General features: G+C 49.6%; 3 protein-coding genes and 2 long non-coding RNA genes across 18 annotated transcripts in view; 3 read left to right on the top strand and 2 right to left on the bottom strand.

The window, feature by feature from the left end:
* Positions 1-4332: 4332 nt before the first annotated feature.
* LOC125416559 (uncharacterized) lies at positions 4333-8465 on the top strand. The gene is made up of 2 exons (XR_015004095.2): positions 4333-4433; positions 7969-8465. It is a non-coding gene; the product is annotated as an uncharacterized LOC125416559 (long non-coding RNA).
* Positions 8466-15141: 6676 nt separating this feature from the next.
* Inafm2 (InaF motif containing 2) lies at positions 15142-18253 on the top strand. The gene has a single exon (XM_085696473.2). It carries the CDS (start codon positions 15534-15536, stop codon positions 15990-15992), a length of 459 nt encoding a protein of 152 aa, XP_085552599.1. The 5' UTR covers positions 15142-15533; the 3' UTR covers positions 15993-18253.
* Positions 18254-22823: 4570 nt separating this feature from the next.
* Ccdc9b (coiled-coil domain containing 9B) lies at positions 22824-38075 on the bottom strand. Of its 14 annotated transcripts, XM_085696461.2 has the most exons (13): positions 36512-38075; positions 34757-34897; positions 30611-30724; positions 30218-30325; positions 29484-29630; positions 29275-29400; positions 28423-28622; positions 28130-28182; positions 27301-27354; positions 27128-27218; positions 26502-26541; positions 26001-26418; positions 22824-25087 (listed from the first exon to the last, which is right to left on the bottom strand). In XM_085696461.2, exons 3-13 carry the CDS (start codon positions 30698-30700, stop codon positions 24789-24791), a joined length of 1626 nt encoding a protein of 541 aa, XP_085552587.2. In that variant the 5' UTR covers positions 30701-30724; positions 34757-34897; positions 36512-38075; the 3' UTR covers positions 22824-24788. The 14 variants fall into 14 exon arrangements, with proteins under 14 accessions (XP_085552587.2, XP_085552588.2, XP_085552591.2 ...); XM_085696462.2 differs by having other exon boundaries at positions 34757-38075; XM_085696465.2 differs by lacking the exons at positions 34757-34897; positions 36512-38075 and adding an exon at positions 33192-34079.
* Positions 38076-47058: 8983 nt separating this feature from the next.
* On the bottom strand, positions 47059-53306 carry LOC146892603 (uncharacterized). The gene is made up of 2 exons (XR_015004061.2): positions 52804-53306; positions 47059-52239 (listed from the first exon to the last, which is right to left on the bottom strand). It is a non-coding gene; the product is annotated as an uncharacterized LOC146892603 (long non-coding RNA).
* Positions 53307-62621: 9315 nt separating this feature from the next.
* Positions 62622-64882, top strand: part of LOC146892602 (uncharacterized) — a 6021-nt gene continuing 3760 nt past the window's right edge. Inside the window, exons 1-3 of the mRNA XM_087911299.1 lie at positions 62622-62803; positions 63376-63432; positions 64869-64882. The exon at positions 64869-64882 is cut by the window's right edge and continues 5 nt beyond it. The gene's annotated coding sequence lies outside the window, so the exon portion shown is untranslated. The remainder of the gene's footprint in view (positions 62804-63375; positions 63433-64868) is intronic.

Here is a 64882-nt window from a genome sequence, read left to right as displayed (position 1 = left end):
CCTGAGCACCCAGCTCCTCTTTCTCAATGCTTCCTCCCAATGAAAATGAGGGTCAGGTGAAGCAATATGCCCCTCACCCATGACGGTTCTCTGGGCCTTTGAGCCTCTCGGAGAAGGCCTAAGGCCTTCACTGCCTACACAGCCTGGAGAAGCCCTTTGTCACCAGCTTGCCTCGAGCACTCTATCCCACACACAGGGACTCTGGGGGCCAGAGGTTCTGAAGGCAGGAGCAGCCCTGCTGTAGACCCTGCTCAGGGTGTCACGATCCTCACTGTCCCTATCTACCCCAGAGGTTCAGTCCCAGCCCAGCTTGGCCCCAGCCACTTCCTCTTACCTAACCCACTCTTATCGAATGTCAGCCCAGCTGCGGAGGCTAGAAGCTCTACCCATGGTTTCCTTCCCCTCTGAGGCCCTGGCTTTCTGCAATAGGTCCCATCAGTGGTCTTTGTGCCACCCCTGCCAGCTTGGAGGCCTTCCCCCTGCCCTGGAATTACCTCCGCAGGTCAGAGCTGATGTGGGAGAGTGGGGATGGGCACAGGATGGGCCCAGGGAGGGCAGCGGAGATGGACAAGTTAGTGTCAGTGAGAATCGAGGCTAAAACCAGGGCTGTGGTACATGCCAGTTGTCCCAGCACTTGGAAGGGGATCAGGAGTTCAAGCCAGTCCGGACTACAAGAAAGCCTCTCTTAAAAAGGAAAAAAAAGGGGGGGGGCTAGTGAACACTTAAGGGGAAGCTAGCTCAGATATGGTCCCCAGAAAAGTAGTTCTAAGACCAGAGGGGCAGAGCCTAGAACAAGAGCTAAAAGAGGCACCAGGAAACAGTTTCCAAACTCCTACGGGTAACAGGTGCTCCAACCCCTCCCTCAGTGTCTCTCCTTGCCCTCTCCTTTTAGCCTTCCTGGGGGCCTCCTGGGAGCCCCTGCACGTCTGCCTGTCTCCCTGGGGTCAGGTTCCCTGTCTGTTTGAATGAATTTTGCAAGGGAAATCCCTGTCCCTTCCCAAAGCCTTACACCTGTCACCTGCAAGGGATCTGGCCCCCACATCCAAGTTCCTCCTTCCTGTCCTGCCTGCAGCCATAGGCCCAGAAGGGAGGGATGTTTCTGTTCCTCTTTCAATGATTCCTGGGCTCTGCTCCTTCAATCTCAGGCCCCAAGCCCGCAGAATCTTTACCCACTGATGGACAGGTATGTGAAGGGAATGAAGGCCTGTGGTCTCCTACCAAATCTTGATGCCAGCGCTAGGAATGGCAAGTCACTTGAAAGACCTTTACTGAACAGGTTTCTTCTTTTAAAAATACATATAGGTTGCCCAGCATGGTGGCTTATGTGCGTAGTCACAGCTCTTTGGAAAGCTGAGGCTAGGGGATCGCTAGAGCTTCGTCTGGAGTTCTAGGCCAGCCTAGAGACCGGATACTGGAATGTATACTCTGTCAAAAAAAGAAAAAAGAAAAAAAAGAAAAAAGAAAGAGAAGCCTTAAATCTTTTTACAAATTCTTAAGTTGACAAAGGAAGACAAAGGAAGAAAAACAATGTAAATAATAGTAGACTAGCTGGGGCAGAAGGAAGTCACAGGAATACTTTTGGGCAGTTGGCCTTGGACTGACTCCTCCTGGGCATTGCTGATTGGAAGGCACTGCTGGCAGCAGGCCAATCTGCCCCCCCCCCCCCCCGGGGGTGGACAGTGGAAGGACAAGGATGCCCCCTGCTGGGTGCACTGGAAAGCCGAACCCGCAGGGGAAAGGGGCGGACTCGGGAATTAACCGCTCCAGGAAGCTGTTAGTAGATCTGTGTCATTTGTGATGCTGAGTTTGACATGAAGGAGCTGTGGGCTGCAGACAGGAAAGGAGCTCATATCAACAGCTGTCGGGGAGGGGGCTGCGGGGGGCGGGGTCGTAGGTCCCAACTTCCGGCGTTCGCTTGTCAGTGCCGCTCGGGACTCATGGGGTGCCTGAATTTCCAATCTGCTCATCAGAGAAGTCCAACAGTAAACTTCTGAACTGAACTCATATCTCCAGACGCAGAGTTACCTGCCAAGTAGATGATCTTTCTGCCCGCTGCAGCAGGAGTCAGGAACGGAAGACACACTGTGTGCTGTGGGCCAGTGGCTGTCTCGCACCTGAGATAGAGATGGGTCAGTTTGCGCACCCTCCGGAACCCCTTTTCCAAACACTCCTCTATGAACCCAGTCAATTACCAAAGTTTATCTTGTGATACTTACTTTCTTCTGCAACTCATCTTCCTCACCTGTGAAGTGGGAATAATCCCACCTTCTAGGGATGTCCCCCGCCTGTTGGGGAAAGGGGTGGGCCTAGCCACCGCTCCAGGAGGCTCCCGATAGATATGCCCATGTGAATTTGACATGTGAGATCTGTGGGGAAAGAACTTCTGCTCAACAGCTACCTCCCAAGGATAGGTCCCAACTTCCTGTGTTCACAGCCTGACCTAGGACGCCCCTCCTGCCTCAGCTTCTCCAGTGCTGGAAGTGCAGGCGCGTACCACTCTGCCAGCATTTTTTATTCCTCCTCAGAGTGGTTAGCCCCTGAATCCATGGGTTCTTCATCTATGGAGTCAACCAACCACAGATATTTAAAAAAAAAAAAAAAGATAAAAAGTGGTATCTGTACTGATTATGCAGACATGTTTTCCTTGTCATTATTCTCTAAATAATAGACAACAACTACTTATGTGGCCTTTACATCATATCAGGCACCAATGATCTAGATATGGCTTAAAGACGTGCAAGGTGCAAAAGCTACACCGTCTTATGTAAGGGGTTCTGGTGCATACAGGGGAATCTAAGAGCTAACACCCCATAGTTACCAAGGGACAATTTTGTACATGCTATTCTTTCCACAACTTACTCTACACACACACACACACACACACACACACACACACACACACACACACACCACTGTTTGTGTGAATCAGGTGCTGAAACCCCCTTCCCAGAACAAGCTGAATTAGAGATGCTCCAAGCTGCAGTCCTGAAATCTGCTGTCTCCAAGCTGTCTGAGCTTGGGGAGTTATGAGCACTGGGGCTCAAATCATTAACCAATGGCAGCCTCCTGTGAGCATCTCAGCTCAGCCGCCACAGCTGGTGAGCCGGACCCAAGAATGAGGGCCCAGGGCTACTGCTGTGTGCAGCTGTGTAGCGGCTGAGATCCCACTAGCTGCCCACTGCAGGGCTGAAGGCGGAGTGCGAGCGGAGGCAAGGACCAAGATGGAACAGTGCCAAGGTTCTTAGACAACCAGGAAGATCCGAGCGCCTTTTGAAGCTCGTATGGCTCATGTCTATAATCTCAGAATTCAGAAGGCTGAGGCAGGAAGACTGCCACAAGTTTGTGGCTAACTTGAGCTACAGAGTTGAGACTCTGTCTAAAAAAAAAAGAGTTCTCTGTAGCCAGGCATAGTGGTACATAATTGTAAATCTAATACCCAAGAGACTGAAGCGGGGATCACAAGTTTGAAGGCAACCTTGGCCACATAATAAGACTCTGCCTCAAAAATACATAATGAATAAATAAAAAAATTCTCTAGAATTCTAGGAGTAAGAGGTTGCTTGTCTCCCCTCCCAAGCCTCTGGACTTCAGAAGAACCATCTGGAACTTCATTCAAAGTGGAAAAGAACAGTCTCGGGTATGGTTTTTGCTTTTGTTTTAGTTGTTTTTGAGACAGGATATCTCTGTGTAACCCTAGTGTGCCCTGGTTATCCTGGAACTCACTCTGTAGACCAGGCTGACCTTGAACTCACAGAGATCCACCCTCTGGCTTCCCAGCGCTGGGATCAAAGGTGTGGACCACCACTCCTGACTGTATGTTTCCTTTCGAAGTGCCATTTTGAATCAAACTTACCCAGTCTGTGCTCAAGAAGCCTGGGTGGTAGTCTCAAGTGTGGCAAATGTTTGCTGTGGGCTCCTAGCAAGTGGCTGAGCTTGGAGATCTACCAAACTTAATTGTGTTCAGATTCCTCTAGTTCTAAAACTCTCGTTCCAGTCAGGACGTCCAATCTTGCCACCCATGTTTCCTAGAGATGGTCACCTTAGGGGTAAGGGTTTCAGATGGCAGACAGAACACGACACTTGACTCAGTATGTGTTTCTTTAGACGTGGTCACTCAGCTTATCTGCCCCTGTTTATACATCTGTGAAAAGGGCCAGCTTTCATACTCACAGTGAGAATAAGTTAGTTGATGTCTGCCTCTGAGTGGGCGTAGTGCATCACACATATGTAATGTCCTAGGTATGATTGATTGATTGATTGCTTCTGTCTTTACTCCTAATTTGGTCCACCCCCACCATTTTTTTTTTTAATGGAGCAAAACCACAGCCTCTCGTTTCAGTGACTAGCAGGAAGCCAGTGATTACAGAAATATTTCAGGAGACTGAGGACCAAACGCAGCCTACTTTGGTGGAGCAACAGCCCAAAGCCACAAGGTAAGATGCAAGGGTTTCACGGAGAGAGATTCAGGCTTGACTCCAAGACATGAGCTGTACAGGGACAGGGTGGGGAAGTGTCAGCTTAGCAGAAGCATGTGTGAATAAAACAGGGATTTTGCTGACAGCCAGCTCCATCTGAGTCAAAAGACAGAGCTGCCAATAAAATCGGCCACTCTTGAGTTGCCGGATTGACGCTGACTCTGAGCCTAGTGGGTATCCGTCTTGAAATTCCACCAGTCCACCAGAATCACCGGCCAATGCTGCACATTCCTGCCGCACCCCGATCCTTGGGATCAGGATCTCGAAAGAAAGGAGAGGGCACAGCAGTTAGGGAGCTGAGATGTCTTCGGTGCAGGAGCAGGAAAGTGCCCTAGAACCGAGGAAGACTTTGCTCGTTCTCACGCTCTGCATTATGGACCACATCTGATAATAGCAGAAATCACCAGAAAGGCGATATCAGGCCCATTTCCGTCTAAGTTGTTTTACTGCAGGAAAGGCATAACCTGGAGAGCATTTGGTAAATATCAGCCAGGATGTAGGATGCACGCAGCCTTTTGTTGGGCCAGTATGGAACTGCCAGGAGAGAAACCACAAGTGCCTAGAAGCTCCGCCTTCATATGGGCGAGCCTTATTCTCTGGGTCCCAAAGCCCAGAACTGGACATGAACTTTGGGGTTGGGAGTGTATGGGGGTGTGCTTCCAGAGAAAACATTTCTGACATGAGAAACAAGTAAGGACGAGACAGAGAAAGACATGATCAATGGCATGGTCAGAACCCGGAATGCCTCCCTAGGGGTGTGCTGGTCTGAATGAGATTGGCCCCTGTGGGTTCATTTGCCTGCTTGGGCCTCAGTTGGCAAGCTATTTGGAAGTATTGAGAGGTGTGGCCCGGTTGGAGTAGGTGTGTGACTGGGGGTGGGCTTTAAGATTTCCAAAGCCCATGCCAGGTCCTAAAGACAAGATCGAGGGTCCATCTGCGGTGTCTCTGCAAAGCTCAGAACTATGCCCTTTACAGAGTAAGTTCCTTCTACCAGAACCGACTCCTTCACAGTGTTGGTTTTTTCTCTGGGAAACTGAGCTGTAGGTCCCACTACCGCAGTTAGACCGTGTTATTACAAAGGTGTTTGTTATCCATCCCCGAACGTTAGTGCCCATTTTGAGTCTTTTTACCTTTGATGTGTACTGCCGCTGGTCTAGGGGGGTTATTGTTCCAACCATGCTTCTATACATGCCTGTTTTCCATCAAAATCAGGTAAGGAAGCATCAGGAGACACCCCAGTGGACCCCCTAGATACCAAATACAGTTTCCTTCTCCATTAGATAATGGCATTCCAAAGGATGGGGGTCAGTTACCCCTGCCAGCAAGCGACTCCTGGTCTTGCTTACTGGTCACTTTGCACAAGAATTCTAGATGAAAAGCAGCACCTTTCTGGGGTTTTGTTCTGTTCCCTTGAGCAACTGTTCCACACTCTGAAACCAAGCTTTCCGAACACTGGAGTTCCTACCTAGAACTGTGGGAACACAGCAAATGACAGAAAAGTGTTCATATTTCCACCTCTGACCTCCTAAAACTTTATACTCCACATTTTTAGTCATGGCACCATATAATGGATATCAATTAGGGTGCATGCATTCCTGTATCCCAGAGGCTCCTCTTCTTAGCACCCTAACTTGAAGAGGCTAGCCCATTCTTGTCTCAGCCTGTGGCATCAGGGTGGTGAATTGTGAAATAGGCCAGAAGACCCTATAAAGTGACCTTTTCAGTGAGACCCCTTGTCAACAAGTCAACACTTTCTAAGCATCCCAGACAGCGGCCTTTCAGGTGAGAAGCCAACTCTCTCTCTCCAGGATTTATGCCAGTTCTTCTAGAACAAAACAGGTGCAGCATAATCGACTTGTTACCGTATGACAGGCTGGTCCTGGGGCTCGGGAGGTAGTAGGTCAGTGCTACTGCATGGCAGTCCACTCTGGTGAGCCATCCCGACCATCACGTACATGCCTGTGCACAGCCTCCATCTAAGCCCCCACAGCCATTATAGGACCACTCTACCATATATGCAGGCCATTCTATCTGCTTGGTTGTGGAATATCTCCTTTGTGCTGGGTTCTTGTCAGTGGGCATTCACATGTGATACACAGACTTTCCCACTGTGTACCTATTGCCATAGATATGACACCTCATCATTCCCCAGGCTTTCTTGCTCTTCATCCTCATTTGCTGCAGCTTGTGAACCTGTACAGATTTTAACATTAGACCTCGTACTGGAAGGTCACGATGGTAATGCAATCTCCAGTCGGGTGTATGTTCAGTATCAAGGTGGACACTACATCTAGTAGTCAGCTTTCATGCTTGCTCCAGTACTCAAATACACACACACACACACACACACACACAACCTCTGAAGAAATAGGAAAATTACAACTGCATTGCCAGAGTGCCGTGGCCACCTTCCTCTGAGAAACGTGACCTCTAAACCAATGCGTTAGTCACTGTGATCCGGCTGCAAAAAGACACCATAACCACAGCAACTCTTCTAAAGCATTTAATTGGAGCTTGCTTACAGTTTCAGAGGCTTAGCCCATTGTCATCATGGTGGAGAGCATGGTGGCATGCAGGTAGACATGGTGCTGGAGAAGTAGCTGAGAGTTCTACACCCGAATCCAACAGGAAGAGAGAGACACCGAGCCTGTCTTGGGCTTTTGAAACCTCAAAGCCCAGCCCCCAGTGACACACTTTCTCCAACAAGGCCACACTTTTTTTTTTTTTTTTTTTTTTTTTTTTTTTTTGGTTTCGAAGACAGCGTTTTACTGTTTTTTAGCTCTGGTTGTCCTGGAACTCACTTTATAGACCAGGCTGACCTGGAACTCACAGAGATCCACCTGTTTCTGTCTCCCAAGTGCTCACCACCACCACTGTCCAGTGTCTTAATCCTTCTCAAGTTGTGCCACTTCCGGGTAACCAAGCATTCAAATATATGAGCCTATGGGTGCCAGTCTTACTCAAATCCCCACAGTCAAGTTCTAGATGTAAACATGGAATCGGGTTTAAAAACTGGACGACCTGCATAGCTTTTCATTGGAGCAGCTGCTGTCTGTCTCTTGGCCTTTCACCCATTACTTTTGTTTGAAAACGTTTATTCATGCATCTTTAGTGCATTTAGTACTTATTTTGTGCATGTGTGTGTGTGTGTGTGTGTGTGTGTGTGTGTATGTGGTTGTGGGCACCGGTGCGCGGAGGTGTGTATATGGAGGTCGGGGACAACTTGTGGGAGGGGGTTCTCTCATACTCTCCTACCAGGGATCAATCTCAGGTCATCAAGTAGCTCCGTCTTTACCTGCAGAGCCATCTCAGTGGCCCTATTGGCGTATCATGACAGTACAAAAAATGGGTCTTAAGATGACATTTTCATACATATAGATAATAAATTCTCATCATCTTCAGTCACCAGTATCCTCTTTTCCCTCCCACCCCTCTTGGTCCCCCCACTTCCCGAATATTCTCTCTTCAGCTTCCATGTCTCTTTAAAATCTAGATCTCTGATGCCTAATTTTGGTTGTCATCTTGACTGCATCTGGAACTAACTAAAAGCAAGCTGCCGGGCTCTCTGGATTTTCTGAATCAGACTATGTGGAGCAGGAAGACCTGTCCTATACCCGGGCAACACCTCTGATGGCAGAAGCTTTGCCTTGCCTGCCTGTCCTCACTCCTGCTGGCAGACCCATCTACCCTTTGCTGTGGTATCCCTTCACTGACTTTAGGACCAGCATAGCCAGAGCTTCAACACAGACTGATTATCAGCAGCTCTCCAGGGCCACAGGCATCTAGCCTGGCAGACTGAACAACCACTGGATTCTCGGCCTCAGTGTGAGGCAGCCATTGCTGGACCACCTGAACCGCATCCCAGCAAGACGATCCATTCTCTCAGTTCTGTTCTTTTAGAGAATCTTAACACAATTCCTCACGTGAAAGAAAATGTGACATTTGTCTTTGAGTTTGGTTTATTTTAATTAACGTTATGATCTCAATCCATATCCGTTTTCCAGAAAGTGACATAACTTCATTCATTCATTCATTCTTATTCTTTTTGGTTTATTAAGACAGGGTCTCACTGTATGGCTGGCCTGGAACTCACGCCGTAGACCAGGCTGGCCTGGATCTGACAGAGATCCATCTGCCTCTTCCTCCCAATGCTGGGATTAAAGATGTGCACCACCACACCCAGATACACACCCAGATAATTATTGTTACTTCTCTTGACGATGGTTATCCTTACTTGGGTAAGATAGAATGTATTTTTAGTTTGCTTTTTCCTGATGGATAAGGATAAACATCTTTTCGAATATTTTTTTTCTATTTCAATAATTTTAAAACCATTTACCTTTAAAGATTTAATTTTATGTGTATGAATGTTTGCCTAACTATACACATGTGTACTATGTGTGTGCCTGAGGTCACACAGAATACACACAAAGGCTAGAAGAGGGTGTCAAATCCCCTGGAACTGGAATAACAGTTATAACTCCATGTGGGTATTGGGGACTAAACTCAGGTTCTCTGCAAGAGCAGCAAGCATTCTTAACCACTGAACCATGTATCCAGCCCCCTTTTTTCATGTATTTATTGACTATTTGTACTTCTTTTTCCGTTTTATGCTTAGTTCATTCACCCATTTATTGATTGGATTATTAGTTCTCTTGGTGCCCAATTTTAAAAATACTTTTAAAAAATCTTATTTATTTAACATGTATGGGTATGTTGTGTACATGTGTGCCTCTGCACCACATGCATGCTTGGTGCCCTTGGAATCCTGGCACCGGAATACAGACAGGTGGTTGTGAGGGGCCATGTGGGAACTGGGAATGGAAACTGGATCCTCTGGGAAAGCAGTCAGTGCGCTTAAGCATTGAGCCATCTCTCCAGCTCCTGAATTCTTTCTATATTCTGGATAGTAAACCCCTTGTCAGATGAATAGCTGCAAAGACACCCCACTTCTGACAGTCACCTCTACACTGGCTTCTATTTCTTCTGCTGTGAAAAAGCCTTGATGGAATCCAAGATGTCAGTTGTGTTTATCTGAGCTCCCGGAGGCTGATTCAGGAGGGACTTGTCTATCCCTACATCCTGAAGTGCTCCCCTGATTCAGGAGGGACTTGTCTATCCCTACATCCTGAAGTGCTCCCCTGATTCAGGAGGGATTTGTCTATCCTACATCCTGAAGTGCTCCCCTGATTCAGGAGGGACTTGTCTATCCCTACATCCTGAAGTGCTCCCCTGATTCAGGAGGGACTTGTCTATCCCTACATCCTGAAGTACTCCCCTGATTCAGGAGGGACTTGTCTATCCTACATTCTGAAGTGCTCCCCTAATTCAGGAGGGACTTGTCTATCCCTACATCCTGAAGTGGTCCAAATTTTCCAGTCTTACCGTAAGTTCTTAGACTTTTTCAGAGATTTCACAAGGACAAAATTATTTTCTTAATGCCAAGATGTTCATTTGCCTTTAAAACTGCATTGCCATTTGCACAGAGATGCAAAGTGGTAGTACATACTCTTTTGGCATCTTTAAACAACAAGGACAACAAGGAAATGGCACCAAATGGAACTAAATGGAATGCCAGTGATAAATTACTAAGTTAAAGAAAGAAAAGGAAGGAAAAGCCAGTTTTACTTTAGAATGTACTCCACAAAGCAATAGCCGCTGTTGGGTTAAACTAAGTCATGACACTTTTCACGCATCTCTTTCTAATATTCCAGGTGACTGATGTAAAGGTCTCTACCGCACGAGAGCATAACTGTCCTTTGGGGGAAGTCACTCAAGTGAACTGAACTATCCACCTTCTCTCTTGAGGAATAACTGACAGAAAGTGATTGTCAGCCAGACTTGACTACTTGGCAGATGTTTCCTCAAATGTGAACCAAGTGTCCCTGTCACTTGGAGGAAAACTGACATCCATTACTAAGGATAAAAACCTGAACTTTCAAGTAAAAATAGGATTTAGGATAACCTGTATGCACCATATTATGACCTTGACTGATTTCCAAGAGGTTAAACTGTTTCTGGTATTACTAAATATGATTTATATATTGCATAATTAAATGTTCTAATGTTTGAAAATACACATACATCAGTAAATCAACATTTCCTAATAGCCAAAGCAGAATGTTACAAAGTAATACATAGGTAAAAGTGCCATTTCAAGAGCAAGGTGGACAATGACTTTAGTGTCAAGTACCAAAATTTCACTAATATTTTTTTTGGGGCGGGGACAGGGTTTCTCTGTGTAGCCCTGGCTGTCCTGGAACTTTTTCTATAGACCAGGCTGGCCCCAACTCAGAGATCCACCCGCTTCTGCCTCCCAAGTGCTGGGATTAAAGGCGTGTGCCACCACCACTAAGCTAGTAACGTTTTATAGTCTGCATTGCAACCTCCATTTAGTACTCGTTGAGATTTGGTGTAGTACAAAAAATAGCCACACTGATCTGAAAGACTACTAAAACACTCATCTATTTTCCAACCACATATCTACACGATGCCAGATTTTCTTTATATATTTTGACCGAAGGAACACAGTGCCAGCAAAAGTAAGACTCCAGCTGTCTTCCATAAAGCAACATTCAAGGGAGTTGTAAAAATGTGAAACTGGCCAGGCATAGTGGCACATGTCTTTAATTACAACACTGGGGAGGCAGAGACAAGCAGATCTCTAGAGTTCAAGGCCAACCTGGTCTACAGAGCGAGTTTCTAGAAAGCCGGGGCTACACAGTGAGACGCTGCCTCAAAAACAAACAAACAAACAACAACAACAAACAGTGACCCTAAGTCAGGTATAGCAGCATTCATCTGCAATCCCAGCATTCTGAGGCTGAAGCAGTGAGTCCAAGGAGAGCCTTTGCCACTTAGAAAGTAAATAAGTAAAGCCAAGCCACTTTTTAAAAACTATTTTCAAAATAAATATACTTATTTTCATAAAAATATGCTCTTTGTTAACATGCAATGGAATTATAATGTTCTAATAAAATATTACTTTATAAATTCCTGCCTTCTTTTTAATGTGGCAATATATCAATAACTATAACACACACAAACGAAAGTTTTTTGTTTGTTTGTTTGTTTATTTATTCATTTATTATGTATTGTATGTCTGCAGGCCAGAAGAGGGCACCAGACCTCATTACAGATGATTGTGAGTCACCATGTGGTTGCTGGGAATTGAACTCAGGACCTTTGAAAGAGCAGGCGATGCTCTTAACCTCTGAGCCATCTCTCCAGTCCCGAAAGTTTTTTGTTGACCTCAATTTTTTTATATCTGTCTCGTGTTGCCAAGACTGGTCTTGAACTCCTGGCCTGAAATGATTTCCCCCAGGTAGGTTGGGACCACATGATTGTGCTATCAAGACTAGCTCTGGAAACCTGAAGCTAAAACGTTTGAGAACCCCTGGCACAGGTGAGCCAATGTACCATTGTGAGCTGCCCAGCTAGCTCGCCCGAGAAATACTGTAGCATCAACCTGTTCCAGAGATCTACCTTCCTGAACCCCCACAGGATGCTGTTCGTATTCGCTGTGTCAACAACTGGCTTCTGTTATCTCCCAGAGTTATTCTGGAAGGGCCTTCTGCTGGCCTACAGAGGACAGCCTGCACTGAGAAGCTCCACGATACTGGCATCCTCTCCACCAGACATTCTTGTTGCTTTGATACCTAAGTATTGTCTGAGTCTTCTTGCCAAACTTAAATAGGTTCCTAGCCATACATATAACACTCAATGTAGCATCCCCCGCTCTCATTTTTGTCCTGTTTGTTTTTGTTTTTCTTTTTGAAACATTCTTCCATGGCAGTTCTGACATTCCATTTTATTTCTGGTGTTTCGCCAGTCTCCCAAGGTCTTTGTCAGGGTCTAAAATCCTGCCTTATAGGACAGTGTTTCCATAACAATAGACTGATTCCATACTGTGTTTAGCCCTTCCCACACCCCACTGACCTCTGACCTACAGGTCTGTCTCTGGCTCCTGCCAGTACACGTTGATTTCACTCCACTTATTAGTCTTGTAGGTGGGGAGATAGGCAACTTCCTTTGGTGCCTTCCTAGGGACAATTCCCAGGGACAGACAGCAGCAGGGAGCCATTTACGGCCAATGCCAGCCGGAGGAATGAGTGTGCCCATCCCATGGGCAACCTGGCTGGTGTGTCACAAAATCCACTACCAAGACAAGGTTTGGCTGTGCTGCCAAGTGGAGAGGAGCAGGGATCAAGCACCCAAGCCCTGGCTGGAGACAGGAAGATGGGTTTTAATTGAATTCTAGTTCTGTGACCTTGGGTAAGTGCCTTAACCCTTTCAAAGCAGTTCCTTCTACAAAATGGAGATAGATGGTAACTACCTGATAAATTGGAAATGCTTCCTCTCAACACAGTGTCTGTTACATTCAGGGCCATAGTTCCTGCTGCTGCTTGGATTGCTTCCCCTGAGGTTGATTGGGCTTCTTCAGGGAGCAGACAATGCGACTGGCAGCAGAGACAGTCATTGAGCTGACGCTGCAGAGACTCCACGGAGATGATGTACAAGAGACTCCAGGGTGATTGAGGATACTCACCAAAGATGGCCTTTTGGGTCCCTTCTGTCCCCAAACTTGCCTTGGTTCTTGAGTTCCTGCCTAACCTTGGTGGGGGAGAAGCACTTAGAAAAGCATATTCACTTTCAGGCCACTAGGGGGCCATTTAGCTGCCGGCAACAGGAATACACTAATGGTTTCTTAATGGCTCAGGCACCAGGGAGATCAGGCTCAATTATATCTGAAAGCATTTTGAGTTCCAGGGGTAAAAGACACTATGTAAATCTAGATAATAAATAGTTCTTATTGACGACAGGTTAAAGAATCTGGCACCGTTTCATTTGGGGAAAAATAGGGAGAGGAATTGAATAAAGGCTTCAAGTACATCATTGTTTAGAAGGAAAAAAAAGAGTGACATGTTGTTTTCTTACTCTGCTGGGAAGCAAGGGAAAAAAAGGAAGTGTAATTCGCAACAGAAATATGGAGAAACAATATGGAACACATTCCAGGAAGTGGATCAAAGGGGCTCCATAGGCGTCTTATGTGGGATCTTAAAGCATGATTCACCTTGGGATGGTGGTATGATCAATCCTGCCAGGAAGGTCGGAGAACCACAGAGAAAAGAGAAAACAACATTTGATGATAGTTCGTGGATGTTAACTCTATAGACCACCTTCAAGGCCAGCTCTGGCTGCCCCGGGAGCAGGGTAGGGAAGAAAAACTCTCTGGCGCACTTTCTCTCTCTCTCTCTCTCTCTCTCTCTCTCTCTCACACACACACACACACACACACACACCACGTATCAATCCATAGAAGCCAATAAACACTCCAAACACCCACCGTCCTTGTCATTTCTCAGAAAATAAAGGGCACACTTTTCCTTGAAACAGCGTAAGTTGGGCCGTTTGGCTAATGGCACAGCCCCATCTGAGTCTCCATCAGGACTGGATTAGAAGCTTGTGCCAGCATCCCACTAGTAGCTGCTTCTGTGCCTAGGGATAAGGCTTGGGTAAGGAACGTCAAAGTCAAAGGCTTCCCACAGGGTCAGAAGCCAGCCAGGCCCTCCTTCGCAGAGGCCACAGAGAAGGTACCCCCACACCCATTTCATCGGGACCATTGTCCTCCCTCCCATACAAACCGACAGTTCTCTCAGCCTTTCAGACACCTAGGCCGCTCACAAAGACAGTTTGGGGAAGACAGAAAGATTCAAGTGGAGGCCCCCCAATATCACAGTGAATCCCACAGAGAGGAAATAGGAAGGAAAGAAGCAAAGAGGAGGTAAAGGTGGTCACTGACAGTCCCTGCATGCAGAGGGTTGAAGGCACCCAAAGGGCCAGAAGAACAAAAGTCTAGAGCCTGGTAGGACAAACCTCAAATGGGAAAAGCCAATTCTCTAGATCCTGGGACTGGAAAAAGAAAAAGAATGAAAACGCCAGGAGATGCTGTCCACCAGCTCAGTGCAGCCCCAGGTGCACAATTCAAGGACAGCCCTGGGAATCAGAAGATCTGAATAGGACTTGAGACCTGTTGTGAGACGAGATTAAGGTGGCAGGCGAATCTAGGGAACAAACTTTCGCTCTGTCCCTGAGTCTCAAGACAAACTGACTCAGGGGTCCTAAGAGGACCCAAATAGGCAAGATTCGTGTAGTCTCAAAGTCCAGCACATCAGGAGAAAAGAATCGCGACAGGCAGCGGTTACGGTGTAAGCGCCGGGTTTCCAGACCTGAACCAGGCTCTTGGGGTGAAGGGGTCTGGGACACTACTACACCCGCTCCGGGTGAGCTAGTCGGAGATCAAGAGCTTGGTGTCTGCCCCACTTCGGAAGCCTAAAGGACCGGGGCCTTCTTGGCCCTACCACCTCCCAGCCTGGGGCGACCTGGGGAGCAGTCTGAGCTGACAGCTCTCCGCCCAGCTCGCCCTACCCTCCACCTCCCAGTTCAGCACTCTCTCCAGCACAACACCGTTTCCCCCTTTAAAGAAGCGCCCGTCGCCCCTTTAAGGCCCAGCCTCCCTTAACTCTCTCTTAACTGGGCGTCCCCACGGGGCCCGCGACGCCCCGCTGCAGCCGCCTCCCCGAGCGGCACTTCCGGGCCTCGGCATCGCCCTTTTAAGAGGCAGCCCCCCCGGGCAGCGAGAGGCCCCGCCCCCTGCACCGGCGCGCCCCGCGGGGGAGCCGGGCTGGAGCCGGAGCGCGCGGTACGCGCGGCCACTGGAGACCAGGCGGCCGGCGGCCGAGCAGGCGGCGACAGCGGATGGGGACTCGGAGTCGGGCGGCTGTGGCTGTGGCGGCGGCCGGGAAGCAGCTGGCGGGCCGGCGGCGGCGGCGGCGCTGGCGGCGGTGACGGGCCCCGGCGGCGGCGGCGGCAGCAGCAGCAGCAGCAGCAGCAGCGACGCGGTGGCGGGCTGCGGGCGGGCGGCGTGAGGAGCGGCGGCGGAGCGCGGGGCCGCCGGGAAGCTAGGGCGCCGGGACGCCCCCTACTCAGTCCTCACAGGCCGCCAGGCCCCCTCCAGCCAGGGCCGTGGAGCACCGGGGCAAAGGCCGGGGCCCCCCCATGAAGGAGCGCGACGCGGCCCCGGCCGAGCGGGGCAAGCCGGCCACCTACACCGGGGACAAGAAGGCGAAGATGGCGGCCAAGACCAACAAGAAGTGGGTCCGGCTCGCCACGGTGTTCGCCTACGTGCTCTCCGTGTCTCTGGCCGCCATCGTACTGGCCGTCTACTACAGCCTCATCTGGCAGCCGGTGGGCGCCGGGACCTCGGGGGGAGCCGCCGGCCCGCCCCCCAGCGTCTCCAACGCCACCGGCCAGTCTGGGACTTCGGGGGCGGCGGCGGGGTCCAACACCACCAGGTCGTCCCGCCGTGAGGCGCCACGCGACGCTCCCCCACTGCAGGCGGAGAGGCCGGCGCCCCCGGAGCCCGCTGCAGACAGCCCCCTAGCCGGGCCGCTCGAGCGGCCGCGGGGGCCGGACGAGGACGAAGAGGAAGCGGCCGCGGCGCCCCGGAGTCGTTGAACCTCTCCGCGTTGGGGGCGGTCGGGAATCTTCGTCCCCCAAGCCCACAGGCTGGACCTTGCAGCAGGACCGGCTCCGGAGCCCTCCGGAGTGATCCCTACGCGAGCGAACGCCCCCACACACCTCAGAGGTCGCCAGCTCGCCCCGGGAGCGGGTAACGCACAACCAGATCTTCAGCCAAGGGACCACGATTCGCCGGGGACTCGGGGTTTGATCTTCCCAGCCCGTGCTGCGCCAGGGCCCTGAGCCATAAGGGGAGCTGGGGGTGGGGGGGTGGGGAGAGAGAGCCTAGCACTCAGCCCTTCTGCGCCGCTAGCTCTGGTGTATCCTAAAACAGCTCGGGCGCCCCATCCCCAAGACTCAGGGGAGGGGAGAGAGTTGTGTAGGGGCTCTTTTTTAATAAGCTGACGCTCTCCAAAAGGAGAGCACCAAAAGTAGCGGAGCTCAGGTACGTCAACCTAGTTGCAGTGGCCAGACATGCGTTTAATTTATAGATCCCTGTATATAGCTGTTGACATATGCACTAGAAGCTATAATCACATAGAATTCTATGTATTCCCCCACACCCTGGGTAGCTACTGAATGGTGGGGTCCGGCAAGGGCTCTTTGCTTGGCCTCCAAACTGCACTTAGTCAGAAGGGCACAAACACAGCTTTTTTTTTTTTTCCATCACCCACTCTTTCACCTGTTCCCTGCCTGTTTCAGAAAGATAAGTTCCTGACGTTCTTACACAAGAGTATAATCGTTCTCAGACAGTGGAAAAACCTCAGTAGTAGAAACAGTTTAGAGAGGGTGGGGAATGTGCTGATCCCCCTCCCGTTCCCATCCTAGGGCTCCCACCAAAGTGGCTTCCTGTTGCAGCCCCGGGTGTCTGGATGTATGCCAGGGGCAATGGAGAAGGAGTAAGCGCTGTGTTTAGCTCAGTCCCTTCCCTCACAGAATTCCTTTAGGAAGAGCAAGCCTTTGTAAGTACAGTGATTGGCAAGTGTTTTCTCTTATTCCTTTTCTGGCTCCTCCGTTATCTTATCTGGTTCCAGATCTTGTCTTATTTAATTTCTTGCCCTTCTAGATCTTGTCTTACTCATTTTTTTTTTTTTTGCATTTTCTATTTTCTGAGCCTGAAACAACACAGCATCTTGCCGTTAGGACAAAATCAGTTTCGAAGCCCAAGCTTTGATGTGCCCTGGTTTTGAGTGACTTTATAGGACTCAAGCTTGGGAGTGCGCTAAGATAGCCAGTGAAGGGACCAGCCATGGGAAGGTTGAATTTGGCACCTTGTCTTTCTCATTCCTGATAAGCTCCCACTTAAATGCAGCAAGTTTTCTAGAGGTGGTGACAGATATCAAGGGATACACACACACACACACACACACACACACACACACACACACACACACACACACACACACAGAGCTCCAGGGCAGCAAGAATTATACTTCTTAGGTTTGGATTCCATTTCCTCTGCCACTTGCTTTTAGGCAATTGAGTGTGGGTAGTGACAGAGATCTAACCCCTTAGTGTTTCCTTTTTGGGAAATGAGCTACTTAAAAAAGAAACCAACAGGAACCCTGCCCACCTTAGTCCTGAATTGTCTATCCAGTTTTCTGGCCTACCTTGTAGTAGTTAGCTCTGATTCAGGTTTACAGGACAACAATCTTGATTTAAGCCATGTCCTGTCCTGGGCAAGAAAGTAGCTCCTAAGCTGGCGGCCTCCCTGCAGGCTGCCAACACCCCAAGGTGTCTGGGCTTGGAGATTTCTTCACAACCGACTAGGACTACGGTCGCTAGGAGGCCCATGGGGACTTTTTAAATTTTTGACGAGAGACTGGGGGGAAGAAACATAAAATGCCACTTTATAACTTCAATAATAGCCTGTAATTTATATTTATGGTGTGAATTTTTAGTCCTATATTTTAATAATTTGTAAATTGATCTCTTATTCCAAGAATCCTCGGGACTCATGGGAGAATATCTGGGAGTTCATTCCTCCTACCCTTGTGACCCTGCTTTCTGGACTGTTTAAATCCACTTTGGGATGAATCAGAGTCCAGCAAGACCTCTCGTGGTCCAGCTGGCCTCCCGACTCTCCAAAGCCTTCACTGGAATTGGGACATTTTCTCCAGCCCTAGCTGTGAACATGACCAGAGACATTATTTATAATTCAGCCATTCAAGATATACCTGTACTTTAAAAGTCCTGTATATTTTTTAAAAGTTTTATTTTTCAGGTGAACAAAAATACATTCTAAGAACTCTGCCTAAGCCTGTGTCAGTTGATCTTTCTCTTACTGATTTCATGGAGAAGAAGTAGAGGTGGTCTCAGCCGCCCTGGGTAGGTGGTGATGAATAGGTTCTCAGTGCCAGCAGCTGAGCAGATTAGAGGAGGGTGGCAGGGTCCATCTTAGTCAGGTAGCCGTCGTGGGGTGGGTAGAGGATGCCAGCTTCTGCTAGCAGGGGCGGGGGGGGGCAGACAAAGTTCTCCCCCATGGTACTCTTAAGCAGATGCCCATCAAAAGGACCAGTCAGTGTGAGTATTACGCTTTAATCACAAACATTTAGCTGTCTGAGGTGAAGATACAGTTGCCTGCTGGCATCGCATTCTCACCTTAAACTGTTGGCCTTTTGCTAACTCAGGAAGTGCTGACACTGAAAAAGACAAACCCAGGCCTCCGAGCTGCCTGTCTCCCCAGGGCCAAGCTGCTAAGAGGTGTAGGTTGCTTCAAAAGTGTGGGTTTTTTTCCTCCCCTGAAAGCAAACAACAACAACAAAAAAAGATGTGGGTGAGAAGCATAAATATAAGGGATTAGTTTTGCTGCAGAAATACATGGTATGAAATTGAGCTCAGCTCATTATGAGACAATTGGTACCCAGTACAAATCCAGAGTGAGAAGCCCGTGTTGGTGGAGCCCCCTGTGGCCTGCACTTCTCTAGAACTGTTAGGGGGTAGCCACTGTGCAGTTACTTCACCTTGTAGTCTGCGGGGAGCCTAGGGAAAAGTCCCGCCCTTCCTTTATTTCCCTCTTCAGCCTACACAATGGCTTTCTGTGTGAGGCCTTGGTAAGGTAGGAGTGAGTTTGGTGGCTTTTCACTCACCCCCTCCCGCCTGCAGATGGGAACATGTGGCTGCTACAGCTGCACACAGCTTACCACATTGGCCAGAGCCAGCAGTAGGTACACGGAGAGCCTGCTGGCTGATTAGAACAGGGCCCGATGGGATGGGAATAGGCGTCGGAAACAGCTTTCTTTGCAAATGTTGGGTAGGAGCAAAACTGTCAATGTGTTTAAGCCTGGAAGGCCTGTGCAAAGGGCATTAGGGATTTTCCCACTAACTGCTCTGCACTAGGACGATCCCTAGGTGTCTGCTTGTTCTGAAAGTTCCCATGTCTGTTCATTCCCTGGCAGTCTGAATTCCAAGGGGGGAAAAAAAAGAATGAAGTTTTGAAAGTATGGGGTCAGGGAGCCCTTTGGATGAGCTTGTATCTTTCTCCTTCCTCCATGGCTGCTCAGGTACAGAAAAGTGTTTCTCTGAAACCTTAAGCAGCGTTATTTCCGCCACTCACAGCTCCATGGTATGGCACCATGGTTTGGGAAGCTTTTCTGTCTACCTTGGTTCTCGGTCTTCCCTGGGGAATTCTAAGCTGGTGTGTTCTGTCGTCGAGTATTTATATCCTGTTTGGAAATGCTGGAGGCAGAGCATCTACTTGTTCCTGCACGCTGCTGCTGCTCTAAGGAGCGCTGGAAGGCTGGTGGCTTTAGGGCCACTGCAGCTCTTTAGAAGGGTAATAATTGTCCTCCCTTCCTGTCTGCAGAAAATGGAGGTATTTCTGGAAGTGCAGTTCTGTGACAAAAGGGCCACAGCTGTACCATTTAATTGGCCTCCCTCTGGGAGGGGAAAGGCTGCAGTGGTTTTGCTCATTTCTCATGACCAGTGCCAACTCAGTGCCTGGCACAGAGCACCGAGTCCTCAGAGACTGTTGATCACCTGGGCGGTCACTGTGATGGAGGTAATGACATGTCGTCACGGTGCTCCTGTCATGGTCCACTTACCTGCACCACAGCCCATAGTCTCGTTCAGACTATATAGCTGCACTGACCTGGTTGAATGGTTCCTTCCGTCCGTGTTGATAGGCTTGGGTTTGACTCTCCAGTTCTATCCAGGAACCAGGAGTCCACGCTGTCCTCCATATGGATGCAGCATAGGCTTTGTGACCCATTCACTGTCCTCTCTGTCCCAGCCTTAATGCAGAGCTACAAAAATAGCTGCACTGTTGCCAGTTTTTTGGTCACATCTGTTTCCCTCACAGACATAGCCTGTGGTTTGCTGCTGCAGAGAGCCTGTGTTTTGATTTGTGTTCCCTCCGATAGCTCATCAAAAACATAAACAAACAAAGCCTGCGTTTGCCACACACCCAGCGCTATTAGGATGTCCATTGTCGCAACCAACCCAGGCCCCAGTGGTCCTTCTCACACACATCGCCTGGTCAGTCATAAGCGCCCTCGCTGAGCTAGTGCTTGTTTTCCTGCTCAGTTCTGAAAGCATTTATTAAGCTACAAGAAAGGAACCAGAAAATCACCACACACTCTTGCCCGTGGCCGTCATGCTCTATTGCCTAAACAGCCCCATTTTCCTAATTCCACTCATTAGCTTTTATTCCGGCAGCAAGATTCTGTTTAATATCCTCAGGAATATTTTCCACAAACCATTACCATTAATTTAGTATTTATCAAGCGCCCAGAGTTAGGCCAAGTGAACTTCAAAACTCTCAAACAAACTTGTCAAAAAAAAAAAAAAAAAAAAAAGCAACTGTATTCCTCAGAAATGACTTCTTTTTAAATATACCTTCTTCTGCTCCTCAGTGCTCACGGTCATTAGACAAGATTGTCCCCGGTGTCCTAGAAGCCACCTGTCCCTTCGGTGCCTGCTGGGATGTGTCAAGTTACAGATGCAGGGCTGGAGAGATGGCTCAGCAGTTAAGAGGGCTTGCAGCTCTTCCAGAGGTCCCAGGGTCCATTCCCAGCACCCACATGGTGGCTCACAACTGTCTGTCGCTCCATTTCCAGGGGTCCCCCGCCCTCTTATGGTCTCCAAAGGCACCAGTCACGAATGTAGTGCACAGACATGCACATAGGCAAAACAACCATATGCATACAACATTATATATATATATAAAGTTACAGGAGCCCATCTGTGAGGTGTAGTGAGCTCATGGCATGACCAGAACCCTGGTGGGAGGCAGTGTGTTCTCAGAAATGACCCCTGAACAGGAAGTTAAGAAACCTGACAGCTCATCAGTAGCATTGGAAAAGGTCTTGGCCTCTTCTGCCAACCAAATGGGATATCCTAAGAGCAAATGAGATAGCGGGTGTGAAAGGGCTCTAAGGCCTTGGGAAGAAAAGGACGGTACATAACACATGAAGTAATATATTTCCAAGACACATCCATTCCTGTGGTAGGAGAAACGGAAGGAAATGTGGAGGGGAGGCCAGCAAAGATGACACCCCAGACCAAGAGATCAGCGTCCCCTGAGAAACTGGGAAAGCTGTGGCACTGGAAGCCACGTGCCAGAGCAGCTGAGCGGCTGTCTCAGGAAGTGGGGGCAGGCCTTTTGTCTAAAACCAGCTTTCCAGCCGGGTGGTGTTGGTGCCCACCTTTAATCCCAGCACTCTAGAGGCAGAGGCAGGCAGATGCCTGAGTATTTTCAGAGTGAGTTCCAAGAGGGCCTGGGCTACAGAGAAACACTATTGTGAAAAACCAAATAAATAAATAAAACAAAAAACAAGACTCAAAAACAAGAAAAACCAACCCAGCTTTCCAGGTGATTCCAAAGCACACTGGAGTTGGAGGGCCCCCGGCCCAGCCTTTCTCTCTGATTCGGTAACTTGGGAACCTTTCTGTTTTGCTAGCTGGTCATCAGTGTGATTTTTGACCCCTTTGCTTCATTGGAGCCAGCTGCCCTGCTTGAAGGAGAGGAAACACTATGTCCCCAGAGTTTGTAAGAAGGAGAAAGCTTACGCTGTCCATTATTTTTGACAGTTTGCCCTGGAGAGCTTGTTAAGATGGAGGTAGGCTCTCGTCTCCTCCCACTGCTTGCCTCCGAGGTGCTGACGTTCTCGCTCACCTCCCTCACCTCCTGCCCCGGGGCCTGCTGCTGCCCCAGCCAGTCCTTAAAAGGAGCAGTGGGTGCCACACTTGTTCTTTCTGGTGCCAGGTCTGCGCTGTTTCACCTCCCTGGCGTCAAGTGGATGCTTAATGAGAGCTGTGACGTAGGCACAGCAGACTTGAGAGAAAGCAGCCGCAGTCTGGACTGCTGGCTTTTCACCGTTCCCAGCCCTCAGTTTCTGCCTGCGTGGGGAGGCCGCGGTCAACATATCTGTCCTTCCTCCGTAGCCCAGATAACTCCGACTCGGAAGGAGATGCTGGTGGACACCGATAAATGACAGTGTGAAATGGCCGTGTTTTTCTCTATTCCCCCACTCCCGGAAAAGACAGTCCATGTGAAAACGTTTGCCATTTCTAGGTGTTTTTAAGGACCAGTGTCATTCTTTCCTGTAATTCTCATTCCTGAGGGTGGGACCGGGGCTGGAGTTAACTAGTGGTCAGATCGTCCCAACTTGTACGCTGTTTTAAATAGCTGAGGTTGACCATAAGGAAATCAGTCATTTGCTCCTTTGGGTGGCAGAACTTGCTTCTGGGAGACTCAGAGGAAGCTCCCTATCGGGTGGCCTTCTGGAGAAAAATAATGAAAGGAAGACTGCCATCCTCTTCCTGAGAGAGCACTGGTCCCCAGTAAAGGGAAGTAAAAAACCCACAGAACACAAGCAGACATCGACATCGTATCAAACGTCCACCTCATTTATTAACACGCTCTGTGTGCCAGGCTCCTCTCCCCGCAGTCTACTGAGGGCAGGGGTAGTTTGCACACGCCAGCTTTCTCAGCCACCCGCTTCGGGGTCCTGCTGCAAGCCTCCTTGTGCAAACGAGGAAACGGAAGCTTCTAGAGGTTCAAGTTGACCAAAGTGGATGGGAGGTCCAGGGTTCATATTTAGAGTCTCAGACTCCACAGTGTGTTCTGCTCTACTCCAGTGTCTGGGATCAAAACACACACCTTTCTTAGAGCATCATCTCCGTTTCCCTCCTGTCTTCTGTGTTTCAAGGTTTCTGCACGTGATCTGTGTCCTCTCCCTCCTGGGTGCCCCTGGGGACCTTCCTTGCTTGGTTCCTTTCAGCCCTGCATCTGATCCCCCAGAGCTGGGTTTAATGAAGACTCCTACTTTTGAAAAGTAGTCTTGTCTGGTCATTGGAGAGAAGAGGGCTTCCTAAGGGAAAGCTCTGGGTCAGACCTTTCAACAAAGCCACCAGGAAGAGTCACCTCAAGGAGCTCTTTGCGGCATCAAGAGGAATGACTTCTCCTGCTCCAGAGTTGACTCTGTGACAGAGCAGGATGGCCACACCCGGACAGAGAGCTGGGAGGTGACACCCTTATCTTATCTTATCTTGGAGAAGAGCTTCCCTTTCCCAGCGAGAGCTTGGTGTTACTGCTGGCACTGCCGACTTCAGTAATGAAGATGCCCTGTGTCGGCTTCCTTTCTCTCCAATCCCTAGGACGGCTTCCTGCAGTCATCTACTAAATGGCTGCTGCCCATGAAGAAAAGCCCCATGCCCTGTCAGTCCTCCTTGCCAGCTCTTTCTCCTGCTTAGGTCCCTTTGTAAGGACTGAGCCAGAACCCTGCCAGATTTTTACATCCTCAGCCGGTGGTCAAACACATCGTGCTCTGTGTTGTTTAATGAAGCACATTGTACAATTGGCAGCATCCAATGGGGGACAAATTGTGAATCTTCTCTCTCTCTCTCTTCTCTCTCTCTCTCTCTCTCTCTCTCTCTCTCTCTCTCTCTCTCCTATCTCTTAGGAGTCATGAGCTCCAGGGCCCATGTCACACTCCAAAGACCTAGACTTGAGACTGGAAGGCAGGATAAAAACTTGAATTCGGATCCTTCATTCTGGCCCAGGCATGTCTCACATGTGCCAGAATGTTTTTATGCCTCTCCAAACTTCCGCTGACCCTCCCGCCCGCTTCACCCTGTCACGTCCCTCCCTGGTCAGTTTCCTTTTGATCCACTGTAGAGTGGACTCCACTACCCACTGCCCAAAGGCTCTTCTGCAGGAGCCTCAGAAGCCAGGAAGCCTCTTCTGCTTGGCAGGGGCAGCGCTCCCCTAGTTCCTGCATAGCCAGCAACTGGCCTTAGAGTCTAGACTTCGCTCTAACCTGAATCCTTCAACATCCCACTCCAGAACGTGACTCCTCAAAGGGTGCTTCAGGCCGACAAGAGAGCAGCCATGCCTCCCTCACCTGGGTCTCACTAGAAAAGCAAACACCCAGACCTTCCCCACTGGGTTCAACCTGCACCTCCAGCCACACAAGAGTGCGAGCAGAATTCTCTAAACAATGTGACCTGCTTGAAGATTCACCCCACCCGAGTGGAAGCAATAGATAGACCCAAGAGCCAGGAAGGAAGGCCAAGACTGGAACCCAGGTTTCAGGCCGCACGTGTAAAGATGAAGATGGTGTGGGCTTTCCCTAGAGTTTCAGAAGATTGTTGTGAGAACCCCACCACCACCACCACCACCACCACACACACACACACACCCTTGTAGAGAAGAAAGGAGAGGGGGCTTCATGGTGCTATCCAGATGAGGGCCTGGGAGCAAAGGGCACAGGCCATATCAAAGGAGGGAAGCAAAGGTGGGGTGGCTCTCTTTAGGCTGCTACCCTCATCATAACCAAGGCTGCCAGGCATCTACAGAGAACAGCACTTGCCATTCAGCCTGGAGCTGTCGATGACTGAGTCTCTTCCCTCCCTCCTGCTGGCAGAGTCACCCTCGCCCACTGAGTGGATCACTGGGAGAAGATGCTCAGGAAATGTTTGTTGTATTGAAAGGAAGCCACAGCTTGTGCAGAGTCTGGATAATTCACCAGACGTGGGCCCCGTGGGAGGGGCCTGGATGGAGACGGAGCGAGAACAACACATCCCGGTGTTGTACTGAGCTGAGGTTGCTATTCCTCTGTCTCCGCCTGTGTGCTTGCTTCTGCACGGCCCTGGTGAGGGGAAATGCGGAAGGAAGGAAGGTCAGGAAATGGCCCTGGGCTACAGGGTTCATTCAGGGCGCCCACGATGTCTGATCTGGATATAGAAGAAGCAGACTCAGTACTTGCCAGTGAACTCTTCCATTCACCTGTGGCCAAGGACAAGAGAAGCCTAGCCCAGATCAAAGAAGAGGCCCTCTGATGCCTCCCTTCCTCCAAGAAGCCTTCCATTCCAGCCTTGATCCTGACAGCCGTAAGCCCCAACCCACTTTCTATGGGCCTTGGGCAATTGTTGAAATCCCAGTTTGACCATCTTGGAAGACCAGGACTGTGAGTCACCTGGGTGCAAGGCATGGGTATCAGAAAGGGGCTGGGCTGGCCACACCAGCATTGAGACTACCTATCGCTGAGGAGCCTGAAAGCTCTGACTGGGCAGGGAGACCTGCCATGTGGAGTGACAAGGAGCCAGGAGACCCACATTCTGGGGCACTACCACTACCAATTCTTGCTTTGTGGGAAGGGCCCTATCCTAGGTAGCAGTAGGCCCAGGCCAGGGATACCATCCTTGGACAAGAGATCTCAGCCTGGCAAATATACCAGGGTCCTTGCCTATATGTATAACTCCACTTGTGTAGAGAGATGTGCATAAGAGGCCCTCATGTGGTGTTCCTGTGGAATTTTTGCCACACTGCTCGACCACAAAGGTACAAGCCACAAGCAGCCAGACCCCTGTCACACAGAAGGTTCTTGACTGAGCTCTCTCCTCCACAGCCTGGCTCCCCAACTCCCATGAGCTTTGTTCAGCAGCTTCCTGCAGGGCCAGGACCTCCTGCCCTGGTTCTTCTACTTGTGCCTCTTGCCCTTTGGCCAGTTCCTCTGGGGGGCCTGCTTCTCGGTGCCAGGTTCTGCTGGGCCCCAGCTTTACCTGCCTGGTCCTCTTTGGGCTCTGAGGCCTCTGCTTCTTTCAGTGGCTCAGTATAAACGCAGCCTGCCAACCCAGACTGGTGGTCGTTCCATGCCAGGGTCCGCTGCGCAGAACCATTTGGCCGTGATACTGGACTTTCAGGACCCCCACACTTTGTACTGAGTCCACATGTACTTTTTTCAGGCTTGGGGCTGCTAGCTCCTCCTAGAGAGAGGTCAAGGGGAGCCAAATCAGAATTTTGTGGGGTGTCTAGGGTCACACTGACTGTAGAGGTTCCTGACTCCTCTTTTAGCCCCTCTGGGGAGGCCGGAACTGGACTGGTGACAGGTGTGGTCTCCTGTCTGCCTGGTTCCATTTCATTCTGCTTCTGTTCACGCTCTTCCTCTGTCCTGGGAGTCTTCATGGTGCTCTGACTTCCCTGAAGCAAAAGGAGAGCCCAGCTGACTAGTAAATTTGGGGTTTCCATCCCCACACTGCCCTATCCTATACCTAAGCACCCACCTCCTGGCTCTTCAGCTTCTTGTCTTCTTTCAGGCCACACCTGTAGAAACACAGCAAGTGGCAGGTCCTGTGCCAGGCAGATCCTGTGCCAGGCGGATCCTGTGCCAGGCAGGTCCTGTGCCAGGCAGGTCCTGTGCCAGGCTCTATATTGCTTCAAGTAACCCCCTTCATAACCCCAAAGAGAAGGTAAAGCCCAGAGGTTTCAGAGTAGGGCCAGAACCACAATGAGGCTCCAGGATGCTTCCTCCCCAGTCTGATCTTGGTTCTCAAATCCAACCATTTCCTCTGAGCATCCATCCTGGGTCCCCAGCTGCTGTTTATGATCAAGCCTGTTGCACCATGAGATCCATGGGGACTCCAGGCATGTCCCTGCGTGCTCTGCCTGGAAAAGGCACACCTCACATCCCAGAGGAAGCGAGCTGTTGTAATTACCACAGTCTCTGGGCACCAGGCTCTCACCAACACCACCTATGCTGGTGGCCTTTCTCGGTATCTCATTAACCTGTAACAGGCAGCAAGAAGCCAGGAAGCAGGAGCCCTGGGGATGAAGCGGAGGGACCTGGGCCAGTCCAGGAAATGAGGACACCTAAATGCCTGCCTTGATTTTGTCCCCTGCCACTTGTTACCTTCGGGCTCTGCCAGTCAGCCTCTCCTTCCCCTGGGCTTTGCTGCCTATGGTGGATGTCACCGAGGGTCTTCCAGATTGTTCACCTCGACCTGCAAGACATAAGGACAGAGGGCTGTAGCCACTGCCTTCATCAGCTAAAACAATCCTGCTCCTTTTCCTCTCCCAACTCACGCTTTCCATCCATGGATGGTGGTGGAGCTTGTAGCTTCTGGTGGGTCCTAGGACCTAAAGAGAGACAAGGGAAATGAGGATGGGGTGTCAAAGGGTCAAACAGAGACAACAGTTCTCTAGTACCAAGACGCTACCAGTAGTAATTCTGTTAGGAGTTCTACTTCCTCCAAAGCCCGAGTCACCTCCCCAGAAAGGCCTGGCCTGGCCTGCAGTCCTGGGCTGTTTTTCCACTCTCCAGCTATGAGACTTGGCCAACTTGTTAGCCCCCAGGTTCTACGTACGAGGGAGGAACACACCAGAAATCCACAGGACAGTTTCCACAACAGGCCAGGGAGGACCACTTGGACTTATCGTTGTTTTGGGGTTTTTTTTTTTGTTTGTTTGTTTTTTTGAGACAGGGTTTCCCTGTGTAACAGTCTGGTTGTCCTGGAACTTGCTTGGTAGACCAGGTTGGCCTCGAACTCACTGAGCTCTGTCTGCCTGCTTCTGCCTCCCAAGTGCTGGGCTTAAAGGTGTGCGCCACCACTGCCCAGCTCCACTCACACTTTTACCCCACAAGGACCGGCGTCTGGAAAGACCCAGGTCAGCTCCCACAGAATCCAAACAGAGCTGTGGCTCAGAGGACACAAGAGAGACGGAACAATGCGGGAGAGGAAGGAAGGAAAGGAAGGTATTTTTCCGTGTTTCCTTTCATCTTTGATGAGACAGAAAAGAGAGGAGAGTGGGATCCTAGATGAGACAGGAGGGCCATGAGTTCTGGGCCAGCCTGGGCTGAGAATGTCCCAAAAGACAAACAAACAAACAGGATGCGAGGTGGGTATTGGCTCACCCTTTCTGCCTGGGGTCCAGTCCTTGTCTCTAGGCTTGCTGCAGTTCTGTGACCTGCGTTAGACAGAGGAGGGCATCATGTCTGCCCACCGCTCCACCCTGACACTGCCTCCCCTAACCTCAGGGCACAAGGGTGGTGGTGGACCCAAGAAAGGGGCCACACAGAACCCTGAGCCCAGCTTCTGACCAGGAGTCCAAGGCAGGTCCTCTCCCTCCAAGAGGCACCCACAATTAGCCCTACCGTGGTCCCACAATCACAAATGTCTCAGCAAGCTGCTCAGCCATACCACCCACATGGACTTGGCTTTGTCCAGGTCCCACGGGTGGCTCCAGTCATCCTGTGCATTTTTGTGCCGGGCAAGACGGGCCAGGTCAATCTGCTGTCGCTCTTGCTTCCATTGCCTATTGTCCCAGTCGGCCTCTGGGGGCCGTCCCACGGGCTGTGGGGGTGGTGGGCCTGGGGCCACGCCTGGACTCCGGGGCTCCAGACCGCCCTGCAAAGGAAAGACACTTAGACTTGTGGGGGAGAAGAAAGGAGAGGATTCAAATGGAGCTCCAGAGAGTCCGCTAAGCCCTTCCTCTCTCAGGGTCTCCACGTCCCAGTGTGTGATTAGGTTTGCCTCTTTGCCTCATCTCTAGCACGCTGTACTTGCTATGGGCTGTTTGCATCTGAACACGCGTTAGCTGTCAGTTTGGGATCAGTAACTTTAACCTCTGTATTCATCACTTCCTTATCTGTAAAAGGCGGTGTCTCCTTTCTGAGTTGTTGGTGTGGGTTGACTGGCCCCTAGATAGGAGGGGCACCCAGAGGCTGTGAGCAAGAGCAAGAGCAATTACAAGGGGCTGCTGCCACCTAGAGGTCACAGCTGACACATAGCCAGTCGCCTACACATCCCACTGACACTTAGGGTAGCGTTGAGTTATAGGTCTTTTCATGGCCGAATCACAGCTCTGGCTTAAACCATTTCTCACGGCAAGATGCACCCAAAGTGAATATAAGTCAGAGAAGGGGAAGAGGGTGAGAATTCTCGAAGGTGGTGCCTAGGCCAGGCCCCCCCCAGGCAAGGGACATATCTGACTTTGTTTCTCCGCCTCCTCCCAATGGGGATTGCCAATTTGTGGCCCTACCCTTTCTTGAAAATGTACCTTCCCTGCTGAATCTGGGCTGAAAACCATCTGCAGGGGAGAGCTCTGGCCCCGGCCTCCAGATGTCCCCTTCGCCCTTGGAGTCCTTGCTTGGGTGGTGGGTTTTTCACTCACAATCCGTTTGGCCTGTCGAGGGTGTAGATGGATGTGACATCTGAGCCAAGGGGAAGGAGACTGCCCACCCGGGGTCTAGAAGCGCCAATGCTCACCCTGGCTTTGTTTTCCATGGTGACAGCTAGTTCCACCCGGTCCCCCATGCAGAAAGTGCCCGTCGAGGTGGCAGCATTGTCGTCTGTCAGTGCGTCAATCCTTCCGGGGGGCACCCTGGCCCAGTTCCTGCTGACCACCCTCTTCTCCTGCAGAGTGAGACATCTGTGTCCTCAGGTCACGTGGGCAGTCCTAGGCAGGGCTGGGTGCTGGGTAAGGGGTTCCGAGGTTTGGGTCCTAGCCCTGGCACTCTCTGGAATGCCCATGGAGAAACTTGACCTTTCAGGAGCCCACATGCCAATGGCATTAGTTATTCAGAGCTAAGGGCCAACCCAGGGACCCAAGAAGCCACAAGAACTTGTCATCTCCCAGTCGAGAAACCCAGGGCGCACAGACAATACAGCCTCATCTCTAAGGCATGGATTCTTTTGCTTTTAGCCTAGATTTCTCCGTCCTCTGCTTCCAGCGAGGTTTTAGCCCCAGGGGCTGGGGTAGGGTGAAGACTGTGCTTTGTGGCTTGTGTACAAAGTCACGGGACTGAAAAAGGCTGTAGAAAGCCTCTGTTTGGTGGTCTCTCATCTGCAGTCCTTTGGGGGAGCATAGCAAGACTTGGTTGTTAAGGAAACCTGTTGCTGGGGGGGCACCCAGAAAGGCAAACAGGAGAAAGTGGGGTAGCGGTAACAGCCCAGGAACGGAATCATGCCTTAACTCTGCCGCTCTCCAGGGTGAGACTTACACCAGGAACCTGGCTGATGGTCACTGTGAGGCTGTCGGGTTGGAAGAGCCCTGGTGTGGTCACAGCCATGCCCCCCTGCTCTGCCTGGCGACGATCTTCCTCAATCTCCTGTGGGAGGGCCTGGGATCAGCAAGGCCACGGCCCCCCAGGCTCACAGACACACAGACGCCGACAGGCCTACACAGAGAAACACCAGTGGGGCACCAGGGGGCAGAGGCACCAGCCTCACCAGTGCCCAAGGCTCTGACCACGCCTCTGAGAGGCACGATCCACCCAGACCCTGGGTCAGGGCCTGGAGACGTGGTCTAGATGTCTCAGAAAGAACCTGCTGCATGAACAGGCTTTGAGGGCACTCAGGGACGGGAGTCCTCTCAGCTGCTACAACCCACTCACCTGGTACCTACGCAGTAAGGCCTGGTTCTTCTTGCGCAGGGCAACTATCCTACGGTCCAGCTCGGCATCTTTGTCCTCGTGCCTGCGCATTGTGGACTCAGCCCTGTGAGGTCCCTGCAGAAGACAAGGAACCCAAGCTCACCAATGACCTCACTTCTACATTTCGCACTCAAAGAACAGGCCATGTTGCCAGGTTAAGGCACACAGAAGGTAAAGGGGTTTCTTTAGGAAGATGTCTGGCCCCAAGCCCCATCCCAGTGAGGCCTGTCTGCCAGTCTGCCTCCTCAGGGGGCTCAGGTCAGGGCTCCATACCCAGGGCCTTTGCTCCCAGCAGCAGGCTGCCCCTCCCCCTGGTTCCCCAGGGAGTTCTGCTGTGAGCACAGCCTGGAATGGGAGTTAAAAATGGCTCTGGCAGCAGAACCCGCCGTGACTGGGAAGCTGCCAGGGGATTCAGGAGGTCGAGGGGGTGGGGGGAACTCTTTGCCTCCCAAATCTAGAACCACAACACACACACACAAACACAGGCCTCAGCTTGGCTCTGGCCTCCCGGGCACTGGACCCTACAGTCTGTGCGCAGTCTGCAGGAGAGAGCTGCTCACAGGGGCCCAGCCAGCCCTCCAGGTCGGAGCTGCTGACTGGTGGGCAGGAGAGCAGCGGGTCCATGGCAGCTCCAGCTGGGAGCTGCTCTGGGCAAACCACATCTCTGCATCCAGATCTGAGGTCCTGTTCCGTCTGGCTGTGGGGTCTGTGTTCCTCCCGGTGACGTCCCCAGCCCACCACCTGCCTCATCACGGCCTTCTTCCTCCCAGGCCCAGCTGTCACTAGCTGTCTCCAGACTGTGACTGCTTAGTACTTCAGCCCTCTCCCATCCCCGAGAAGCCCTCCGCCCAAGACAAGGTGCCACTCACAGCCAAGTTCATGGAAATAGCAGTCACTGAGAGGATTCCAAAGCAGCCCCGGGAGCCAGAGCTGGAGGGAAGCTGGAGCCACCAGAGCCCGGCCTGTCGGCCTCTCCCTGCCGGCTTCAGCTTCTCTGCTCAGCACAAGAGATCATGTTGTGATTACCAGAGAGTGCTCTGGGCTCCCGGCCAGGAACGCCTGGCCAGCCGCCACCCCCACCCTTCCACTCTCAGAGGGCGAGGACCAGGGCACCAGCAGCCGGCTAGTCTTGTCTAACACCTCTCCCTGCCCTGCCTCAGTGTCCCCACACAGGAGGCCTAGGCACCCAGGGTGCACCTTCACCTGTGATCCTGAGCCCCTGTAAGACCCCTACCTGTATTTGCCTGCAAATAGAGTGGGTGGACCACAGACAGAGGCCTTCACCCTCCTGGTAGGAGAAAAAGGCAAGGGATGCAGGCTCCATGCCCTGAGGGCCCCACCTCAGGCATTCCTCCGCTCTCCTACTGGCTGTCCAATCAGCATAGGTTTAAGTCATTAGCCAAGAGTGAGGAATCCTCTTCCCCAGGCCATCCCACACTACCACAGACCTCAAAAGCCTCTCTCCCGTCATCTGGTCCCTGAGGATGAACATGGTTTCTCTGCACTCCGAGCACGACCACTCCTGGAGGCCTAACTCTCTGGGTCACCAGCCCCTTTATTAGGCCTAGACGGGCCTTTCTCTGGGGTCCTTAACATTTCCACTCAGAGCAGTCAGGATCCTTCTCTGCCTTGTACTCCAGGGAGGACCTTGCCAGACCCTCTGATCCCCAGAAAAGACACGAGCTCCTTCCTTGGCACTCTTCGCAGTCTCTCAGCCCCGGGGTGCCTAGGTCAGCTTCAGTACTTATAAGGTCATAGGCCTTGAATGAGGTCCCTGACTGACCAGCTCAGCTCTTTTCCCTCACCATTGTCTCCCTCCTCTGTGTTCTCTTGCCACCATCCTCAGCCCCTTTGCTGGCCAGGCTTTCACCCCTGGCCCCACACCCCATCTCCGCAGCTCCCAAGTTCCCATCCTGCTTGCAAATGCTACTGTGTACCCTCCTCCCTTCCTGCCGGATGTTCCCACTGAGTCAGACTGTGTACTTTCCCGGCAACAGTGACGCACCCGAGCTCCTAGATCTCTCTCTGTCTCCCTCCCCCTTCTGTCTACACACACACACACACACACACGCACACGCACACGCACACACACGCACACGCACACGCACACACACACACTCACATGCATGTGCTCGCAGACACACATTTCTCCCACCTTCTCTGCCCCACAAATTCAGCTGAGTTCAGACCTACCCCACTGGTCTCCGGAAGTCGCGAGCTTCCCATGATACCTGCCCCTGCCATGCTTCCTTCAGCAAGGAAATCCCCAGAGCCCAGTACTAGAAGGAAAGGGACCTAATGCTGTCCACCCTCTTTGGAATTTTAGTCCCCTGACCAGGTGTAGGGAGGAGGGATGTAGATAGACTACAGAGATAAGACAAGGTCTTTGTCCATCTCAGCTCCCACTCCTGACCAGGGTCAGGAGGCATAGGTAGAAACCTAGCCACCCTGAAGAGAGGGTGACCCAGCCCTCTCGAAGGACTGCAGGAAGATATCCTGAATGTAGAAGCCAAATTTTCCCAACCATGTACCCTGAACAAACCTGCAGTCAAGTCCGAACCCACAGTTGGTGACGGAGTGTTCCCGAGTTTCACACACAGTCTGTCACGCTCTTGAGCAGCCCCCACCTTCTTTCGCCAGTTTCTCCACAGCCCACCTGTCTGCTCTCACACTGGACAGAGGCTGAGAGCCGAGGGTGGTATGCCGGATGCCCTGAGAGTCTCAGGCGCAGGGCCCCCAGGCAGCAGAACCTCATTGATGCAGGAGGAGGATGGAAAGAGCCTGCCATACACTTTATGTCACTGTGGGTGCCCTGTGCACAGGCTGTGACTACCTTTCTGGCCACTTAGAACTGAAGAGGGCAGTTGAGTGGTAAAGGATCCCGGGGTGGAGGGCACAGGAAGCTGGCCTTGGAGGTAGGAGGATTTCCAGGCTGGTATCCCCAAACACAGGTCTTTTACTCTGAGTCACCACTAGGGGGCAGAAGCATTCCAAAAGCTTGGCTATGGTTGGGGGAGGGGCCCCCTTTCTCGCTATCATCTCTCAAGTCCAGCTTCATCCGACTAGATGACTACCCCGTGATAGAGGCTTTATTTTACTGAGGAGGAAACAGGCCCAGAGAGGTGTTGCCCCTTGGGATGTCGCACCTGTTCCGCCGCAGACAAAACAAGCAGCCAGGGCGGTGGCTGGCTGTCCTAGGCGGGCCTCCTTGCCGCTTTCCACAGCCGCCCCACCAAAGCTAGATTGATGGAGACTTCCCTCTCTACTCTCCCTTTCTCCTACTAGGCTTGGGTGGGGTGACCTCGCTTGGGCTTGGATCATTGTTCTGTGGTGGCTCCCCACCTTCCCAGGCCACCTGCCAACTCAAGCGGCAGCCACACCTTCAGGTGCTACATCAGGTGAACCTTATTGGTGGCATCTGGAAAAACACAGCTGAAGTTAACTTCAAGATGAAGATGGTTGTAAGTCCAAGCTTCTCGGGGGGGGGGGGGGGGGGGGGGGAGACAGGATGATCTGCCTGGGAGGAAAAGTCTAAGAAGTCCACCGCGGAGGCAGGGATGCTCAGGCCCTCTCTCCACTCCCAAGGCGCTGCCCCATGGATGGTTGGTTGATCAGATGTAGTACTTGGGCCTTTGCCCTATTCCTCGGCCTTGGTCTAGGAAGAGGCAGATGGGGGTGGCGGATTCCGGTCTCCTCCCTCCGTACAGGCAATGTCCCTTATCTTTCTACTTCTATAAAATGAGATGGCTATCCCCTCAGTGAGTCATACGATAACATTTAAATACCTAGCAACATCCATATTAGGAAAACCGTGTGGCCCAGAGTAAGGTTCAAACAGTTTTCTTCTTGGGCCAGATACCTTCTGCTAGTCATCCGCTCAGTGTCCTTTAAGGAGTGTCCAAGGCTGTCTCGCCCTGTCAGGGGCAGGAGCACATTGCAACTATTTAAAATATTTGTAAAGTACTAGGGCCATCCTGAGGTGCCTCTTATGCATCCTTTCGGGATCTCCTTTTCTGTCTCCTGCCCAACAGATCAAAACCCAGCTTCTGCACCACCCCTGCTGGGAAATCCTCTGTGTCTGCTCCCCTTCCAGGCCCCAGACTGTACCTTCTCTCCACACCAGCACTGGACCCTCTGGAAGCAGACCACGTCCTTTATCTGCCTGCAGATCCTAGCAGGCTGTCCCAAGCTCCCATGCCCGTCCTCAGGAATGGCTCTGCTTTGTGGGGGCTGAGTCCTTAGAGGCCACTGGTGAGGAAATGGTGAAGAAGAGGACAGGCAAGGGCGGGTTGTATTAGGCCCGGCTACTAGATGGGCCACCCTCCAGGTGGAAGGAGATGGCAACCCTCAGCACATTCCTTTTCTGCATGACCCTTCACCTCCACCCGCTCCTACTGCGGACATTCCTGTCTCATGAAAGCTTGTTCTGACTCCTAGGCTTGGAATGGAGACCTCAGAGTACAAGGAGTAGGGCAGGAGGGACCAGTCCTGAATAGGCTCCAAAATCTGGGCCCCACCTCACCAAAAGTACACATGCCACAGGAGAGTGGCTTCTGGAGGGAGTAGGTGACCTGCCTGGAGCTCCCTCCGCTCCCCAACCCTCAGGCTGCATCACCTGTTCTGAGGACACACCCAGTCTCTGTGCTGCTCAGCCCCAAGCCGAGCTGCGGGAGGTGAACTCCAGTGTGGGACTGATCTCCTAGGGTCTCCTTGGGTCGGGGCTCTATACTTCATGGTGGAGACAGAGACTCGCACTGTTTTCCCAGAACCCTGCATTCATTCCCTACCTAGTGCCGCTCTTGGTAGAGGCTATGTTGCCTCTATCAGGGCCTGCCCATCACATGCCATGGAAGGACATCTGCTAAGGGCTTCATCTAGCCCACGTAAACAAGAACCATGTGGGAAGAAGCAGAGAAACAAAGGTGACCTTTACTTTTGTGTGTGTGTGTGTGTGTGTGTGTGTGTGTGTGTGTAGCCCTTCTGGAACTTTCTCTGTAGACCAAGCTGGCCTAAAACTCGAAGATCTGCCTGCCTCTGCCTCCCCTATGCTGGGATTAAAGGTGTGTAGATGGTGACTTTTACTAACAAGAGAATGTCAAATTAGGAAGGTAGCAGCTAGACTGGGAGGTCACTAGAGGGCAGTCTGAGAGGTGACTAGTCAGGGAACTCACTGAAGCTTCCACAGCAGGGCAGGTGAGGAAGCTGAAGCCAGAATTTCTCAGGTGTGTCAGTTGAGGGAACTGGGATGGGCATCCCAAGGCAGTGTCCAGACACCAGAGTAGGGGTGCCTGGGCCTGGCAGGGAGAAGGAGAGGACCAGAAAGGCTTTGAGGAACCAATAGCCACGGCAAACACAGAATCAGGACAGTCGTGAAGCCTCAAGCCAGGACTCTTCGTGGAACCAGCAAGAGCTAGCCTGTATGTCCCTAGCCTGCATGTCCCTGGCTTGTGTGTCCCTAACCTGCATGTCCCTAGTCTGTGTGTCCCTGGCCTGCGCGTCCCTGACCTGTGTGTCTCTAGTCTGTGTGTCCCTGACCTGCATGTCCCTGGCTTGTGTGTCCCTAACCTGCTTGTCCCTAACCTGCATGTCCCTAGTCTGTGTGTCCCTGACCTGTGTGTCCCTGGCCTGTGTGTCCCTAGTCTGTGTGTCCCTAACCTGTGCGTCCCTAGCCTGTGTGTCCCTGACCTGTGTGTCCCTAGCCTGTGCGTCCCTAGCCTGTGTGTCCCTAGCCTGTGTGTCCCTGACCTGTGTGTCCCTGACCTGTGTGTCCCTAGTGCATCCATCATGTGGGACTGGAGCAAGGGGTAGAGGCCCAGGCCCAGAAGCTGGAAAACCATCTTGGGTTACATAGGTTCTACCAACCTTGAGGCTGGGGTGCAGGCAAGGTCACACCTGGTGTGAATAGAGGGCTCTGGCACAGTTTTGAAGAGTGACAAGGACAGATACCCATGAGCAGGCTGAAGTAGGGGTAGGAGCTGACCCAGGTACTGTGGGTCTGATCTGGTGAGAAACCTTCACTGGACTTGAGACTTCCAGGAAGGAGAGAACAACCAGGTGAGAAACAACAACAACAACAACAACAACAACAACAAAAAAAAAAAAAAACCAAAAACCACGCGCCAAAAGGTCAGACTTAGGATCCTGTGGTCACCAGGCAAAGTTGACAACCTGCAGGGTGGAGGGAGAGACAGGGTCACTAACTGTCTCTGTTTGCCCATATCTTTTAAAGAGTTCTCTGCTAAGAATATACATTCATTCTCCTGAATGTCCCAACAAAGGAGATGGGGACAGCCGGGTGTCCCTCAGAAGCAACCATACAACGTTCTGAAGGATGCAAGAGCCGGAGGTGATGGTGTGTCCAGCAGGAGATGCCTAGTGTGAAGCGAGGGGAGGCGTGCTGAGGTTAGAGAGTCCAACAGGCCAGGGATGCTCGCGCTCACTGCAGAAACACGTTGCTCCACGGCTCATGCCTGCTGAGTCCCACACCTGGGACGTCATTCGATCTCCTCAAGTTTTGAACTCTGTGAACGAGGCTGAGCTGGTGCTAATGGCATCTCTGCGGAGATCAGGGTCAGTGACCTGAATGAACGTCTCTGGCACTTTCTGAATCATCGAAGCTAATTGCCCGTCAGCACTTTCTCCAGCCCTTATTCAGGGTGGGCCACCTTTGTCAACATGGCCACCAAACCAAGGCATCAGCCTGATGGGCAGGCCAGGGAGCAGAGAGGCCTGGCTACCTCTCCTAACAAATACTGAAAGGTCACAGAGAGGGCTAGTGTCCTGCTTTGGGAGACGTATGTCCCTGTCAGCTCAAAGACCCCATGTGCTGCCCCTCCATTGCCCCAGGAGACCCCCTAGCATCTCTCTTTCCTGATCCTGATCCTGCTTCGAGCTTCTCACCACAGACACCTCCTCACCCTCCACCAGGTAATCTCTCCAGGGATTTCTGGCAGGAAGTTGCCCTCTGTCAACCAAGCCTTAAGCCAAGCACCTTGGAACCATTTACTCCCTGTAAGGCACAGGGCTGAAGGGTAGAGGGGACACACATGTGACTCGGGCTCCACTGGTCTCCAAACCTTAGGACTGTGGAGAGCAGGAAGCAAAGCTCACTCTGTGGTGGATACGCCAACGTGCCCACCACTACTCTGGCAGCCTCCTGGTCTCCTGAAGGTCTCCGGCCCCCAGGCTACCCACAATGCCTTACCTTCTCCATCCGTCCCATCAAGACAAAGTCTAGCTCCTCTTTGAAAGCCCTCAACATCTCTACTTTGTCCTGCCCTACCCTAGGCCGGGGTCTTAGAGCTTGACTCCAGAGAAAGCCAGGAGCGGAGGCCCCAAACCTGGAGTCCAGGGAGCGGCTCCCACCTCCTTCCTGGGGAGGTTTATGAGGACACAGAGCTCTCTTTTCAGCCTCCTGCCCAAGGCTGGCAGCGAAGGAGACGTAGTAACAGTGTCCCTTAAAGAGAACAGGAAGATTCCTGAAAGAGGGGGGGCTGGTAAACACAGGGGGTGGGCATAGGAAGTACCATCTGCTCAGTGTGGACTAGAACGTGGGAGTCCTGCAGGCACCACACCTTTGCAAACCTCTTCTGGGGCTCTGCCTGTCTGCTGCCTCTGCCCTGGCTCACTCACTCTCCTCAGAATGGCAACGATTGTACACAGAACAGAGCCGCAGCTCCCCGCCTACTCATAAACCAAAGTCCTCTGCACAGACGTTTCCAAAGCAGGCTGGAGTTGTTTGGTTTTTTTTTTTTTTTTTTTTTTTTTTTTTTAGAAGCGCCTTCCTGAAAAGGAAGATGGCTTAACCTAAGAAAAGCCCAGGCTCTAGACTCAGGCAGTCCCTGATTAGGATGACTGCACACTCACTGGTGAACCACTGAACCACGGTCCTTTTGGAATCTGTCAAAGAAGGCAAGATAAAGCCGGGTATGGTGGTGCAAGCCTGTAATTCCAACACTCCAGAGCTGGCAGAGGGTCAGAAACTCAAGGTCAGTCTCAGCACTAGAGACTAAGTCTCAGCGCAAACACACACACACACCCCAAAGACAGGTTGGGTGTGGTGATGTACACTATACACCTGCAATCCCAGGACTTAGGAGGTGGAGGCAGAAGGATCAAGTCTATCCTATCCTCTGCTCTGTTATAAGTTTGACGCCAGGCTGGGATACTTGAGACCCCGTCACAAAAGCTGAAGTTCCAGTCAGGAGGTGGTGGTGCACACCTTTAATCCCAGCACTCGGAAGGGAGAGGCAGGCTGTGAGTTTGAGGTAAACTGAAGTTCCACCTTCGGAAGAACTGAGGATGAGGAGCCTGGAGAGGTGGCTTAGCGATTAGGAGCACTTGTTCTTGACAAAGACCCAGGTTTCACACCCAGCCCCCATGTAGTGACTCAACCGTTAGTAATCCGGCCGACGCCAGGGATCCAACAGTCATGTGTGTCAGATCCTGATATGTGTGCAAGCAAAACATTCATACACATAAAGCAAAATAAATACTGCCAAACAGTGAGGGTAATGCCTTCTAAAGGGGAGCAATTGAAGGTACTGGCTGCTCTTCCAAAGGGCCAGGGTTCAGTTCTCAGCACCCACATGACAGCTGATAACCATGTGTAACTCCAGCTGCAGGGGATTCAACTACTTCTTCTGGCCTCCAGAGCACCAGGCATTCAAGTGGTGTACAGACACACATGCAGGCAAAACACCCATAATATATATATCAATACTCCTAGAGTTTATATACATACATATATAACAATACCACCTAGAGTTTATATACAGGCAAATATTACACATATATAAACTCTAGGTGGTATTTGTATTATATATATGCATGCAAGCAAATATTTATATATAATATATATATATATATATATATATATATATATATATATAGTGTGTGTGTGTGTGTGTGTGTGTGTGTGTGTGTAAAATAACAACACCACCTAGAGCTGATCTGAGCTCCCTGATCCTGGTCAGCTGGAGCCTCCCTCCCAACCATTGAGATAAGGAAGACGCACCCTGTTCCTCAATACTTTCATCTTGTTTTCTGAAAATGGCTATGGGACTCTTTATTTTACAATTCTAATTGAAGTCAAATTGACATGCCATAAACTATGCGTATTTGAATTGTGCAAGCTGATTTGATCTGTGTTTACTTCATGAAGTCATAGCAGCAGCTTTTCTCTTCTTCCTGCCCTTCCCTGATGTCTCCTCCACTCTCCCCTCTCCACTGCCCACTGGTCGGCTGTACTCATCAGTTTTCTAGTTGTTTATTCTAGACAAAAACAAATAGTATGGATTCTCTGTGTGTGGCTTCTATCACTCCACACACCTATTCTGAGATTCTGCCCTAGTATGGTTTGTATCAACTGCTTATTCTTTCATGTTATTTGATGTATGCATCATAATTAGCTTATTAACTCATGATGGGAAAAGTGATAGATTGTCTCAGTCTTTAGCTCTTCCCCAAACCGAACCATTGACAGCCTTGTTTTTGTTTTTATTTTGATAGGTTCTCACTCTGTAGCCTGGCTAATGAGAATCTTGTTTTGAGCAGCATTGTAATTTCAAGATAGAGCACAGCCATACTCCAATATATATATATTTGGTTTTCGAGACAGGGTTTCTCTGTAGCTTTGGAGCGTGTCCTGGAACTCGCTCATGTAGACCAGGCTGGCCTCGAACTCACAGAGATCTGCCTGCCTCTGCCTCCTGAGTGCTGGGATTAAAGGCATGTGCCACCACCGCCCGGCCGGAAAATAATTTTTAAAAATACAGAAACAAGAAAGGGAAAAATTTATACAATATAAACCTCAAAAAAAGGAAGCCAGTTATTACCCAACAACAACTTCAGTAAACTTATCAAAATTTGCTCACCAAGGGCCTACAGAGATGCTTCCACAGTAAAGAGCACTAGCTGCTCTTCCAGAGGACATGGGTTCAATTCCCAGCTTCTGTATGACAGCTCACAAGTATGTGTAACTGCAGTTCCAGGGGCTCTGACTCTTCAGACTGAGAGGATTCTGGCTAACCTTCATGAGCACTGCATGGACAGAGCGCACAGTCATACCTGCAGGCCAGATACTAGACACGTAAACTGTGTTGTTCTGTTTCGTTTTTCAAGAGAGGGGTTCTCTGTGTAGCTCTGGCTGTCCTGGAACTTGCTCTGTAGACCAGGCTGGCCTCGAACTCACAGAGATCCGCCTGCCTCACGAGTGCTAGGATTAAATGCATACACCACCACTGCCCAATCACATAAACTTTTAAAAAAATAATAATTTTTTTTGTTTACCAAATTTACTAGACACTTACTAATGCCAGGAGGGTTGTCAATGGCCAAATGTCAGAGGAAGCCACTGTGTCCCTGAACCTGAGAAATGCAGAGGCCAGTGATATAAGAAAAATTAGAAGAAAGGATCCCAGAAGGTAGGGGCTCTTCATCTGCCTGAGGGAGCACACAAAGCAAATCATCGTGGAAAATACAGGTGCTGGAGCGACCACACGGGCAGCCTACAAAGGGCTTGGTACAGGCAGGGCAAGCTGGCAGCCTGGGTTCTGAACTTTTGCATCCCTTCCGTCCTGTCCTGACTTTATTCCCACTGTCCCCTTTACTGTGTGTGATTTCTCTTTCCAGACAAGCTTGCTGGACTGGACTTAGGGTCACTTTTTTTTCTCTACCTGCTGGGAGGAGTTAATGGCTCTGTCCACGCGATCTGGAGATGACTCTGAGAATGATTCCCTCGAACCCCCGGCCACTCTCCTTATCTACTCCACCCCACCCCGCCACACCCAACTGCACCCCCATCCTACTTCCTAGTGCTCTTTGCCCAGGGAGAGATCACCCCATCCCTCTTCATTTCCTGGGCCTTCTATTCTAGACTCTCCCAGAGCATGTGACCCAACCCAGCCCCACGCTCTCTTGTATAAGTACTCCCCTGGGGGAGACAGAGCCTAAGCCTTCCTGTCCCTGGCCCTGCACTCTCAGGTAAGGACCTGATTTTGCTTACTGAAGGTATAATAGGAGGGAGACTGTGAGTGTGAATGAGGTACCCGTGTGGTCTTAGTCTCTCTGGGTGTGTATTTGTGCACTGAACTGATGCCTCCAGGTTGGACTGTATCTAAAGGATTGTGTGTCTGTGTCAGGTGCTTGTGCATTTGTATGCACGTCTGCCTACCTGCCCTCCCCACCCTTCAGGCTGCCCCTGTGCCTTCACCCTGCAGGAGTTAGGACTGACTTGCCTGGTAGAAGGGTCACCTGAGAGTTACAGGCTTGAGTTTCAGTCCCTTCTAGAGCTGACCATTCCTGTTTCTCAGAGAGCGAGGCCTGAGTGGAAAATCATCCCAGGCACTGTCTGTTCTCTTGCTTTTAGTTCAGGTTTTGATTGGATCAGAGGTTTCTTTTACCTCCCCAAGTTCATTAGTCAAGGGTGAAAAAGTAGGGGCAACCTGGACTGGAGAGATGGCTCAGCAGTTAAGAGCACTGGCTGCTCTTCAGGAGGACCTGGGTTCAATTCTCAGCACCCACAAAGTAGAAGTCTTCCAGCCGCATGTAACTTCGGTCTTTGAATATCTGGCATCTTCCTCTGTCCTTTGTGGGTACTGCAAATGAACATGGTGCTCAGACATAAGTCCAGGCAAAACACCCATACACATAGGATTAAAAAAGGAGCAGCAAATCAGAAAGACTATGGTCATAAATTGGGACTGATTTCAACTGGACATAACAAATCAATAAGAATGAGTTGCTTGGTGGGGCCGTGGGGAAGCTCAATGGTAGAGAGCCTGCTTTCCAAGTACAAGGCTCTACATCTGCACCACTGGGTTTTTTGTATTAGAAGTGTGTGTGTGTGTGTATGTGTGTGTGTGTGTGTGTGTGTGTGTGAACATCTATGTTAAAAAGCATATTTGTCATGAGTTCAGAGAGCCTCGATACCTTTCATCTTTGAGTGTGCAGTGTTGTAGGTGCTGGACCATTCTGGGCTTGTTAATTGTTATTTGCATGCCAGGCCCCAGAAGATGAGGTTAGACCTCAACAGTTTCCCATGACGAGAGACTGGCAGTGAATGACAAATTGATTCAGACCCTACACCTCCCACCCTCTCCCAATCCTTGCAGGAGGAGACAATAATAAACAGTGAGAACCTTGGAATGTTCCATTTATCTGGGCAGCAAGAACAAAGTTCTTAAGGTCTCCTGGGTCCCCAGAAGCCCATACTCGTCAGGTTGTCTGCCCCTCCTCACTCTGGCTATAGCGACCTCTCCAAGCCTCTGTATCCCACCTCTATGCCAGCTGTTGACACAGAGACCTACATAGGGAGGGGTATCATGACCAGGCGCCTGGCAGGCACCCCCTTTTGTCTTGTGAAGGGACTATGTGTGTGCAGCCCTAGGAGGGGAGAAGCAAAGCAACTGCATCACTGCCAACTAAAATGTTCTCTGTTAACCACAGGTGTTGCGTGTGTCACTTCCTGCTCTTGCGCCATAAAGATGGATCCAGGTAAGGAGTGTGGCTGGGAGGCTAGGAGGTAGAAGAGGGAAAAGAAGAGGAAGGAGAGTTGGGAGGGCAGAGGCAATCAGTCAGCCATATCTACTGAATGCCAAGTGTGCTTGCATGTGTGTGAATAGGCATGTGTGCAGGGTTCCAAAATGCAAACAAACTTACGTACTGCAAAGCACACATTATAGTTTAAGAAAGCATGCATGCTTTTCATCTCACTAGCTCTTCAACTTGAGGAGACAAAAATGTGGGTTCATCTCCCAGGGTACACATGAGGCCAGGGAAGTCAGGCATGATGCTCAAAGTGAGGTCATGAAAAGCCCTGCCAGGTCTGGAGTCCAGAGCCCAACAGCCTGGTCTGGAGTCCACAGCCCAACAGTTCTGCCACTGGATCCCCAGGTCTGGAGTCCACAGCCCAACAGCTATGCCTCTGGATCCCCTGAAAAGATGCAAAAGAACAAGAACTCCCACCCAAGGTTACCTTTTGGGACACCCAGTACCACATAGGGGACTTCTGCAGAATGAACTGTTATGTCCACCATGGGGATCTCCAGACCCCAGTGATGTGGAACACCTGCTGGATAGTAAGGTAGAGCCATGCTAGAGAGATTTCCAGGCAGCAGACAGTGTGAGCAAAGGCCCTGAGCTGAGAGCAGAAGGTTGTGACCAGGATAGAAGCAGCAGCCAACACACAGCTATAGTGGGATGGACAGGCATGAATGGGGGAGACTGGCTGGGGCCCAGATGGAGACAGAGGAGGAAGAATTGGGGTTTGCCACAACAGAATGCCTCCCTGATACCCTGAAATCTGACCAAGGTTAGGATAGCAGACCCCTGGCTTGTGGACAAAAGCCTCACCTCCTACCTGGTCTGAAGCCACCTGTGGGACTCAGCCAGCCTTTGAGCCCATAGGGACATACAAGTGAGCTTCGTATTGACTTCCAATACAAATCTGCTGTTAGTGGATGAATGAAGGAATGTATGTCAGGCAAGTGGCCAGGTCTGAGGAGCCTTGTTGAGGGTGGGGTGTGGACACAATGCTAGCATCAGGGAAGACGCAAGTGTCCCCTTCAGAAGCAAATGACTGAAGCTGCTGTTTCTTTCCCCCTTTCTCTTCAACAGGTCACAAGGTAAGAACATTCGCTACCCTTCTTCCCCTTGCCCACCCTAACAGCCCCACCCTGACCACTTCCTTCAGATCCACCTCATTCTTAGACCAGCACTTCTGCCAGATGAAGTCAGGAAGACTCAGGCATCGCCTGGGAAGGGCGGGGTACTGCCATAGCCACCCACCCCCTGCCAACTGCAACCTTCTCCTTGGCATTCTCTCTGTTTTCCCATCTGTCTCTCTCCTTTCCTTACTCCCCTTCCCTGGCCCAGCAACCCTCTCTTGCTGCTGCTTCCCAGCCTGTTCTGTGCTCCCCTGGCTGGCTGGCTGGTTCCTAAGCCCCAGTCACACTGCAGGGCTCCTAGGATAGGCAGGCTTCTGCTAGGGAAAGAAGGGAAGGCTGCCTGCTCACCACCTCCCCCTCCCAACTGGCAGCAGCCACCAAGCTCCCTGGCTGGATCTGTGAGCTGCCACAGAAGAGAGGGGCTTCACCTTTGCTTTAAATACAGCAAGCCACCACTTGGAGCAAGGCAGAACCTGTAGCCTTTCTGCTAGAACCCCCAGGTCAGGGAAGGAGTCTGTGAGGTAATTTTGCTTCTTACAAATAAATAACTCGAGGTCCAGGGAAAGAGGTCAAAACTTTGCAAAGGGAATAAACCTAAAACAACAAGACTCTTCCCTTTTGCTTGCCCAGTACTTAAGAGACTTCATAGCAAAAGGGGCAGGGCCAGGAGCAAATCCCTTGCTAACCAACTCCCCACCACAACTCCTTGCAGATGCTTTGGCATCCTGAGTCCCTTGGGGAGGGGAGGGAAAGAGGAGTTGATCACAGCCATTGGCATTGGCTTTGAATTCTGACATTTTCCTTTTGGTTTTCCACAGGGTCATGGCCCTCCTCATGGTCCACCAGCCCCTGGCCCCCACCCTCCAGGACCTGCTTGCCCAGCCCCTGGCCACGGTCCTGGGAAACACCACCCTCCAGGACCTGCTTGCCCAGCCCCTGGCCATGGCCCTGGACACCCTGGTCCTCAACATCCCCATGGCCCCGGGCACCCTGGTCCTCATCACTGAGAAATGAGAAGAGGAGAGGACACAAGATGAGGAGGCTACACAGAACCCCCAGCTGACCCAGCTCCCTGTCTTACCCAGAATTTTCCCTTCCAAATAAATAGTCTCTTGAATGCCGTGTTTGCTCTCCTCAGAGGTTGTCTTTGTTCATATCCAACTTGGTACTCAGGGTCCAGTTCTATCTAAATTTGCTTCTTGTAAAAATCGGATGTCTATCTTGGCATTCCCAGAAGCAGAACTTGGTAGTGACCACAACACAGGGCTACTTAAGACTACTGATCTGAGGGACAGTACCCTACTGTCCATCCATCCACTCCTGTCTGGCTGCTCCTGTCGGTGTGCACACATTCTCACCATTTCCTGAAAACACACTGAACTTCTGACCTCCTTACTTTATTTTATTTTATTTTATTTTATTTTATTGAGCTATACATTTTTCTCTGCTCCCCTCTCCCAACCTCTTTTTGTTCCTATTTTGCTTAATTATTGTTTGATGTCAGTCGTGGGAGCTGCAGTAGAGAGAGAAGTTCACTAAGATGCTACGCCTTTATTTTCCGAAGGAACAGCGGGGTTCAGCCTTCTTGGAGAAGGATGACAGCCAGCTAGCTGACTCCAGTTCCTTTATTCAAACATACATAAGATTAATAGGGATTGGCAAAGGTTCCAACTCCCAAAGTCATCATGCTCTTGCTGCCCCTGAGAGCAGACCACCCACACAGATCTCAGTCCCTTCTGTTTATGGCTAACCATTACCAAAAGTACAAACTCCAGGTTTGCCAGGAGTGTCTTAGGACCAATGTCGGTGTAGATGCAAACACTCTCATATAGCACCAAGTGCAGAGTCTCCAGAGAGGCATTTCTTCAAGGCTTCAACAGTCTCTAAACAATTTTCAGCCTCTACTGATTAACCCAAACACAGCAAAGCCTTTGCTGAAACGTTTCTCCCAAAGCCAGACACAAAGGCTTAGCTCTACCTATCACTACAATGCAGGCCAAGGGAAAGGAGACTTTGCTTTACCATTCAGGCCTGAACCCTGCTGGAAACCCCCTGGTCTCGAGGCAGTCTGCCCTGTAGCCAGCTTTTCTTTTCCCTAAGACTGGCAATTCTGCTGCAGAAGTGAGACTCTACCTTCTCTTAGAGCAGAAGACTGGAAAAACATCTACACACAGCGCTGTCTTACGACTAAATTGGGGTCATAACTAACACCTTCCTGGCATATTCCAGCTCCCTTTCTGAACTATGCACACCTTGACAAAGTAAAGCCATGCTGTGCATAGCCCCAGGGCGGGGCTGACGGAAGGAGCAGCACTCCTGTTTACTGAACTTTCCACCTTCCTTCATCCCCATTAAAATTGAGCCATCCAGATTCCTTTCTCATACAAACCAACATGTTGGGCTGTCTTCATCTCCCAACTACTACGAATTCCCAGGGGGCAGGAACAGAGTCTTATTTATCACCACGCCACTATTCACAGTCAATCTAACAATGTGCCCAGTTCATGAACATTCCTGGTCACCTTCTGAGTCGGTGAGCTGTTCAAGGCACTGAAGCTAAGGGGATGAACCTTTCTAATCATCAGCTTCTGCATTCCCTGCCTCCACCACTCACCTGAGAGGGGGGACAAGTCTATGGTCTGATAGCCAGCTGCATCAAATACATGAAGAAATACCCAGGAGGTCAATGGACATAGAGGGGGCAAGTGACTGGTTTAGGGAGAGTAATGACAGACACAGGTATTCAAAGGACATCTGCTGGACACAGTGGAGCAGCCCTTTAATCCCAACCCTGGGCAGAGGCAGGCAGATCTCTGTGAGTTCAAGGACAACCTGGTCCACATAGTGAGTACCAGGACAGCCAGGTATGCACATTAAGACTCTGGAAAGAGATGGGGTTGGGATAAACTGACAACCATACAGGAAGGTCAGAAGATCTTGAACATGGCTCATGGTCCTAATGTTTACTTCTCACCGAATCTGCTTTCAGAACTGTAAAACAAGAAAAATTTTCTTTTTGTAGACAGTGAATAAGATCATGTATGCAGAAACAGGTGTGATAGCAAGCAGGGTCTGACACATGGCAGGTTGCCAGTGATTTTTTTTTATTTTTTTAAAATTAAAGATCTCATCTGTAGTTTTCTTTTTTAAATATTCTTATGGTTTATTTAACTTTATTTTATGTGCATTGGTGTGAAGGTGTCAGATCCCTGCAACTGGATCTTCAGACAGTTGTGAGAGTTGTGAGCTGCCATGTGGATGCTGGGAATTGAACCCGGGTCCTCTGCAAGAGCAATCAGTGCTCTTAACCACTGAGCCATCTCTCCAGCCCCAGCCAGCGATATTTTTTGAAGGCACGGATGTTTGGATGAGAGCTAGGGCCCCAGCATGCAGGCTTTGAGCTCCACCCTCCTCCTCTGTCCTCAGAACTATTAACAAAAACCAACCAGCCCTGAGCTCTGGTCTCCTTCCTTGTCTTGCTTACTGAGCAGCCCTGGGACACAGATAACCCACCAATACTCCTCCTTCCCTGCCTGCCTCTCCCAGGTCAGACCAAAGGCATGGCTCCTGAGGCAAGCCCAGAGAGAAGCTGCTCCCTCCACACCTGTCCCCTTGAAGACCCAACAGGTGAGGCAGTCTCGGCGCCCACAGTCTCCACCCTCCAGGCTGTGGACCCAACCAGCCCGCTAACCGCTGAACATTTTACCTTTCCACGAGCACCTCAAGACTATCAAGAAGGCAGTTCCTTACTAGGGTTGGGCGATCAAGCCTCTCTGTGTGCTCACGTCTCCAACCTCAGCACGGCCATAGATCCCGCACAGCATGATGGGGTCTGGAAGCCACCTTCCATGCAGCGCCACAAAGTTTCTTTCTTTCTCTCTCTTTCTTTCTTTCGTTTGTTCGTTCGTTCTGTCTGTCTCTCTCTCTCTCTCTCTCTTTCTTTTTTGTTTGTTTTTTTGTTTTGTTTTGTTTTGTTTTTCGAGACAGGGTTTCTCTGTACCTTGGAGCCTGTTCTGGAGCTAGCTCTTGTAGCCCAGGCTGGCCTCGAACTCACAGAGATCCACCTGCCTCTGCTTTCTGAGTCCTGGGATTAAAGGCTTGAGGCAGCACTGCCCGGACCAAAATCTAAAGTTCTTAATATATGCATTAAACCCAAACATTCACAGGGTGTGTTAAACTTTTCTCAACATCTATAAGCAGTTACAAATATCATTAGGTCAATTCCAGTAAGAGTACAATGACATTGCTGTTATCAAATGCCAGTTCCAGTCTGAACAGCAGCTAAACCCTTAGTCTGCCCCCTTAAGTGAAGAGGGGTTTAGTCACTTTTATTTTGAGTCTTTCTTTCCCCCAGTGGAAAGTTTAAGTCTTAGTTCTTTGGTTTTATATTTTAATCAAAACGATTTCTGTGTTCCAAAGATTAAAACAGTCAGATGTTTAGTCTGCATTGAATCTCCAAAGCAGACAGGATTCAAACTGCAGAAAATTGTAGTCACCATGGTCAGGTCATCTCAGCAGGGCCTCTGGGTCTGTGTGTGTCCCAAGTGTCTGGAAGCAGCTCAGCATCTGTTCCTCAGGGCAGGTGGCATTCCTGGTGAGGTGAGCAGAATTCAGCTGCCAGAAGCAGGAAACACATCTTGGCAATTATCTCAACAGGGCCTCTTTGTCCGGAGTCTCTGGAGGCAGAATGGCAGCAGTGACAGGTCCTGTGATCACCTCTCCTCTCTGTGGGGTCAGGGAAGACTGGACCAGGGACTCTTTAACTCCTTTTTCCAACTCCTCTATATGGTGTTTGCAGCTACGATGTCATCAGGCCTGCCGCTCCTTTATGTACATGCAGTCATCTCATCCAGCTCTATTTTCTTTCCGTGAAAAAAGAACATAAACACATCCTCGACCCCAAATATATATATAGGTTGGGTCTTTATATAATTCATTGCAAGGGCTTTTTTTTTAACCTTGCCTTAACAAAAGTCACCTTCGTGTCACCATGTCAGATCCGTCTTCAACTTCTATCCTCTTAAGTTGTTTTTAAGGTGCCAGATCATGCTCTCTAATTCCTTTTCATTATTAACCATATATGCAGTCCTTCCATTGGAAGAGCCATTTGTAAAATTTAGCATAACATCCTTTAAGGGATCTTTAGCTATAACATTAGCAAATTATAGTTTTGCAAATTGTAACAACTATCATCTGGGAAAATGTTACTACTCTGCCCTTTAAATTGAGCAAACACAATTGTCCAAGAATCATTATCCTAAAATTATCAATTAATCTATTGTTTAGTATAAGAAACATTGATCATAGGCCATATTCTGTTATCTCCTAGATTTTATCTTGCTTTTTTGTATTAGATAAGCTACTGCTCTAATTAAAAGTTTAATATCTTAACTGGCAAAAACTGGGAAGATACAGCTCTAAAAAGCATTCTGATCTTTTCATAAAACTGCTGTAGAATAAGTTTTGTACTTAATACACACTTGTCATAGCTTTATCATAATTAATATACTGTACTTGTACATTATTGTATACTTTACCTGTTGATCTTTATTTTACCTGCTTGAGTCCCTGTCTGGCAGCTTCTATAAGCTCTCTATTGGAAATTGGCTCATTGTTCCCTTTAAGAATTTTACTTAGTGGCTCAATATCTCCCATAAGAATATTATAACTAAGGTTTAACCATTGTATATCTAGTTAAAAGTTTGTGAACTATCTTCCTTTAAAGTTGTAAGTCTGCCTAGCTGATAGGAAAATGGAAAAAGAAAGCATTATTAACTAATGATGCAGACTTAACTAGACATCAACATGTAGAAGAATGAAAACAGATCCGTATTTATCTTTATGTACAAAACTCAAGTTTAAATGAATCAAAGATCTTAACATAAAATCAACTACATTGAACCTCACTGAAGAAAAATGAGAAGTACACTTTGGCACATCTCAAATACAGCCTCAGCGGCACAGACCTTGAGAGAAACAATTAATAAATCAGATTTCCTGAGCTGAGAAGCTTCTGTATAGCAAAGAACATAGTAACAAGACATAATATCAGTCTAGAATAAGAAACTATCTTTACTAACCACTTAATCCACTCCAAAAACATACCAAGAACTCAGGAAATTAGTCATCAAAAGAATAATCCAATAAAAATAAATGTTACAGACCTAAACTTAAAACTCTCAACAGATGAACTTAATGCTCACACATAATAACATCCTTAGTCATTAGAGAAATGTAATCCTGAGATTCCATCTTATCCCTGTAAGAATGACCAAAATTAAAAACACCTATGACAACTTATGCTTAAGAGAATGTGGGGTAAAGGAAAAAACTCCTCCATTGCTGGTGTGTAGGGCCCGGGTCTGCCCCTGCTCCTGGGGTGCATCTTGAGGGCAGTTTCTGGTCAGCCAGCTAAAACATTCTGTTTGTTCCTGTGCTCCCTCTGCCCTGCCTGATGATTAGGGGTAGGGCATTGTTTCATCTTTGGTGTGGTAATTTCCCACCTTCCTGGCGGGAAATCCTTGTGCAGCAGCTAGGTATATAAGATTTTCCCCAAAGTTGAATAAACGGCATTCGGCTGATCTCCTTTTGAATGACCCAAGTGTCTTGTGTGTTCTTTCAATCTCCAGGCCCTTGCCCGACTCGCATACGGAACAGTGGTGCACGATCTGTACCGAGAGGGTAACACAGAATCGGTGTTACACTGGTGGGAGTGCAAATTGGTACAGCTGCTTTGGAACATAGTATGGTGATTTCTCAAAGTTAGGCAACCCTCTACCTTAAGACTCAGCAATTCCCCTTTGGGCCTATACACAAAAGATGCCCAACCACACCATAAAGACACGTGGACGTGTGCTCAACTATGTTTACAGCAGAAATACTTTAGCATAGCCAGAACCTGAAAACAACCCAAAATGAACCTCTTTTGCACATATGATAAATAAGAGACATCATCCTTTTAAATAGCCATAAATACCTCAAAATATTTTGGAGTAACTCTAACCACACAAATGGAAAAACTTGGATGTTAAGAACTTTGAATATTTTAAGAAAGAAACTTAAGCTGAGCAGTGGTGGTGCACACCTTTAATCCCAGCATTAGGGAGGCAGAGACAGGCAGATCTCTGTGAGTTTGAGGCCAGCCTGGTCTACAATAGCTAGTCCCAGGACAGGCTCCAAAGCAACAGAGAAACCCCAACTCAAAAAAAAAAAAAAAAAAAAAAAAGGAAAGAAAAGAAACTTAAGACATTAGAAAAAGGAAAGAGCTATTATCTTGGGAAAGTAGAACCAACATAGCAAAACTGACAATCTTACTGAAATTAATCTACAGATTCAGTGCAAATGTCCATTAAAATTATAACAAATTTTTTTACAGACCTTGAAAGAACAATCCTCAACTTTATAAGAAAAGATAAAAACTCAGGATAGCCTAAACATTCTTCAAATCCTACACAATCATGGAACTTCTCAATGCATCACAGTCTCTGACTTTAAAAACTTTACTGCAGAACCACAGTACTGAAATCAATCCACCTTGGATACAAATTCACAAGCCTACAAACAACAGATTGTTGACAAAGAAGCAAAATTGTGAAATGAAAAAGAAACATATTTATCCTACTTATTTATTTTTGATTGTCCTGAAGCTGCAGCTTATTTCAAACCTGCCTTTCAGCTTCTGGTTGAAGCTGTGCTGCACGGCAGGGGTATGACACAAGTTCTGTCTGCCTGTCTGCCAGCTCTGGAAGGCATAGTGACCTGGATTTTACCCTTACTCCTCATGTCTTGAGGTGGGGTGAGTCTTCACTGAGCAGGTGCTTAGCTGCTGGCCGTGGTGTCCCCTCAAACCTTCATGGTGTTTTCAGGTCCCTGTTCACGTGCCATTTGTCCTAACCAGTGAAACATGAAGGGAAATCCTGAACCCTGGAGACAAGGAATGAAAAGACAAAAGACATGAGAAACAGACAGCAAATCTGTATTCTGATCAAGCTACCAACTTTATTTTCTCTCAGGAGCATTATATAGCAGAACACAGAGTCGTGGGGGGGAAGGTTGCTGGAATGTCATTGATCTAACTGGAACGTCAGGTCTAGAGACACTCCTAGCTGATGAAAAGCAATAAAGAAATGCTGAGGGTCTGCCAATATTTACTAACAAGGGGAATGCTAATTACTTCTACTGCCTGGGATCCATGGGTCTGCAGAGGATCTTAACTCACAGGGAGATAGGGTTACCCTAGGCCTCCAGAACTTTTGCCCTACAGGGTCTTCTTAATTTGTGACTAAGATGGCTGTAACCAAATCCAGGTCTTTGCTTCCACCAGGTTTCCCTATGTAGTCCTGGCTGCTCTGGAACTTGCTCTATAGACCAGGCTGGCCTCAAACTCACAGAGATCTGCCTGCCTCCCAAGTGGTGGGATTAAAGGCATGTACCACCATTGCCCAACCACATAAACTTTTAAAAGAATAATAAAAATTTTTCACTTACCAAATTTACTAGAGACTTACTATGCCAGGAGGGTTGTCAATGACCAAGTGACTGAGGAAGCCACTGTGTCCCTGAATCAGAGGAATGTAGAGGTCAGTGAAATAAGAAAAATTAGAAGAAAGGATCCCAGAAGGTAGGGGCTCCTCATCTGCTTGAGGGAGCACACAAAGCAAATCATCATGGAAAATACAGGTGCTGGAGCGACCACACGGGCAGCCTACAAAGGGCTTGGTACAGGCAGGGCGAGCTGGCAGCCTGGGTTCCGAACTTTTGCATCCCTTCCGTCCTGTCCTGACTTTATTCCCACTGTCCCCTTTACTGTGTGTGATTTCTGTTTCCAGACAAGCTTGCTGGACTGGGCAGCAATTCAAAAACTCATCTGGGCCTTGGAATCCAAGGCAAGAACGTGCTTAGGGTCACTTTTCTTCTTCTACGTGGTGGGCAGAGTTAATGGCCCTGTCCACATGACCTTGAGATGACTCTAAGAATGGCTCCCACTGTCCTCATCTACTCCACCCCAACCCTCCTCACCCACCACACCCCCGTCCTATTTCCTAGTGCTCTTTGCCCAAGTAGAGATCAGCCCATCCCTCTTCATTTCCTGGACCTTTTATTCTAGACTCTCCCAGAGTATATGACCCGAATCACCCCACCCTCTCTTGTATAAGTACTCCCCTGGGGGGAGACAGAGCTTCAACATTCCTGTCCCTGGCTCTGCACTCTCAGGTAAGGACCTGGCTTTGCTCACTGAAGGTATAATAGGAGGGGGTCTGTGAGTGTGGATGAGGTACCCGCGTGGTCTTTGTCTCTCTGGGTGTGTATTTCTGCACTGAACTGATGCCTCCAGGGTTGGTCTGCTTCTAAAGGATTGTGTGTGTGTGTCAGGTGCTTGTGTATTTGTATGCACGTCTGCCTACCTGTCCTCCCCACTCTCCAGGCTGGCCCTGCGCCTTCACCTTGCAGGAGTTAGGACTGACTTGCCTGGTAGAAGGGTCACCTGAGAGTTAGGCTTGAGTTTCAGTCCCTTCTAGAGCTGACCATTCCTGTTTCTCAGAGAGCGAGGCCTGAGTGGAAAATCATCCCAGGCACTGTCTGTTCTCTTGCTTTTAGTTCAGGTTTTGATTGGATCAGAGGTTTCTTTTACCTCCCCAAGTTCATTAGTCAAGGGTGAAAGAGTAGGGGCAACCTGGACTGGAGAGAAGGCTCAGCAGTTAAGAGCACTGGCTGCTCTTCCGGAGGACCTGGGTTCAATTCCCACCATCTACAAAGTAGAAGTCTTCCAGTCAAATGCAAATCTGGTTTTTGGATATCTGGCATCCACCTCTGTCCTCTATGTGTACTGCATATGAACATGGTGCTCAGACATAAGCACCAGCTCTATCTGGCATCCCACCTCGATGCCAGTATTTATACAGAGACCTACGTAGGACAGGGTATCATGACCAGGGCACTTGACAGACACCCTGCTTTGTCTTGTGAATGGACTATGTGTGTGTGCAGCCCTAGGAGGGGAGAAGCAAAGTAACTACATCACTGCCAACTAAAACATTCTCTGTTAACCACAGGTGTTGCGTGTGTCACTTCCTGCTCTCGCGCCATAAAGATGCATCCAGGTAAGCAGTGTGGCTGGGAGGCTAGGAGGTAGAAGAGGGAAAAAAGAGGAAGGAGAGTTAGGAGGGCAGAGGCAATCAGTCAGCCACATGTACTGAATGCCAAGTGTGCTTGCATGTGTGTGAACAGGTGTGAGCAGGGTTCCAAAATGCAAACAAACTTTCGTATTGCGAAGCACACATTATCGTTTAAGAAAGCATGCATGCTTTTCATCTCACTAGCTCTTCAACTTGAGGAGACAAAAAGGTGGGTTCATCTCCCAGGGTACACATGAGGCCAGGGAAGTCAGGCATGATGCTCAAAGTGAGGTCATGAAAAGCCCTGCCAGGTCTGGAGTCCAGAGCCCAGCAGTCCTGTCTGGAGTCCACAGCCCAACAGTTCTGCCACTGGATCCCCAGGTGTGGGGTCCAGCAGCTGTGCCTCTGGATCCCCTCAAAAGATGCAAAAGAACAAGAACTCCTACCCAAGGTTACCTTTTGGGACACCCAGTACCACATAGGGGACTTCTGCAGAATGAACTGTTATGTCTACAGTGCAGATCTCCGCACCCCAGTGATGTGGAACACCTGCTGGATAGTAAGGTAGAGCCATGCTAGAGAGAGTTCCAGGCAGCAGACAGTGTGAGCAAAGGCCCTGAGCTGAGAGCAGAAGGTTGTGACCAGGATAGAAGCAGCAGCCAACACACAGCTATAGTGGGATGGACAGGCATGAACTGGGGAGACTGGCTGGGGCCCAGATGGAGACAGAGGAGGAAGAATTGGGGTTTGCCACAACAGAATGCCTCCCTGATACCCTGAAATCTGACCAAGGTTAGGATAGCAGAGCCCTGGCATTGTGGACAAAAGCCTCAAATACTACCTGACCTGACCCCCTGGAGACTCAGCCAGCCCTTGAGCCCATAGGGACACACAAGTGAGCCTCGTATTGACTTCCAATACAAATCTGCTGTTAGTGGATGAATGAAGGAATGTATGTCAGGCTAGTGGCCAGGTCTGAGGAGCCTTGTTGAGGGTGGGGTGTGGACACAATGCTAGCATCGGGGAGAAGGCAGGTGTCCCCTTCAGAAGCAAATGACTGAAGCTGCTGTTTCTTTCCCCCTTTCTCTCCAACAGGTCACAGGGTAAGAACATTCGCTACCCTTCTTCCCCTTGCCCACCCTAACAACCCCACCCTGACCACTTCCTTCAGATCCACCTCATTCTTAGACCAGCACTTCTGCCAGATGAAGTCAGGAAGACTCAGGCATCGCCTGGGAAGGGCGGGGTACTGCCATAGCCACCCACCCCCTGCCAACTGCAACCTTCTCCTTGGCATTCTCTCTGTTTTCCCATCTGTCTCTCTCCTTTCCTTACTCCCCTCCCCTGGCCCAGCAGCTCACCCTCTCTTCCTGCTGCTTCCCAGCCTGCTCTGTGCTCCCCTGGCTGGCTGGCTGGCTGGCTGGCTGGCTGGCTGGCTGGCTGGCAAGCTGGCTCACAAGCCCCAGTCACACTGCAGGGCTCCTAGGATAGGCAGGCTTCTGCTAGGAAAAGAAGGAAGGCTACCTGCTCACCACCCCTCCCTCCCAACTGGCAGCAGCCACCAAGCTCCCTGGCTGGATCTGTAGCCTGCCACAGAAGGGAGGAGAAGGGGGCAGGATGTTGCTGCTTCCTAGCACAGCTGAGGCAGAGACTGCTGTAACTGGAAAGCCCCCACTTCTGGTGACTGTCTCTCCCCACCTTATTCCACCTCACTCAAACCCCTGAGGCATGGGAGGGGGAGGTCAAAGCAGAGTAGGGAATCTCCCTACTCCAAGAATAGGGGGTGTAACTCCACCTCTTCCCCACTGGACTCCACACCCCAGTGCCCTAGCACTAACTGTCCTGGCTGGTCTCCAGCTAAGAGAGGTTAAACAACACTTTCCTGGGCCTCTTGGGTCTGAGAAGTGGACATTAACTTTTATTTCACTTCTTCCCGTTTGAGTCTGGCAGTGGTTCAGAGGCATTACATAGGCACCCTGTGCATGCATCTGTGTGGACATGTGCACATGCTATGTGCCCAACACGGGAATATACCCAGACATGACTAATTTGTTGTGCTTTTGTTATGTTTTATTTTGCTTTTTTTAAATGTTGGGTTTATACTTTCTGGACAAATTCTCTTCCATTGAACTCCATACCAAGACACACCTTTAAAATTGTATCCATTCATTTCTTTATTTTCATTGTTTGAGAAAGGGTCTCAACACATAGCTTTGACTGGCCTGGAGCTCCCTATGTAGACCAAGCTGGCCTTGAGCTCACAGAGATCCACCAGTATCTGTTTCAAGAGTGCCAAATTAAAGGTGTGTGCCACCACTTCTGGACAAAAATAAAGAATAAATTAAAGACAGGGCCTCATTTTCATTCTGTGTAGGCATACAGGCCCTGGCTTGGCTGAACCTCACTATATAGATCAGGCTAGTCTCAAACTTACAGAGATCTTCCTCTGACACCTCAGAAGATTAAAGCCATGTGCTACCACATGCTACATATATATAAATTGAATATACTTCCTATCTATACACAAACACATCCTTGATTTCTACCTCTTACCTTTGACCCACCACATCTTTCCTCAGAGCCTGGGTTTCCCACTACCTGGTGTCCTGGGAATTCTTCTCCATTCTCCCCAGCTTCACCTTTGCTTTAAATACAGCAACCCACCACTTGGAGCAAGGCAGAACCTGTAGCCTTTCGGCCAGGACCCCCAAGCCAGGGAAGGGATCATGAGATAATTTTGCTTCTTACAAATAAATAACTCGAGGTCCAGGGAAAGAGGTCAAAACTTTGCAAAGGGAATAAATCTAAACAACAAGACTTTTCCCTTTGCTTGCCCAGTACTTAAGAGACTTCATTGCAAAAGGGGCAGGGGCAGGAACAAATCCTTTGCTATCCAACTCCCCATCACAACCCCTTGCAGATGCTTAGGAATCCTGAGTCCCTTGGGGAGGGGAGGTAAAGAGGAGTTGACCAAGACAAGGGCATTGAATTTGAATTCTTACATTTCCCTTTTGGTTTTCCACAGGGTCATGGCCCTCCTCATGGTCCACCACCTCCTGGTCCACCACCCCCGGGTCCAGGACACTGTCCTGCGGGACCCCACCCTCCAGGACCTGCTTGCCTACTCCATGGCCATCTTCCTGGGGGACCCCACCCTCCAGCCCCTGGTCATGGCCCCGGGCATCCTGGTCCTCACCATCACCATGGTCCCGGGCACCCTGGTCCTCACCATCACCATGGTCCACATCACTGAGAAATGAGAAGAGGACAAGACACAAGATGAGGAGGCTACACAGAACCCCCAGCTGACCCATCTCCCCATCTTACCCAGAATTTTCCCTTCCTAATAAAAAGCCTCCCGGAGGCCATGTTTGTTCTCCTCAGAGGCTGTGTTTCTTCATATCCAACCTGCTACTCAGGGTCCAGTTCTATCTAAATTTCCTTGTTGTGTAAACCGGATGTCCATCTTGGCATTCCCAGAAGCGTGACTGGTAGTGACCACAACACAGGGCTACTTAAGACTACTGATCCGAGAAACAGCGACCTACTCTCTGTCCTTCCACTCCTGTCTGGCTGCTCACGTTGGTCGTCATACATGCTCACCATTTCCTGAAAACACACTGAACTCCCAACCTCCTTTTATTTTATTTTATTTTATTTTATTTTATTTTATTTTATTTTATCTTATCTTTTCTTATCTTATCTTATGGAGCCACACATTTTTCTCTGCTCCCCTCCACCACCTCTTTTATTCCACTCTCCTGACTCCTGCTCCAGGTGAGACTTGTTTCTGCAGTCTTTCAAAGCCTTCCAAGCCAGCCTCTGCCCCTGCTCTCTCACCTTAACCCCATTAGGAAGAGAACCTTCTGTCTTGCTGCACCCTTCCCTGCCCCTTCTCTGCTACAAACAGGCAGATTGGAGCTAGTAGGAGCCATCTCATAGGCCCAGCCACACCCTGACCCCCTGGTGCCAATTGAGTACCGCCCTTAACCTCTCCAGCCAACTGTAAGTCACTTGAAGCACTTGGTAAACCCCTAGATCTGCTCAGGCCATGCCCCTGACCCCTGCCTTGTCTAGACCAGCACTTGGACACACTTGAGGGACATCTTCCATTCAAACCTCTTGAGTCTCACTCTCGGTCCCTTGCTTTCAGTCCTTGCCTATCCAAATCTATCCAGGACTCTTTCCACTCCGCTGTACTCAGGCTTCTCATACATCTGGTACCCACCATAATTCTGCTCAGTCCTCTAGCCAGGCTTGCCCTATGGCCAGCACCCCAGTGTTCTTTTCCTTCACAGCTGGTCTTCGGTGAGGGCTGGCAAGTGCTCCGGAGTGGGTGGCTATCAGGTCTCCGAAAGGTGGAGGTGTGGAGTGGTGGTGACTGCCAGAAAGGGGCTGGGCATGTCTCTCTCCTCTTCTCACTCCCGTTTTCCCTTGTGGCAAACTTTAAAAAAATCACGAAGACACTCTAAAGACAAAGAGGCCATGGACTCAGGTCCAAAGTGGGAAGAAAGCCCCAGCCCGAGCATCTAATACATAGCCATAGCCAAAAGTACAAACTCCAGGTTAGCCAGGAGTGTCTTAGGACCAAGGTCGGTGTAGATGCAAGCACGCTCATGTAACACCAAGTGCAGAGTCTCCAGAGAGGCATTTCTTCAAGGTTTCAACGGTCTCTAAACAATTTTCAGCCTCTACTGATTAACCCAAGCATAGCAAAGACTTAGCTCTACCTATTACTGCAATGCAGGCCAAGGGAAAGGAGACTTTGCTTTACCATTCAGGCCTGAACCCTGCTGGAAACCCCCTGGTCTCCAGCAGTCTGCCCTATAGCCAGCTTTTCTTTTCCCTAAAACTGGCAATCCTGCCGCAGAAGTGAGACTCTACCTTCACTTAGAGCAAAAGACTGGACACATACACATATATGTATACACATAGCGTTGGTTTATGACTAATTTGAGGTCATCACAGACTTCTTCCTGCCATATTCCAGCTCCCTTTCTGAACTGTGCACACCTGGACAAAGTAAAGCCGTGCTGTGCATAGCCCCATCCCGGGGCTGTCGGAAGGGACAGCACTCCTGTTTGCTGAACTTTCTACCATCCTTAATCCCCATTAAAACTGAGCCATCTGGATTTCTTTCTCATACAAACCAACATGTTGGGCTGTCTGCATTTCCCAACTACTATGAATTCCCAGGGGCAGAAACAGAGTCTTGTTTATCACCATGCCACTCTTCACAATCAAGCTAGCACTGTGTTCACCTAATGAACATATTCCCTGGCCACCTTCTGAACCAGTGAGCTGTTCAAGGCACTGAAGCTATGGGGATGAACCTTTCCAATCATCAGCTTCTGCATTCCCAGCCTCTCTCTTTCTAACCCCCTTCTCCTCTTTTTCCTTCCCCTCCATAATTTAACTAATAAATATCCAATTCTATTCTGTTCAATGTGTCTGTCCATGTGCCTCTCACCCGTCGCCTGCTCACACGGCTGGGCCTGCTGGGCCCAGCCCACCGCCACATGGCTGGGCCAGTCACCTTAGTTTGTGTACCCACCGCAAGCTGCCGGGACCCAAAAATCTTAACATTTTGGTGCTGTGACTTGGATTTGAACTGAGGTGGCTGTAGCCACAACACAGAGTACTAACCACTATACAATCACGGCAGTCCACACATTTTGGTACCTGGTGACTCGGATACGCGCTCCTGCCTGGAACTCCTCTCCAAGGGTCAGGATCCTGAACCAGGGTTTTTTTTCTACTCCCACCATCGGCTTCCCAGCTTTAATTGGTGAGTCTCCCCCGTTCTGCTATGGTTGCTTCCCTTAACTGAAATCATGTTTGGTCTGACCCGGGTTCAGTCAACCGGTGTTAGCACTGTACACCCCATCGGTGCATTCGACAGGGAACCCAGGGTCCTTCAGATTCTTCATCTTTTTTTCCATTTCTTCTCTTTTCTTTTTCTTCTCTCACCGTAAAAGGCCGTTCGGAGCGGTCCTCTGGTCTCTGGTTTCTGAGTCACCAGACCAGATCCAGCCAGGCCATAACACCTCACCTGGAGTTAGGGGACGCCGAGTTCATGGGTCCTGGGTGTTCGCGCTGATTTGCACCCTGCCTATACCGGGAGAAATCCCCTTTATAGGCCTTGAGGTTCCGCTGTTTTGCAGGTTTTCACGATTTCGGCTGTAAACAACAACCATTCATGTTCCCTGGCCTTTTTTAAATTCCCACCGGCTTTTTCAATTCCAGCCGTGATATGGTGCAGTTTTTTTGGTTCCAGCCTTTTGCCCCCCTCTGCAGCTTGTGGTGTGGCATGGCAGCCCAGCGACAGGGCAGGTCATGCCTTTAGGTCTCTCTTATTAGGCTTAAAAACCTTCAGCTCAAAAATTATGGCTTTTTTATACAACACATGGCTGCCACCATTTTGTCTGGGGTCAGGTGACTTCGAAACCATTTTGGCTAAGAGCCAGGTCAGGTGATCAAGCTTTCCCATCTTTACTGAAGTATACCCTGCCTTGTCCCCCAGTTTTCATCAAATTCCTCTTGTTGACTCTGTTACATGTGTTTTGCGCAGTGGCATGCCTTTGGTAGGGCCCACCAAGAGCATCCACTTTGTCCAATTCCTGTTCACTCTTTCTGTGTATAATAATTGTACATTACATATCATTTCAGACTACAAAATCAATGTCTCATGTTTTAAACTGGTATGTACTTTTAATTCTCTTACAAAAATGCCTTATACTTAATCCAACCCTCACTTAAAATATATTAAGATGTTCTCTACTATTGCCAGTTCTGCCATTAGCCTTCTATTGCAAGCAGTTTCTTCTTTCTGTCTTTTTACAAGTGTAAATCTTACCTGTTAAGTTAATGGCCAGTACAGTCAAGCTTGGACCCCGCTCTCCAGACAGATTCTATACTGTCGTTTTATCTAATAAACAGCCCTCAACTGCTCAGAGATCTGGGGAATGTGATATTTAAATATTTAATTATTAAAAAACTTTTCATAACAAAAGGAGACAGGTTGACTCCTAACAGCAGCACTCTACTTTCTCCAAAGAAGACAGAAGACAAATGGACACACAGCAACGTCCATCTACACTGGGCAAAACTGCCTCTAAGTTGAAGATCTCCTGACATGGACAGAATCGCTGGAATCGACAGCCTAGCTGCTCAGGTCAAGGTAGGGTTGTCTTTTCTATAGATTTTTTTAGCCCACAGGATCTTCTAGAGCCTGGCAGGTTCTGCGCTAAACAGCAAAAGACAAATGTGACCTTCAGCGACGATGGAGGACCCTAAAGAGTAGCTCTGGGTGCCAACCAAGTAAGTTCTCGGTCATTTTTTAATTAGTAACTCAAGTAAAATCTTATGTTCTCAAAGATCTCTGATACAGCTTGATAGCTGAGAGGTTTTGCCAGGTTAAAAAAAAACAAAAACAATGTTACCAAACAAATTTCAAATCAAACTTCTCTCTTCTGCTGCCTTCCATAGTCTTAAAAATACTTTCCATTGTACAAAAATATGTCACAATCATTATACAATGTATGTGTCTGAAACTTGTTTTCACAAACCCAAAGTATTCTTGTGAGTTCCAGGGAGCCGAATTAAAGGATCCACCTTAAACAGGTCAGATGCACCCCTCTCAATTCCCTGGTCCTAAAAAAATTTTTTTCCTTAAATTTAGCTTTGTTCTTTGTTCTGCCAATACCTTAAACAGGTATAAGGGACACCAGACATTTCCATGCCACAAACACCAGACAGGTACAAAGAGACCAGCTATGCCAGGATGCGGCCAGCACCCAGCTTCTCAGGTCCCCCTCCCCAAAGATGATGCCCACAAATAAGCCAGAAGCAGAATTGAGAATCCACTGCCCCAATTCCATCAACCTGTGGTGTCCAATCTCCCACTTTTTTTTATAAAAAAGATCTGGGAATGTTATGATTGTTCGTCACTTTAAGAGACAAGCCATGCCCACTGCCTATAGCCCCTCCCTCCCTCACCATCTTGGTTTCTCTCTCTGTTCCCTTTCTGCTTCCCCCTTCTTTCTCTCTGTCCTCTTTTCTCTCTTCCTTCTCTCTCTCCCCCTTCTTTTTCTCTCTCTTTCTCTCTCTCTCTCTCTCTTTCTCTCTCTCTCTCTCTCTCTCTCTCTCTCTCCCTCTTCTCCCCTTTTTCCTTCCCCTCCATAATTTAACTAATAAATATCCAATTCTATTCTGTACAATATGTCTGTCCATGTGCCTCCCACCTGCCACCTGCTCAAACCGCCGGGCCCGCTGGGCCTCCTGGGCCCAGCCTGCCGACGCACGGCTGGGCCAGACACCTTGGTTTGTGTACCCAAGAGCTGCCGGGACCCAAAAATCATAACACAGGGGTTGTGAGTAGCTTATTTAATTTGTGACTAAGATGGCTATAACCAAATCCAGGTCTTTGCTTCCAGCAGGTTTCTCTGTGCATTTCTGTCTCTCCTACAACTTGTTCTGTAGACCAGGCTAACCTCAAGCTCACAGAGATCTGCCTGCCTAACGAGTGGTGGGATTAAAGGCATGCACTACCACTGTCAAACCACATAAACTTTTAAAAAAATAATAAAAAAATTTCATTCATCAAATTTACTAGATGCTTACTAATGCCAGGATGGTTGACAATGGCCGAGTAACTGAAGAAGCCTCTGTGTCCCTGAATCTGAAGCATGCATAGATCAGTGAAATAAGAAAAATTAGAAGAAAGGATCCCAGAAGGTAGGGGCTCCTCTTCTCCCTGAGGGAGCACACAAAGCAAAGCATCGTGGCAAATACAGGTGCTGGAGCTGCCACACGGGCAGCTTACAAAGGGCTTGGTACACGCAGGGCGAGCTGGCAGCCTGGGTTCTGAACTTTTGCATCCCTTCAGTCCTGTCCTGACTTTATTCCCACTGTCCCCTTTACTGTGTGTGATTTCTGTTTCCAGACAAGCTTGCTGGACTGGGCAGCAATTCAAAAACTCATCTGGACCTTGGAATCGAAGGCAAGAATGTGCTTAGGGTCACTGTTCTTCTTCCACGTGGTGGGAGGAATGGCCCTGTCCAGGTGACCATGACACAGCTCTGAGAATGGCCCCCACTGTCCTCATCTACTCCACCCCACCCCAGCTCCACTCCACCGCACCCCCATCCTATTTCCTAGTGCTCTTTGCCCAAGTAGAGATCAGCCCATCCCTCTTCATTCCCTGGACCTTCTATTCTAGACTCTCCCAGAGCATGTGACCCAACCCAGCCCCACCCTCTCTTGTATAAGTACTCCCCTGGGGGAGACAGAGCCTAAGCCTTCCTGTCCCTGGCTCTGCACTCTCAGGTAAGGACCTGACTTTGCTTACTGAAGGTATAATAGGAGGGGGACTGTGAGAGTGGATGAGGTACCCGTGTGGTCTTAGTCTCTCTGGGTGTGTATTTGTGCATTGAAATGTGGTCTGTATCTAAAGGATTGTGTGTGTGTGTCAGGTGCTTGTGTATTTGTATGCACGTCTGCCTACCTGCCCTCCCCACCCTTCAGGCTGCCCCTGTGCCTTCACCCTGCAGGAGTTAGGACGGACTCGCCAGGCAGAAGGGTCACCTGAGAGTTACAGGCTTGAGTTTCAGTCCCTTCTAGAGCTGACCATTCCTGTTTCTCAGAGAGCGAGGCCTGAGTGGAAAATCATCCCAGGCACTGTCTGTTCTCTTGCTTTAGTTCAGATTTTGATTGGATCAGAGGTTTCTTTTACCTCCCCAAGTTCATTAGTCAAGGGTGAAAGAGTAGGGGCAACCTGGACTGGAGAGATGGCTCAGCAGTTAAGAGCACTGGCTGCTCTTCAGGAGGACCTGGGTTCAATTCTCAGCACCCACAAAATAGGAGTCTTCCAGGCGCATGTAACTTCGGTCTTTGAATATCTGGCATCTTCCTCTGTCCTTTGTGGGTACTGCAAATGAACATGGTGCTCAGATATAAGTCCAGGCAAAACACCCATACACATAGGATTAAAAAAAGAGCAGCAAGTGAGAAAGACTATGGTCATAATTTGGGACTGATTTCAACTGGACATAACAAATCAATAAGAATGAGTTGTTTGGTGGGGCTGGGGGCAGGCTCAATGGTAGAGAGCCTGCTTTCCAAGTACAAGGCTCTACATCTGCACCACTGGGTCTTTTTTGTATTAAGGGGTGTGTGTGTGTATGTGTGTGTGTGTAAGTGTGGACGTCTGTGCTAAAACACTCATTTATCTTATGAGTTCAGAGAGCCTCGATACCTTTCATCTTTGAGTGTACAGTGTTGTAGGTGCTGGACCATTCTGGGCTTGTTAATTGTTATTTGCATGGCAGGCCCCAGAAAATGAGGTTAGACCTCAACAGTTTCCCATGACAAGAGACTGGCAGTGGATGACAAATTGATTCAGACCCTAAACCTCCTACCCTCTCCCAATCCTTGCAGAAGGAGACAACGAT

This window comes from Myodes glareolus, chromosome 10, assembly GCF_982192425.1.
Source record: "Myodes glareolus chromosome 10, mMyoGla1.1, whole genome shotgun sequence".
NCBI lineage: Eukaryota > Metazoa > Chordata > Mammalia > Rodentia > Cricetidae > Myodes > Myodes glareolus.
The sequence above is the reverse complement of the archived record's forward strand: the minus strand, read 5'-3'. Positions and strand labels throughout refer to the sequence as shown.

Excerpts from the sequence above, each read along its gene's own strand:
- Inafm2 (XM_085696473.2), top strand. The coding sequence starts at position 15,534 with ATGAAGGAGCGCGACGCGGCCCCGGCCGAGCGGGGCAAGCCGGCCACC.
- Ccdc9b (XM_048459676.3), bottom strand. The coding sequence starts at position 31,973 with ATGGAGCCTGCATCCCTTGCCTTTTTCTCCTACCAGGAGGGTGAAGGC. Across the intron at positions 27,219-27,300 it reads ACCATCCATGGATGGAAAGC|GTCGAGGTGAACAATCTGGA; the intron begins GTGAGTTGGGAG and ends TATGTCTTGCAG. Across the intron at positions 26,419-26,501 it reads AGAAGCTGAAGAGCCAGGAG|GGAAGTCAGAGCACCATGAA; the intron begins GTGGGTGCTTAG and ends CTTTTGCTTCAG.